This window comes from Choloepus didactylus, chromosome 1 (assembly GCF_015220235.1).
Source record: "Choloepus didactylus isolate mChoDid1 chromosome 1, mChoDid1.pri, whole genome shotgun sequence".
Classification (NCBI taxonomy): domain Eukaryota; kingdom Metazoa; phylum Chordata; class Mammalia; order Pilosa; family Megalonychidae; genus Choloepus; species Choloepus didactylus.
The window spans coordinates 59,492,159-59,564,247 of record NC_051307.1 but is presented as its reverse complement, the minus strand read 5'-3'; the positions used below and the strand labels follow the sequence as shown (position 1 = coordinate 59,564,247).

At 36.5% G+C, this 72,089-nt stretch overlaps 1 protein-coding gene across 1 annotated transcript; it reads right to left on the bottom strand.

Moving 5' to 3' along the window:
- Positions 1-29,546: 29,546 nt before the first annotated feature.
- Positions 29,547-30,494, bottom strand: LOC119531830 (olfactory receptor 5K3-like). The gene has a single exon (XM_037833581.1). It carries the CDS (start codon positions 30,492-30,494, stop codon positions 29,547-29,549), a length of 948 nt encoding a protein of 315 aa, XP_037689509.1.
- Positions 30,495-72,089: the final 41,595 nt, after the last annotated feature.

The window sequence follows — 72,089 nt, the reverse complement described above, 5'->3', positions numbered from 1 at the left end:
GAAGAGGCACTCAGAGGAAGAATCTTAGGCACAATTATAAGCAGGTTTAGCCTCTCCTTTGCAGTAACAAGCTTCATAGGGGCAAGCCCCAAAACAGAGGGCTCAGCATGTCAAGCTGTCAGTCCCCAGTGTTTGTGAGAACATCAGCAACAATTCTGGTGAGGAAGTCCAACACCTCTGCATCCTCCCCCAGCTCCTCAGGGGGGTCCCCAAATATATGTTTTTATTCTCCTCCCAAATTACTTTGGGATGTTTTGCTATTTCACTCTAACCTATACATACCTACCACAGCTCACTTCCTATTCAAAGTTCCATGTAATTGTGGTGTTTGGACAAACTGACTTTAGAAGTTATATCGTTTAGAAAATATAGATCCTACACCAAATAAACATCTCTTCCCTTGGTCTCACATGAAAGTTGAAGTTTTAACACACAGTCAGTTTCAACCTTTACCCTTTGGCCTGATTTGCCCTAGTCTTAACCAGATCTTCTTAATTCATATCTCTAATTGAAGCCTGGGCTCTTTTTCAGCTTATTTTTTTTTTTAACAGTTGCTTTATGTGTTAATACTGACATTCATATCTGATGAGCTCCAGCTCTGAATTTCAGGTGTCACACAGATACCCAATCAGATTATACACCAAGGGATCAACATCTCAGAGTTTGGAAATAGCCATTACAATTCAGGGATAGATTTGACTGCTGTAAGAGCTTATAATCTAGGGACCATTACAACAATCATTTCCCTGTTAGGTAGTGCTCTAAGATTCAATTCTGAGTTTACACATTGTAGTTAGTCCATATTGGTGAGGCATTATAGTGCTTGCCTTTGTTTCTTGTGTACCTCACTCAAAATGCTGTGTACAGAATCCATTCACCTCCTTGTGTTTCACAACTTCACTCCTTCTCGTAGTTGCTCAATATTCCATTGCATGCATGCACCACAGTTCACCATTCTGTTCAATGTGATATAATTTTAAAAAAAATGAACATACTCCTCATAGAGACTATTGTCCCCTGCATAAAATGAATTAATATATTCAAGTTATTTACTTACCTAGTTTTGTTTTTACACATCTTCTTATTTATCTCACTGTCAATGAATTAATAAAGTATCATTTACGGGCTTCATTATTTCTCTCCTTTTTAACATTTTCATTATAAAAGGCAAGCTGAGATGGTAAGAAATTATTTAAATAATCATATTTTAAGATTTATAATAGTACCTCAGTAAATGTTTTTACTCCACATAAATATTGAAACAATGAAATACTTTGAGGGCCCAGGAAGGAGGTAAAAAGGAAAAATTGGTGCCACAGTGTCTAGCTTTTTGAAGAAAAGTTGAAACTTGTATGTTTGTTTTTTATAAAAAAATTTCTCCTGATTTTTAAAACTTAGGAAATACTAAAAAAGAATACTATGTTCTTCTATGCCATATGGAATAAACTAAGCAATTCTGTGCAAGCCCTGTGTGCCTTTTGCAACTTCTTCTGTGATAATTAACAACCTGGGATTTGTAGTTAAACAGTCTGGGATTCAGATGATAGATACCATGTGATTTTTTTTTTCATTTTTATTCAGATACCATACAATTATCCAAAGATCCAAAGTGTACAATCACTTGTCCCTGGGTACCCTCATACAGCTGTGCATCCATCACCACATTTAATTTTTGTTCAATTTTTAGAAACTTTTCATTACTCCAGACAAGAAATAAAGTGAAAGATGAAAAAAGAAAAAAAGAAAAGGAAACTCGAATCCTCCCCATCCCTAACCAACCCCCCTCAATTGTTGACTCATATTATTGGTATAATACATTTGTTACTGTTTATGAAAAAATGTTGAAATACTACTAACTGTAGTATATAGTTTGCAATAGGTATATATTTCTTCCCTATATGCCCCTCTATTATTAACTTCTAATTGTATTGTCATACATTTGTTCCAGTTCACGGAAGCAATTTCTAGTATTTGTACAGTTGATCATGGACATTGCCCACCATAGGATCCAGTTTTATACATTACCATCTTTTGACCTCCAGCTTTCTTTCTGGTGACGTATATGACTCTGAGCTTCCCCTTTCCACCTCATTCACACACCATTCAGTGCTGTTAGTTATTCTCACATCTTGCTACTGACATCTCTGTTCATTTCCAAACATTTAAGTTCATCCTAGTTGAACATTCTGCTCATACTAAGCAACCGCTCCCCATTCTTAAGCCTCATCTTATATCTTGGTACCTTATATTTCATGTCTATGAGTTTGCATCTTATAATTAGTTCCTATCAGTGAGACCCTACAATATTTGTCCTTGTGTATCTGACTTATTTCACTCAGTATATTGCCCTTGAGGTTTTGTCATCAACCCATTTTTTTTTAAGATGGTTTTGTTCTCACACCATTCATTCCATCCTAAGCAAACAATTGATGGTTCTCTGTATGGTCACATATTTATGTGTTCACCACCTTCACCACTATCTATATAAGGGCATCTACATTTCTTTCACAAGGCAGGAGGGAGAGTCAAAGAAGGTAGACAGGCAAAAGAAAGAGGAAAAAAATGACAGCTAGGAAGCAGCAAAAGGAAAAATAACCTTAAATCGAAATAAAGAGTCAGACAGCACCACCGATGTCAATGTCTAACATGCCTCCCCTATCCCCCTCTCTTATCTGCATTTACCTTGGTATATCACCTTTGTTACATTAAAGGAAGCATAATACAATGATTCTGTTAGTTACAGTCTCTAGTTAATGTTGATTGCATCCCTCCCCCACTGCCTCCCCATTTTTAACACCTTGCAAGGATGACATTTGCTCGTTCTCCCTCATAAAAGAACATATTTGTACATTTCATCACAATTGTTGAACACTAGACTTCACCAAGTTACACAGTCCCAGTCTTTATCTTTCCTCCTTTTTTCTCGTGTCTCACATGCTCCCAACCTTCCTCTCTCAGCTGTATTCATAGTTATCTTTGTTCAGTGTACTTACATTGCTGGGCTACCATCTCCCAAAACTGTGTTCCAAACCACAGACTCCTGTCTTCTATCACTCTGTAGTGCTCCCTTTAGTATTTCCTGTAGGGTGGGTGTCTTGTTCACAAAGTCTCTCATTGTCTGTTTGTCAGAAAATATTTTGAGCTCTCCCTCATATTTGAAGGACAGTTTTGCTGAATATACGATTCTTGGTTGGTGATTTTTGTCTTTCAGTATCTTAAGTATATCACGTCACTTCCTTCTTGCCTCCATGGTTTCTTCTGAGAGAGCCACGCATAGTCTTATTAAGCTTCCTCTGTATGTGATGGATCACTTTTCTCTTGCTGCTTTCAGTATTCTCTCTTTGTCTTTGACATTTGATAATCTGATTTTTAATTGTCTTGGCATAGGCCTATTCAGATCTCTTCTGTTTGGAGTATGCTGTGCTTCTTGGATCTGTAATCTTATGTCTTTCATAAGAGATGGGAAATTTTCATTGATTATTTCCTCTGTTATTGCTTCTGCCCCTTTTCTCTTCTCTTCTCCTTCTGGGACACCAATGATGCATACATTCCTCTACTTTGTTTTATCCTTAAGTTCCCTGAGACATTGCTCATGTTTTTTCTTTCTTTTCTCCAACTGCTCCTTTGCGTGTAGGCTTTCAGATGTTTTGTTCTCCACTTCTTGAGTGTTTTCTTCTGCCTCTTGAGATCTGCTGTTGTATGTTTCCATTGTGTCTTTCATCTGTTGTGTTGTGCCTTTCATATCCATAGGTTCTACTAGTTGTTTTTTTTGAACTTTCAATTTCTGCCTTATGTATGCCTAGTGTTTTCGTTACAGCCTCTATCTCTTTTGTGAAATCTTCCCTAAACTTTTTGAATTGATTTAGCATTAGTTGTTTAAATTTCTGTATCTCAGTTGAAGTGTATATTTGTCCTTTTGATTAGGCCATAACTTCATTTTTCTTACTGTAGGTTGTAGTTTTCTGTTGTCTAGGCATCTGACCTCGTAAGCCACCCCAATCAGGTTTTCCCAGATGAGAACAGGCTCAGGTCACAGAAGAAGGAAATATTCAGTATACAGTTTCCTTGATGGTTTTTCTTAGAGGATTAACACAGCTGTGCTTTTCTGCCCAGCAGGTGCACCAGTCAGTCTGTCACCGGCTGGTATAAGAGAGTGTGGCCAGTGGCTCTCCTCCCCCAGGTGTTGGGTTCTGTTTCAGGTAAGTCAGGTAATAGAGCTGGGCCCCTCCTTTTCCTCTTGGGAAGCTGTGCCCCCCTCCAGAGAGGTCATCTGCATAACAATAAGTTCTTTGTTTCTCTGACTCTGCTGATCAAAGTGTTTTGATTTTAAAATGGCTGAGGCTTTCTTTACTGCAAAGTGCTGCATGCTGAAAACGGCTGAGGTTTTCTCCACAGAGAGAGAAAGGGAGAGAAAGCTCCCAGATTCACCTGTCAGCCAGAGATAGTACCCAATCCTCTGGGCTCCCCATCCTGAGACAGATATGTGCCCCAACTCTCCCACGGTCAGTTGTCACCAAAATCCTCTGTGTGCTTGTTGGGGATTCTCTGTATTGAGCGGTTAATATTAAAATCCCAGCTGGAGCTGGGCTGAGAGAGTGCTGCTTTCTAGCTCCGTGAGGCTTCCATGAGGGAGGGGCTCTCGGCGTTCAGCTCTCAGTGTGGGTCTGCAGTTTTTAGTTACAGATTTTATGCTGCAATCTTGGGCTTTCCTCCCAATTCAGGTTGGTGGATGATGAGTGGACAGTCACATTTGTCTCCCTGCAGTTATCCCAGGTTATTTACTAGTTTTTGGTCATTTATGAATTGTTCCATGGGGGAACTAACAGTCTTCCACTCCTCTCTATGCCGCCATCTTAGCTCCCTGGAGAATATTTCTAATAACACATCAATGATAGTATCTATTTCATTCACAGAAAATAGTTCAAATGTTCAAAATAATCTAAGGAAGATTTTCTGGCATTAAAATTAGAAAGTAGCCTGGGAGACCTAATCCCCTAGAATTACAGACATATTAAATTGGAATAGGTAAATGTTTATTTTGAGACCTAAAGGGTTAGACAAATGCCCACTGTTTTGGTTGGCTAAAGCTGCTGGTATGAAATGTACCAGGAATGGGTTGGCTTTTACAAGGTAATTTATTAACTTACAATTTACAGTTCTTAGGCCATGAAATTGTCCAATTCTTGGCATCAACAGAATGATACCTGGATTCTGAAGACAAGCTGCTCCCATGTGGGACACCTCTATCACATGGGAAGGCATGTGGCTGGTGTCTGCTAGTCCTTTTCTCCCTGGTTTCATTGCTTTCAGCTTCTGGGTTTAGGGGCTTCCTCTCTATTTTCTGTGGGTCCTCTCTTAGCTTCCCTGGGAGACTTATTCCATGAGCTTCTCTTAATGTTATCTGTTTGATTTTATCCTCTTATAAAGACTCAAGTAAGAGGATTAAGACCAACCTTGAATGGGGTAGGTCACATCTCAATTGAAATAACCTAATCAAATTTCCTACCTACAGTAGGTCTACACAAACACAAACGGATTAACTTAAGAACATACTTTTCTGGGGCCCATAAATCTTCAAGCTACCATACACACTTTCAAATAATTTTCAAGTGTCATGATTTGACATTCATTTGCATTCAGACCTTTTAATCTTTAATCATTCTGAATATAAAACCCTAACTTGGTGTTTAATTTTTCAGATGCTACAACAAATACCTTACCATGATTTGACTTAACAGTAGGAATTTATTGTCTCATGATTTCAGAGGCCAGAAGGCTTTCTTTCTCCTGAGATCAGTATCTTCTGGCTCACTGGCAATTATTGAGATTTCTTGGTTTTTCCTTCACATGGCAATGCACATGGTGCTGTCTTCTTTATCTTCCAGGTTCTGTTGATTCCAGCTTCATGGCTTCCTCTTCTTGTCCAAGTCCCTTTGCTTAAAGGACCTTAGTCATATTGGATTAAGGCTCATACTCATTCAGTTTTGGTATACCTTAACTAATAACAACTTCAAAGGTCCCTACAAATGGGTTCACACCCACAAGACCAAGAGTTGGAAGTTGAGCATGCTTTATGTGAGGGACATACTGCCATCTCCAACAGTGGGAGAAAAAAAAAATCCTACTGGATTAGTCAGTAAAGTCTTCATAGAGGAAGTGGAATAAGCTAGGCTTTGATGGCTCAAAAAGGAGAAAGTGTGGTGTGAGGAAGGGTGGGAAGTAGAACCTCTCTCACCTCTTTTTACAGCCAGTATACAGTTTCTGAAATCTTCATTTGAAATTATATTCATAATGTCTTTAATCTTATATCTTGGACACTAAATTGACTTTTGTTTCTTCTGAATCATAAAAGCTTATCAAAAGTCTCCTTTCCACCCTACTCTAGGAATCTTTCATCATTTGTAGTGTAATGACTCCTGATTGTTTATCAGTCTTAAGCAGTTATTAGTTTGGTTAATTAGTTATCTTGATTTTCCTAACTCTTCTTTATTTGAGCTTACTTTATTTCCTTCTATTCAGCATGCCCATGTACCATCCTTAAGCCGGGCACTTTTCTTCTTTTTTCATTGAATATGTCAATTCCATTCTTTTTGTATGTGTCTTTTGCCTTATCTCTATTACCTTCACCATGTCTTAGTGCAGCTTACTACCTTTCTCTAGGAACCACAAGTATATCCTGTGCTTGGGACCAAGTGTGACACCATCACAGGCTAACACAATCCCCTAGTAGATAAAGGGATTGCATATGCATTCTTTCTCCTACTGTCCCAAGCATGCCAATATTCACTGTAGGTAAAATGACTTTGGTGGTCATGTTTTATGATATGCAGTTCACAGCAGGTGGTTTATGTGTCCTGGTTCAGGAAGGCTGAGGTTCTTTCACAATGATGCTCAAACAGAAGAAATCTCAATATTTGCCCAGAATGGGTCCTCTGGCATTTCATGGGTGCAAGTCTTATTCTCCCTCACCTTGACTACAACCTCACTGATATCAGGATCAAACTGATGGTTGTATCCCTCACCCATATGTTTGTATAAGACTTTACATAAGGTAAGCACTCAATAGTTCCATACATTTTAAATGTTGGTGTAGAAGTGGTGACATATAAGAAAAGATAAAAAATGATTTGTGTTTTTAAAGTTTCTGCTCACAGTATAATGAGGGAGAGAAATGCCTATATCTATATCAATGAGTTAAAGTCAGACTTCTTTAATGAAGAGAACAATATCACATTATCATTATATGTTTACTCCAAACATCATGATCCCCTGAGGAAATTCTAAGTGTCCTGGTCTCTCAGTTCCTAGTCAATGATGCCTTGATACAGTAAGAAGGTTTCTGAGTTAATAGGGTATCCCTGCTCCAAACACAGTGATATTCCTTGATAAATATGTGGTGATGTTGATTCAGACTTCTTTTTGCTTTATAAACAATGTAGTTTCCCTACAAAGGGAGATTACAGCAAGTAATCAGCTATAAGGAGTAGACCATGTAGCTATAAGGAGTAGACCATGTAGGGCTTGTGACAGACCTCATATATTTTCCATTGCTCTAGCTTTCTGGTGACATTTTTAGGATATCATGTCTCTGAGATCACTTCTATTGTGTGTTATTTTGTCATATCTGAGAGCTTCATTTTTATTAATAAGCTCCATTGTCCACAATATTGGGCAGTTTTATGAACATACAACATTTCTCATTCATTTATTCAACAAATATTTATTGATTACTGACCAGGCACTATTATATGTCTGAGAAGATATAGCAAAGAACAAAATAGACAAATTCTCTGTCCTCAGAATTTAAATTCTCCAGAAATATGATAGGTGAAGGGCATGTTTTATAGTAATTCTTTTCCAAGTCTGTGCTGATATAGAAACATGGGCAAACGTTCTTCTATAATGACAGTTCTATATTAACAGTAGATGATTTTCATGCACTACTCTCAATAATAGATAGATAGAACATCTGGTCAAAAGATCAATAAGGAAGTACAGACTTGAATGATATATGAAATCAACTATTCCTAACAGACATATATAGGACCCTGCACCCAACACAAAAAGAATTCATATTCTGTTTGAGTGCATGTGGATCACTGTCCAGGAGACACCATATGTTGGGTCACAAAACAAGTCTCAATAGTTAAAAAATATTTAAATCATAAATGTATCTTCTAGACAACAAAATGAAGCTAGAAATCAGTAACAGAGGGAGAAAGAGAAAATTGAAAAACATGTTTAAATTTAAAAAAAACCATGAACAAACAATGTGTTCAAGGGGAATTACAGGTAAAATTAGGAAATATCTTGAGGTGAATGAAAATGAAAAATTCACACCAAAACTCATTGGATATAATGAATATAGTGCTGAGAGGGAAATTTATAGCTCTAAAGCTTGCATTAAAAATGAATAGGAGAGGTGGGGCAAGATGGTTATGTGGTGAGAAGTGGAATTTATTTACTCCTCTAGGGCAGCTAGTAAATTGCCAGGAACAGTCTGGACCAACTGTTTGGGGGACTTCTTGACACATATTGTACACCAGTCTGAAATAGTTGAATGGCTGAGATCACAGAGAAGAACTGTAAGTTTCCTAGGCCAGGTAACTAGCACCCTTGTCCAAATATGCTCCTGACAGGGACAGAGCCTTGCCCAAATGGCATGACAGGGTGTGTTGGAGGATGTTCCCTAAGGAAAAAGAAGCAGTCTCTACCGGGAGAAAGGAGGATGGTTCAGCCATTCTCCAACTGAATAATTAATTAACACATTTGTACTGCTGAATAAAAGCTCTGAAGCCAGATATATCAAGAGCAAGCAAGAAGAACCAGGATGTTTTGACCAGCAAAGAGGAGGTGGGGCTAGCAAAACAAACAAACAAACAAACAAAAAAACAGTCTATTGGAGATGGAAAAGGGAAAAGGGCTGGCCCCAAGAAAAAGGGGCACATAGAAATGGGTTTCACCTCCAGCTCTTGATTAGTAAACCTGGGTAGCTGGGATCCAGCTCTGAAGGGTTATTTTTCCTTTTCTTTCTCTCTATTTCTTTATTTTTATTTACTTTTCAATAGCCCATTAGAGCTGTGGAACATATCAGATATAGCACAGGTAGAGTAGAATTAAGGTATGTCTGAGGGTAACTAGTAGGGTGAAGGAGAAAATTCCCTTAAGAGTTTATCTTTAAGTAGTCTTTACTGAGAGCAAGGGAAAGTAGCTAACCAAACTACAACTGAGGCTTTAATTCTGGAAGAGAGGAGGCTGTTCTGATGGAAAATAAATACATAAATTAAATTAAATTAAAAAAAAAAGAATAAAGACAGAGGCTTTTGGAGTTGGCTGAGCTAAGAGTATTGGAAATAGGCTATGCCTCAAAAAGGGGAGTGCACAGAACTGGGAACCACCTCCAGCTCTTTTGTCTGGTGATCCTTGGAGGCTGGGGAAAGGCTCAGAAAAAGAATTTCCATTTTCTCCTTGTTTTTGTTTTCCTTTTTTTTTTAGCTTTTCTTCTTTTTAAAAACTGTTCTAAGAAGTTCATTAGGGAAAGCCTCAGATATTTTCAATTGACTGCTGGACCCAGGCAAGAAAAGAGCTAAGATAGGTCTGAGAGAAAAAGCAATGAATTAAGTGGGGGAGATAATTCCCTAAAGAGCATATCTTCCCCATGAAAAGGGGGGAGGGGCCAGTTCAAGAGTTGGCTATACTTCAGAGACCTCACACCAAAGGGACTGAAAAACAGAAACAGTTTGAGTCAAATATGCTCCTGACAGGGACAGAGCCTGCAAGGATTAGAAGCAATGCATCTCTCTACAAGAGTGGGGAGCTGTGAAACTGAGAAGCACCACTTGCTGGACAGAATAGGAAAAGCACAAAGTCTACAGGCCTCACAGGAGGGTCTGACAACTTGCTGGTCTCATTCTCAGGGAAACTAGATACAGATTATGCCCTCATCCCAAAAACTGGGACTATATGGACTGGGAAAATCTGATGCAGTTGATAATATCTGGGGAGACTCATCAAAAAAAGTTGCCATATATATAAGGCAAGGAAAATATAAACAAGACCTGAAAACTTCCAATCAATTAAACAGAAGCTATGCTACAGGCTTAGAATATGTTGAAATTAACACCAAACAACACATAGAGAACAAAGCCAACCAACAAGAAAACCCTAGATAAAAGAGAAAAAATAATCTCCAGAATAAACTAAACAAAAATATCATATGCCATGACAGCAAAAAATCCCAAGTCATATTAGGAAACATGAAGATATGGACCAACCTAAGGAACAAAATAACATGTCAACTGAGATACAGGAGTTGAAACAAATAATGACATATATTGAAAAAAATATAAAGCAAATCAGTCAGCTAAAGGAAAATGTGGCAAGAGATTAAGGATATAAAGAGGATACTGGATGAGTATAAAAATAATTCACAGGACTGAAAAAAACAAATAGCAGAACTTAAGGGAATGAAAGGCATAATAGAAGAGATGAAAAACAATATGGAGACATTTAACAACATATTTGAAGAGGCAGCAGAAAGGATCAGTGAACAAGAAGAAAGGATATCTGAAAGCATACACACAAAAGAACAGGTAGGGAAAAGAATAGGGAAAAAAAACAAGCAGGGTCTCTCATGGCATTGAACAACAACATGAAACACACACATATATGTATCATGTGTGTCTCAGAAGAAGAGATAGGAAAAGTGACAAAAGGAATAATGGAGGAAGTAATTACTGAAAATTCCCCAACTTTTATGAAAGACACGTAATTACAGATGCAAAAATTGCAGCATACACCAAACAGAATATATCTGAACACACCTACTATATTTCAGTTACTGATCACATTGTCCAATGTCAAAGACAAAGAGAATTCTGAAAAAAGAAAGAAGAAAGTGAGACGTCACATACAAGGGAAGTTGGATAAGACTATGTATGGATTTTTCAGAAGAAACAATGGAGGTGAGAAGGCTTTGATATGATATATATTTAAGACACTGAAAATAAATACTGCCAACCAAGAATTCTATATCTGGCAAAACTGTTCTTCAAAAATGAGACAGAGTTTGAAATCTTTCCAGAAATAAACAGACACTGAGAGGGTTTGTGAATATGAGACCTCAAATACAAGAGACAATAAAGGGAGTGCTACAGGATGATAGGAAAAGACAGGAGAGAAAGCATTGGAGAAGAGGATAGAAATGAAGAATATGAGAAAGGTAAAAGAAGAGACATAAAAATTAAGTTATGACATATAAAATCCAAAAGACAAAATGGTAGAAAAAAGTACTGCCCTTATAGTAATGACATTAAAAGTTAATGGATTAAAAAAAAAAGTTAATGGATTAAACTCTCCAACAAAAAAGACAGACTGACAGAATGGTTTCAAAAAAGGACCCATCTATATGCTGTCTAATAGAGACTCACTTCAGACACAAGGACAAAAGTAGGTCAAAAGTGAAAGATTGAAAAACAATTCATGCAAGCAACCACCAGAAAAGAGTGCAGATAGCCATATTAATATAGAGAAATTAGACTTCAAATGTTAAAAATTAAGAGACAAAGAAGGACACTATATATATACACATATTTGGCAATTAATCAAGATGTAACAATCATATATATTTATGCACCAAGTCAAGAATGCCCCCAAATACATGAGGAAAACACTGAAAACACTGAAGGGAAAAGTAGGCACTGCTATGATAATAGTTGAAGAATTCAATATGCCACTCTCATCAGGGGACTGAACATCTAGACAGAGGATCAATAAGGAAACATAGATGCTGAATTGTATGATAAATGAACTAGACTTGATAGATATTTATAGCACACCACAAGCCACAACAGCAATACACACATTTTTCTCAAGTGCTCATGGATCATTCTCTAGACCACATGGTGAGTAAAAAAGCAAGTCTCAACAAATTTAAAAACAATGATATTATTAAAAAAATTCTTTCTTGGATCATAGTGGAATGATGTTAGAAATCAATAACAGGAAGAAAGTTGGAAAATTCAAAAATATATGGAAGTGAAACAACACATTATTAAACAATCAGTGGGTAAAGGAAGAAATTACAAGAGAAATTATTAAATACCTCAAGGCAAATGACAATGAAAACATAACATATCAAAACCTATGGGATGCAGCAAAGGCAGGGCTGAGATGGAAATGCATTGCCCTAAATGTATATACTTAAGAAGAAGGAACAGCAAAAATTGAGGAATTAACTGTTCACCTGGACAAACAACAGAAACAACAGCAACAACAGCAAACTAGCATCAAAGCAAACAAAAGGAAAGAAATAACAAAGATCAGAGCAGAAATGAATGAAATTGGGAACAGGGAAACAATAGAGAATAAACAAAAGGACAAGTTGGTTCTCTCAGAAAATCAATAAAATCAATGGACCCTTAACTAGGCTAAAAAAATAAATAAATAAAAGAAAGCAGATACAAATAAACACAATCAAAAATGGGAAAGGGGGCATAACTACTGACCCTGCATAAATAATGCAGATAATGAGAAGATAGTATGAGCAAATAGATGCTAATAAACTAGACAAGATAGATGAAATAGCAACTTCCTAGAAAACTGTGAACAACCAACATTGACTTGAGAATAGACAACCTCAGCAAACCAATCACAAGCAAAAGGATTGAGTCAGTCATCCAAAAGCTCCCCAAAAAGAAAAGTCCAGGACCAGAAAGCTTCACATGTGGATTCTAACAAGCATTCAAGAAAGAATTAGTACCAATCCTGCTAAAACTCTTCAAAAACATTGTAGAGGAGTGAAAGCTGCCCAACTCACTGTATGAAGAAAATAACCTAACACTAAAGTCAGGCAAAGATAGGAAAAAAAAAAAAAACCCACAAAATTTAGACCTATCTCTATAATGAATATAGATGCAAAAATCCTGAACAAAATACCTACAAATTGAATCCAGCAGCACCGTAAAAGAAATATATACCATGAACAGATGGAATTTATTTCAGTTATGCAGGTCTAGTTCACACAAAAAAATCAATAAATGTAATACATCACATCAATAAATCAAAGCAGAAGAAACACATGATCATCTCAATCAATGTGGAAAAGGCATTTGACAGAATTCAACATCCTTTCTTCATGAAAACACTTCAAATGATAGGAATAGAAGAGAACTTTCTCAATATGATAAAGACAATATACGAGAAACCACAGCTGTACAATTTAAATTATTTGGTGTGCTACAGAAAAATATCGATCATGTAATGATCCGATGATGGACTATTGCACAGCTGTATGACAAAACAAAGTCATGGAACAGGTAACAATGTGGATGAACCTTGAGGACATTATGTTGAGTGAAGCTTGCCAGTAACAAAAGGACAAAACTGCAGGGAATATTGCAAACTCTTACAGCAGTCACATCTGTTCCTGAGTTCTAATGGCTATCTCCAAATTCTGAGATGCTGAGCTCTTTGTGTATAACCTTCCAGTCTCTGGAAATTTGGGTATCTGTGTGACACTTGCAACTCAGAGCTAAAGCTCAGCAGCCAAGAATGTCAGTATTGACATTTAACAGCAACTGTTAAAAAAGCAAAAAAAGAGTCCATACATCAGTTAGAGATATGAATGAAGCAGATCTGCTTAGGACTAAGGCAAATCAGACCAAAGGGTAAAGGAAGTTATTGACTGTGTTTTAAAACTTCAACTTTCATGAGAGAACAAGGAGAGAGATATTTCTTTGGTGCATGATCTATATTTTCTGTAGCACACCAAATAATTTAAATTGTAGTCAGTTTATTCAACCACCATAACTACATGGAACTTTGAATAAAAAGTGAGATCTACTAGGTTTGTACAGGTTAGTGTGAAATCCCAATACATCCAAGAAATTATGGCAGAAAATAAAAAACATACTTGCAGGGCCCCCCTTAGGAACTGGGGAAAGTGTGATATTGTTGGACTTCCCCACCGTGGTCATTACTGATATTCTCAGGAACACTGGGGACTCAGAATTTAGTAGGCTGAGCCCTCGAACTTAGAGTTTGCCCTTATGAAGCTTGTTACAGCAAAGGAGAGGCTAAGCCTAGTTATAATTGTGCCTAAGTGTCTCCCCCAGAGAAACTCTTTGTTGCTCAGATGTGTCCTCTCTCTCTCTCTAAGCCCACTCAGCAGGTGAACTCCCTGCCACCCCCCTCTAAGTGGGACATGACCCCAGGATTGTAAATCTCCCTGGCAATGCAGGACAAGATTCCTGGGGATAAGCCTGGACCTGGTATCATGGGATTGACAACAAACTTAGTGACCCAAAAGTGGAAGTGAAATGAAACAAAATAAAGTTTCAGTGGGTGAGAGATTAAAAACGGAGATGAGAGACCACTTTGGAGGGTATTGTTATGTGCTATATAGATATCCCTTTATAGTTTTTAGTGTATTGGAATAGCTAGAAGGAAATACCTGAAACTGTTGAATTGGAATCCAGTAACCTTGATTCTTGATGATGATTGCATAACTATGTAGCTTACATGTGATTGTGAAAACTTTGTGGCTCGCACTCTCTTCATACAGTGTATGGACAGATGAGTAGAAAAATGGGAACAAAAATTAAATGAAAAATAGGGTAGGATGAGGGGGGGAGTGGAGCACTTTGGGTGTTCTTTTTACTTTTATTTTTATTCTTATTTGTATTTATTTTGGAGTAAGGAAAATGTTCAAAAATTGATTGGGGTGATGAATGCACATCTATATGATGGTACTATGAACAGTTGATATTACACTGTGGATGATTGTATGGTATGTGAATATCTCAATAAAACTGAATCTAAAATAAAAAAACCTAATGGAATGCAGTAAAGGTGGCTCTAAGAGGGAAATTTATTCCCTAAATACCTATATTAAAAAAAAGACGAAAGAGCAGATATTGTGGAATTAACTGTTCACCAGGAGGAACTAGAGAAAGAACAGCAAACTAACCCCAAACCAAACAGAAGGAAAAAAATAAAGATTAGAGCAGAAATAAATGAAACTGAGAACGTGAAAACAATAGTGAGAATCAACAAAAACAGAGGCTGGTTCTTTGAGAAAATCAATAAAAACTACAGACTTTTTTTTTTTTAATGTGCTATATAGATATCCCTTTTTAGTTTTTAGTGTCTTGGAAGAGCTGGAAGGAAATACCTGAAATGGTCAAACTGCAACCAAGTAGCCTTGATTCTTCAAGATGATTGTATAGCAGTGTAGCTTACATGGTGTGACAGTATGATTGTGAAAACCTTGTGGCTCATACTCCCTTTATCCAGGGTATAGATGGATGAATAGAAAGATGGGGGAAAATTAAATTAAAAAGTAGGGTGGGATGGAGAGATGGAATGTTTTTGGCATTCTTTTTTTACTTTTATTTTTATTCTTATTATCTTATTTTTGAGTTATGAAAATGTTTAGGAATTGATTATGGTGATGAATGTACAACTATATGATGGTACTGTGAACAATTGATTGTATACTGTGTATGATTGTACAGTATGTGAATACATCTTAATAAAAGTGAATTTTTAAAAAAATGAAAATAAAAAAAACTATGAACTCTAAGCTAACACCAAAAAAAAAAGAAACGAAAAAGAGGATGCAGACAAATATAATCAGATATAGGGAAATAGGGAAAGGGGACATAACTATTGACCCCACAGGAATAAAGGAGATAATGAAAGGCTACTATGAGCAAAAGTATGTTAATAAACTAGACAACTTAGATGAAATGGACAACTTTCTATAAATGCCTGAAAAACCAACTTGTTGAGAAGAAATGGATGACCTCAACAAACTAATCACAAATAAGGAGATTGAGTCAGTCATCAAAAACTCCCCAAAAAGAAAAGTCCAGGACCAGGTGGCTTCACATGTGAATTCTAAAAATCAAAGAAAGAATTGGTACTAATTCTGCTCAAAATCTTTGAAAAAAATGAAGAGGAGGGAAAGTTACCCAACTCATTCTATGAAGCCATCATCTCCCTAATACCAAAGCCAGAAAAAAAGATATTATAAGCAAAGAAAATTATAGGCCAATCACTTTAATGATTATAAATGCCAAAATCTTCAACAAAATACAAATTGAATCCAGCAGCACATTATAAGAAAATATACACCATGACCAAGTAGGATTTATTCCACATATGCAAGGCAGGTTCAACACAAAAAATCAATTAATGTAATGCATACATAAATCAAAGTAGAAAAAACACAGGATCATCTCAATAGATGCAGAAAAGAAATTTGATAAAATTCAAAATCCTTTCTTGATTAAAACACTCAAAAGCATAAGAATAGAAGGAACCTCCCTCAGATAAAGGCAATTAAAAAAAAAAAAACACAGCTAACATCATACTCAATATGGAAAAATTAAAAGCTTTCTCTCTAATATCAGGAGCAAGACAAGGATGCCCACTTTCACCATTGTTATTCAACATTGTGCCAGAATTTCTAGCTAAAGAAATTATGACAGAAAATGAAATAAAATGCATCCAAACTGGAGATGAAGAATTAAAATTTTCCCTGTTTGCAGATGACATAATTCTACATATAGAAAATCCTGAAAAAGCTACAGCAAAGCTACCAAGGCTAATAAATGAATACAGCAAATTGGTAGGGTACAGATCAACACAGAAAATCAGTAGTGTTCCTATACACTAAGAATGAGCAACATGAGGAGTAAATAAAAAAAATTCCATTTACAATAGCAACCAAAAGAATCAAATACTTGGGAATAAACTTAACCAAGGACACAAAAGAGCTATACACAGAAAACTACAAGAAATGGCCAGAAAAAATCATAAAGGACCTAAATAAATGGAAGGACTTACCGTGTTCACAGATTGGGAGACTAAATGTAGTTAAGATGTTAATTCTACATAAACTGATTTATAAATTCAATGTAATACCAATTTAAATCCCAACAATTTTCTTTGCAGAAATAGGAAAACCAATAACCAAATTTATTTGGAAGGGCAGGGTGCCCTATTAGCCAAAAATATCTTGAAAAAGAGGAATGAAGTAGGAGGTCTCACACTACCTGACTTTAAAGCATATTACAAAGCTATAGTGGTCAAAAAAGCATGGTACTGGCATATAGATAGATATATTGATCAAAGAAATCAAATTGAGTGTTCAGAAATAGGCCCTCTCATCTACGGACAATTGGTCTTTAATAGGGCTGTCAAGCCAACACAACTGGGACAGATTGGACTCTTCCATAAATGGTGTATGGAGAACTGGATATCCCTATCCAAAAAATGAAAGAGGACTCCTATATCACAACTTATGCAAAAATTAACTCAAGATGGATCAAAGAACTAAACATTAAACCTAAGACCTTAAAACTTTTAGAACAAAATGTGTGAAGTAGTGTAAAGATCTTGTAATAGGAGGTGGTTTCCTATACTTGACAATGAAAGTGTGAGCAATGAAAGAAGATGTAGCTAAATGGAATCTCTTCAAAACTGAACACCTTTGTTCATCAAAAGACTTTGTCAGAAAAGTAAAAAGGCAGCCTATGAAATGGGAGGCAATATTTGGAAACCACATGTTGGATAAGGCTTTAGTATCAAGAATATATAAAGATACCCTACAAATCAACAACAAAAAGAAAAACAACCAAATTTAAAAAATGAGCAAAAGACATGGACACTTTTCTGAAGGGGAAATACAATGGCTCAAAAACGTTTGAACAGATGTTCAACTTCACTGGATATTAGGGAAATGCAAATTAAAACCACAATGAGATATCATCTCACACCTACTAGAATGACTATTATCGTAAGATAACGTAAAACTTCAAATGCTAGATGGGATGTGGAGAAAGAGCCATGCTTACTGTTGGTGAGCATTTAGAATGGTGCAACCTCTCTGGAAGACAGTGTGGCAGTTCCTAAGGAAGCTACATATACAATTGCCATATGATCCACCAATCCCATTTCTAGATCTATACTCTGAGAAACTGAGAGCTAGGCCACAAATGGACATTTGTAAACCAGTGTTTAGAGCATCATTATTCATGGTTTCCAAGAGATGGAAACAGCCCAAATGTCCATCAATGGACATGTGGATAAACAAACCCTGTTATATACATACTATAAATGCTATGCATCTCTAAGAGAGAATAAACTCAAGGAGCATATAACAATGTTGATGAACCTTAAGAATCTTTTGTTGAGTGAAATTAGGCAAAATAAAAAGAACAAATACTGTTTGGTCTCATTAATGTGTGCTTAATATGAACTTAGCATTAATGAACAAGCTTTGAGAGTAAAAGCTGAGAACACAGGTTATCAAGAAATAGAAAGAGGGTAGGGAGTGGGCAGTTGATGCTGAAGGACTATGGAATATTCAATAGTATTGAGAGGATAGATCCAGAAATAGCAGATTACTGTGCGATGGTTGCACAGTATTGGAAGTTCACTGATCAAAGTTGACTGTGAGTTCAGTTGAAAAGAGGAAGACTGGAGGCATGTATGACAACAGAAGGAAAAATGGACGATAAAGACTGGGATTGTATAACTTAGTGAAATCTACAGTTATCAATGATGGTGATTAAATTTACAAATATAAGAATGTTTTTACATGAGGGAGAGAAAATGAATGTCAGCTTTTAAGGTGTTTGAAAAGGGATGGTATAGGAGAAAAATACAATCAATGCAAACTAGAGTCTATCATTAACAGTAACATTGTATTATGCTTTTATTACTTGTAATAAAAGCAATATACAAAAGCTAAATTTCTATAAGAGGGGAATATAAAGGATGAGTATGGGATTATTGTGGTAGTAATGTTGTCCGACCTTTTTTTTTTTTTTGTTAAAAAAGATGTATACGTTTTTATTCTACCTTGTTTTCTACTTTAACATTTCCATTTGTTGTGTATATATGTTATAGAGATAGCACAACACTCTTTACCTATGGAAAATGTAAATACAAATTGCTAACAACATCCCATAATGGCAAAATTCTGATTAATTACATCAATACAAAAAAACAATACTAAAGACAGTCAAAGTTCACCACTCCTGGAAACTTCACAGGTTGAGGTGTTGCAGAGCAGATGCTGCCCACAAAACTGCGATCCAAATATCTGCTAATGTTAGCTGAAATTGCTGCGCTGAAAGTTTGAGAGGTTCTCAGTTATTAGTCACATTACTGACAAGCCTTTGGGAGAGAGTACAGATGAAATATTGAGTGAAGCTGTAAGAAACAGTTTTTTTAATACTGTATTTAGATTCAAATTCCTGGCTTGAAAGTCCAGTTTCAAAGCAGGGAAAGTGCTTTGCGAAGGGAATGAGAAACATATAAGAATAAAACACATATATTATCATAGATTCAATTTAAACAATTCTAAAACATACATCTGAATTTTAAGAAACCTTTAGTACAGTCTTAACTCAAAAATGATTTTATATATTTATCTAAATGTCAAGTAGGCCTTGTTCTTAGCTTGGATTAAATCTTTTTGTATTTTATTTTTAATTTTTCTTTTATTTTTCATTAATCATTTTTTGTTCTTTTCCTTCTTATTTTTGTATTTTGTAATATTTTTTTCTCTCTTCTTGCTCTTTCTTTGTTGATGAAATGGAAATGTCCTTATATAGTTGTTGTGATGTGCCAGTTTGAAACTGTTATGAGCCTCAGAAGAGCGATCATCATTTAATCCAATCTTGTTGGGTGAAAACTTTTGACAGAGTGTTTTCTTGGAGATGTGACTCACACAACTGTGGGCAAAACCTTCAATTAAATTATTTCCAAGGAAGAGTGAACCCTGTCCATTCAGGGTGAGTCTTGATTAGTTAACTGGAGAATTTAAGAGAGCTTCGAGCTGACACAGATCCTGAAACTTCGAGACGTTGGAGACGTAGACAGAAGAATGTTTGGAGATGTTAAACTAAGAGATGAAACCCAGAGTTTGCTGTGGAGAAGCTAAGGGAGGACCTCTAATACTTCAAATGAAATGTCCTGGGAGAAAGAAGCAAGGAGTCAGCAGATTCTGAGAGAGAGGACCAAAGACAGAAGCCCAGAGACATTTTGGAGAAAGCCTATTTGAAACACAACCTGGGAGCAAAGGACTAAGAGACACCAGCCACATGGCTTCCCAGCTGACAGAGGTGTTACAGATGCCATCAACCATCCTTCAGGGAAAGTATCCTCTTGTTGATGCCTTAGTTTGGACCCTTTCATGGCCTTAGAATTATAAATTTCTAACCTGATAAATCCCCTTTATAAAAGTCAATCCATGCCTGTTATTTTGCATAACAACAGCCTTAGCAAACTTAAACAGGTGGCGAATGCATAACTATGCAATTATATCAGGAACCATTGATTGTTTACCTAGGATGCAGTGTATGGTTTGTGAAAAAAGAAAAGCTTTTTAAAAATAAACAGAGAGATACAAGTGCTGGAGAACAGGTGGAGAGAGGGATGTAGCTAATCACCATTAGTGGAGGAGAAGAATGTTACAACCCATCAGGAGGGAAATGTGGTGCTTCAGTAGGATGCTATTTCTGTGGAATATGTCCTGCAACCCTGTTATTGGGTATTTACTTGGAAGAACTGAAAGCAGGGACATGAATGGACATTTGAACACAGGTGTTTATATTGGCAGTACTCACAATTCACAATGGATGGAGGTGGCCTAAGTGTACATCAACTGATAAATGGAATGGTGATCTGTGCTGTATACATGCAATGGCATATTGAGTGGCTACAAGAATGAATTAACTGTGAGGTATGCATCTAGGTGAATGGACTTGAGAACATTATGTTGACTGGTATAAAACAGAAATGAAAAGACAAACATTATAATGCCTCACTAATATGGACAAACTGTAATATGCAAATGCTGAGAATTGAAACTGAGAGCATAGGTTGTCAAGGGAAGGCTTAGGTAAAGTTTCCTAGATTTTAAGCTCTCACAGCAGTAACATATCCCTGAGTTGTAACAGTTATCTCTTAATTCTGAAATACTCAGCTATTTGTCTATAACTTGGTCATCTCTGGAACTTCAGGTATCTGTGTGACACCTGAGAATCAGAGCTAGAATTTTGCAGCTATGACAGTCAGTATTACCTCATACAGCAACCGTTAAAAGAGCTGAAAAAGGTTCAGACTTCAACTAGAGACTGGAGTGAAGTAGATACGGTTAGGACTAAGGAAAATCAGACTAAAGGGCAAAGGATGATACCAACAGCGTTTTAAAACTTCAACTTTTGTGTGAGACCAAAGGAAGAGACATTTATTTGGTGCAAAATCTATATTTTCTGTAGCACACCACATAATTTACCTTCTATGGTCTGCTTTTTCAAATACCATAATTATATGGAACTTAGAATAAGAATTGAGACCTGGTTGATTTGTGCAGGTTGGTGGGAAGCCCAGATACACCCCAGAGTAATTTGTGCAGACAATAAAGATGTATTTCCAAAACCCCCTTGAGGGGCTTGGGTAAAATGTGTAAATATTAAACTTCCTCACCTTGAGAATTAATGATATTCTTAAAAGCATTGAGGAATACCAATTTGAAAGTCTGAGCCCTCAATCTTGGGGCTACCTCTTATGAAATTTGTTACTGAAAAAAGAGAGGTTAAGCCTACTTATAGTTGTGCCAAAGAGCACCCCCATTAAACCACTTTTGTTGCTCAGATGTGTGTCTCTGTCTAAGCCACCTGTGCAGGTAAACTCACTGCCCTCCCCCCTACATGGGGCATGACTCCCAAGGAGTGTATGTCTCCCTGGCAATGTGGGATATGACTCCCAGTGATGAGCCTGGGCCTGGCATTGTGGGATTGAAAAAGACTTCTTCACCAAAGGGGGAAGAGAAATGAAAAAAATAAAGTTTCAGTGGCTAAGAGGTTTCATAGGGAAGTTAGAGCTCATTCTGTAGGTTATTCTTATGCATTATATAGTTATCTCTTTCTAGTTTTTAGTGTGTTGGAATAGCTAGAAAGAAATACTTAAAACTGATGAACTGCAACCCAGTAGCTTTGATTCTTGAACATGATTATGTAACGATATAGCTTACATAGTGTGAGTATATGATTATTAAAACCTTGTGGCTCACACTCCCTTTCTCGTATATGGAGAGATGAGTAGAAAAAAATGGGGACAAGAAGTAGATGAATAATAGGGGGAATTGAGAGTATGGGATGTTTTGGGTATTTTTTTTTTCCTTTTTTTCTTTTTTTTTTTTTTTTGAGTAATGAAAATGTTCAAAAATCGAGTGTGGTCTTGAATGCACAAGTACATAATGGCACTGTGAACAATTGATTGTACACTTTGGGTGATTGTATGGTATGTCAATATATCTCAATAAAATTGAATACTAAAAAAAGAATAAAGACTTCAAATCAGAGACCTAACCACAAAACTGGAAGAACTAAAATAAGAAGAGCTAAACCCACATTAAGCAGAAGAAAGGAAATAACAAAGATTAAAGTAGAGATAAATGAAATACAAAAGAAATAAAAAAATAAACAAACCAATATTTTGTTCCTTGAAAAGATCAATAATATTGACAAACCTTTAGCTAGATTGATAAAGAAAAAAAGAGATTGTATACAAATAAGGAAAATCACAAATGGGGCATAATCAACACTGCTGAAATAGGAAAATGAATATAAGTGGATGCTATAATCAACTGTATGGCAATAAATTAGATATTATGATGAAATGGGCCAATTCTTAGAAACACACAAATCACCTACATTGAATCAAGAAGTAATAGAAAATCTCGACAAACCAATTATTAATAAAGAGATTGAATCAGTAATTAAGAACCTGCTGAAAAAGAGAAGTCCAAGAACAGAATCTTCACAGAGGACTTCTCCCAACCATTCCAAGAAATCTTTACTCCAGTTCTGCACAAATTCTTTTTAAAGGTTGAAGAGGGAGGAACACTCCCTAAATCATTCTAAAAGGCCAACATCACTCTCATACCAAAACCAGATAAGAAATGAAAACTACAGATCAATATCTCTTAAAAATACGGATGTAAATACCTACACTAAAATACTAGTAAACAGAATCCTACACCATATTCAAAAAATTAAACACCATAATGAAGTGGGATTCATCCCTGGTATGCAAGGTTCAACATAAGAAAATCAATTAATGTAATACATCACATTAACAGAATGAAGGGGGAAAAAAAACCATGTTCATCTCAATCAATGCAGAAAATGCATTTGACAAAATACAGCACTCTTTATTGGTAAAAGCACTTGGAATGCTAGGATTAGAAGGGAACTTCCTCGATATGATAAAGGTCATATATGGAAATCCCCCAGCTAATATCCTTTATGGTGAAAGACAGAAAGCTTTCCTTCACAGATCAGGAAGAACATAAGGATGCCCATTGCCACCAATTTTATTTAACATAGTGCTGGAAGTTCTTGCCAATACAATTAGGCAAGAAAAAGAATTAGATGGTATTCAAATAGGAAAAGAATTAGTAAAAGTTTCCTTATTTGCAGAGGACATCATCCTTTATACAGAAAATCTAAAAAATCCAAAACAAAGCCTCAGAGCTAGTAATTGTATTCAGGAAAGTTGCGGGGATCAAAATCAGCACCCAAAAATCAGTAGGTTCTATACACATCAATGAACAATCAAAGAAATCAAAATCAAGAAAAAAAAATTCCAATCACACTAGAAACTAAAAGAATCAAATATCTAGGAATAAGTCTAGCCAAGAATGTAAAGAACTTGTACACAGACAACTACAAAACATTGCTAACAGAATTTAATGAAGAACTAAATAAATGGTAGGATATTCCATGTTCATGGATTGGAAGACTAAATATCATTAAGATATCAATGCTACCCAAAGCAATTAATAGATTCAATGCAATCCCAATCAAAATTCCAATAACTTTCTTTTCTGAAATGGAAAAGCCAATCATCATATTTATATGGAAGGTTAAGAGGCCCCAAATAGCTAAAGGCAGCTTGAAAAAGAATGAAGTTGGAGGACTCACACTTCATGGTCTTAAAACTTATTTCAAAGCCACAGTAATGAAAACAGCATGGTATTGATACATGCACAGACATATAGACCAATGAAATAGAATTTAGAGCTCAGAAATCAACCCTCACAATTATGGCCAACTGATTTTTGACAAGCAATCAAAGACCACTCAATTGGGAAAAACAGTCTCTTTACAAATGGTATTGGGAAAACCACTTCTCAATTTGCATGCAAAAAGAGGACCGTTACCACCCACCATATACAAAAATCAACTCAAAATGGATCAAAGACCTAAATATATGAGCTAGAACTGTCAAACTCCTAGGAGAAAATATCAGGAAGCGTCTTCAGTTCCTTCTGTAAGGCAATGGCTTCTTAGACTTTATACCCAAAGAACAGGTAACATAAGAAAAAATACCACTTATTGGTACCTCACCATAACTAAAAACTTTTGTTCCTCAAAGGACTATATCATGAAAATAAAACAACCCACACAATGGGGAAAACATTTGGAAACCACATATCTGAGAAAGGATTACTATCCAGTATATATTCAAAAAATCCTTTAACATAACAAGAAAAAGAGAAAAAAAAAAACCCTATTAAAATGAGCAAAATACTTGAACAGACATCTCTCCAAAGAAGATGTACAAGTGGCCAGAATGCATATGAAAAGTTGTTCAACATCATTAGCCATCAGGGAAATGTAAATCAAAACCATAGTGAGCTTCCATTTCATACCCATTAGAATCGCTGTTATTGAAAGAGAACAGAAAATAACAAGTGCTGGAGAGGATGTGGAGAGATAGGAACACTCATTTGTTGCTAGTAGCAATGTAAAATGGTGCAGCCACTGTGGAAGACAGTTTGGCATTCTTCAGAAAGTTAAGTTTAGGACTTCCATAGAACCAGCAAGCCCACTATTAAGTATATACCCAAATTAATTTAAAGCAGGAACTCAAACATATATTTGCACACCAATGTTCATAACGGCATTATTCACAATTGCCAAAAGATGGAAGCAACCCATGTGTCTACTGATGAATGGATTAAAAAAAAATGTGGTATATACACACAATGGAATATTATTCATCTGTGAAAAGGAATGAAGTTCTGATACATGTAACCACATGGAGGAACTTTGGAGAAAATATGTCAAGAGCAATAAGCCAGACACAATGGGAGAAATATTGCATAATCTCACTGTTTTGAAATAATTAGAATAAGCAAACTCATGGAGTCAAAATCTAGAACATACGTTACCAGAGGATGGAGTAGTGATAGGGAATGGGAAGTTAAGGCATAAAATGTACAGGGTTTCTATTTGAAATGATGGAAATGTGTTGGTAATTGTTGGTGGTGACGGTAGCACAACATTGTGAATGCAATTAACAGCACTGAAATATGTATATAAATATGACTAAAAGGGGAAAATTTAGATAGTTTATATGGTAAAAGAACAATTTTTTTAAAAAAAATCTGTGGAATTACACTATTCAAACAGTGAACCCTAAGTTAAACCATGGATTTTAAATAATAGTACAATTATAGAAATGTGCTGTCATCAATTGTTAACAAATGTTGCACACCAATGCGTGGTGTTGGTGGTTGGGTGGTATATGGGAATCCTATATTTTATGCATGATTTTTCTGTAAACCCAAAGCTAATCTCATAAAAAATATAGACAAATATGTGATATGAATAGATATGCAATATGTGATATGAATATATATGAATAAATGTGAATATATATGCAAATATGTGATATGAATATATATGAAATATTTTCAACAAAATACTAGTAAACTATTAAAATCCATGTCTACAAAGGCTTATTCACCATGACCAAATGGAATTTATCAGAATGCCCAGTTGATGCAACATCCTAAATCAGTTAATACATATCAATAGAATAAAAGACTAACTTCATGATCATCTCAAAAGGGATAGAAAAATCAAGTGATGAAATTCAATGTTCTTTATGATAAAAACACTGAACAAACTAGAAATAGAAGGGAATTTCTCAATCTTATATGGTACTCTAAGAAATCAATAGCTAACATGATACGTAATTGAGAACTATTGAATACTTTCCCTTTTAGATCAGGAACAAGACAAGGATGTCTGCTCTAATGACTTCTTCTCAACATTGCACATTACCCTGTTATAGTCACTTTTAAATGAAGAAAAAGGCAGCAGATTGGAAAGAAATAATTAAAATGATCTCTTTCACCTATGATCTAAGTATGTGTATATATATATTATATATATATATATATATATATATATATATATATATACACACACACACACACACATATATACACACATACACACATGTATATATATATAATGTTTAGGAATCTACAAAACACTATTAGAATAAATGAGTTTGCCAAAGTTGCAGGACACATGATCAATATATCCCAAATCAATTGTATTCTTATACATTTGCATGAAACAAACTAAAATTATATTAAAAATTGAATAAAACAGAATAAAGTACTTAGGAATTAAGGTAACATATATTTTGAAAATTATAAAATATTTTTAAAAGAAATTCAGGAAGACCTAAATAAACAGAAAGATATTCTTGTCCATACTTCAGAAGATTTACCAGTGTTAAAGTGACAGTACTCAACAAATTGATCAAGAGATTCATGATAACCCCTAACAAAACCCCAACTTGTATTTTTTCAAAAACTGACAAACTGATTCAAAAATTCATATAGGAATACAGTGTCTCAGAAGAGCCAACATAATCTTGGAAAAGAAGAACAAAGTTGGGGCACTCACACTTCCTGATTTCAAAACTTTCCACAAAGCCAGAGCAATCAAACAGTTTTGTAAGAGCATAAGGATAAACACAAGGATAAATGTATTGCAGTAGAGAATTAAACCCATTCATCTATAGCCAATTGGTTTTTCAAAGAAGCAGCCAAATAATTTAAGTGGGGAAAATAATAGCATCATCCACAAATGTAATATTTGTATATAAATGAAAAGAAAAATAAGCATTATTGAAAAGGCATACAGCAGACATGAAAAGATGATTTTTTAAAAATGATCAATAATCAGTGGTTTGGGACAATGTACCCCAGAAAAACATGTTCTTATACTTAATCCATTCCTGTGGGTTTAAAAACTACATAAGTAGGACTTTTGATGTTGTTACTTAAGCTAAAGTGTGGCCCAAATCAATCAGGATGGTCCTTAATTCAATTTCTGGAGTCATTCATAAGCAGAATTATATTTAGAAAGATGGAGAGAAAGCCACAGAGAAACCAGGCAGAAGGTGAAAGTCAATGAAACCTGGAAAAGTAGAGAGAGACCAGGAGAGGCCACCATATGCACTGCCATGTGACAGAGAACCTAGGATCAAGGATCACCAGCAGCCAGCCCCAGAACACCAGTCTTTGGGAAGAAAGCATTGCCTGGATAAGTCCTTGATTTGAACCTCTCCTGGCCTCAAACCCATGAGCCAATAAATTCCCATTGGTTAAGCCAATCCATTGCCTGCCAATTCCTAGCAACGAAGAAACTAAAACAGTATGTGAAAAAATATTTAAATTCACTCGTAATAAAAAATACATTAATTTATACATCATGTTTTCAGGAAAGCTTTATTGAATGCCCAAATGTGCCATGCAATATACTAAATACTTGTAATAAATATATTAAATATGGTAATAAATATCATACAGATATGACATGGTTTTATTCAGAAGCAGAGAATAGGCATTCATTTTAGTATTCAAAAGGCATAATCTACCATTCACTATTTATTCTTCTTTAAAATATTGCTTGTGCCTATGCACCCCTCTCCTTACTTAGCATGCCTTCCTGTTTCAACTCTCTTCACCTATTACATAAATTATTGAAGTTAATCACATTGCTTCCAATCTCTCTTTCCAATCAAATGCCTGATCAGTTTTTGGATAATGCAATCATATGACTCTGCTACCAGGAACATTTCAAAGTTTGATGTCCTTAGGATAAATTCAAATTCATTAAGATGGCATTATGAGTCTCCACTGTCTGATTCATTTCCATCCTTACTTCCCACATTCACCAACAGCACTCACCCACGGTTCTGCCAGCTTTCCCACACTGGCCATCCATTGTTCACCTCCTTCATCCACCACCCCAACTGTCGCACTGACTTCCATATACATTGAAACTCTTCATGCTATTATTCTTGTTTTTTCCACCAAATATCAAAAATGCTTCCGTTCTTTAGGGCACTATTTCTGATGCTACTTAATAATAAACACTATAGGCTAGACTAATCTTCATTTTCTGAAGTCTCAACCATGTTTTATACACCCATTACAATCTAAAAGTACCTGTTCCTTTTTTCATATGGGTTATGTCCAACAACCCCATTATATTATAAGAATATTTTTTAGATTAACTGTGACTTAAGTGTCTGAGAAAGGAGCTGTAAAATGCTGTGAGGAAAAGGTAGTATTGATCCAAATCCCACCTTCACCCCTGAATGAACTTGGCTGGGCTACTTAATATTTCAAAGTGTGAATTTCTTTTTACTCTGAAAAAGAATAAATATAATGCCTAACTCATTGGTAGGTAATATACATTGAAGTTTCAGTTTTTAGTGCTTGGGAGATAGTAGGTACTTAGCAAATTTTTTTTTTCACATTTGCACATTTAAATGATCAATGAATATTTTTGTTTAAATTTTTAGGATTTTCACTATTATCTGCCTCATTGATGCTAGAACTGCATGTTCAGTTTTATGTACTACCATGATTATATTAATAATTTACAGGGGAACTAGTGCAGATTAATGTATTCCTAATGATAAACAAGACAAGTAATTATATGAGAATTTATATACTCAGGAATTTTATGTCACGAATCATGGACAATTAGCCAAACTGTGTGAAACATTTAAATCCATCTGATTTAAATATAAATAGCATCATTACATCATTACAAAGATACACTCTTTCAGAGAAACTGACAGGAAAAATGATGAACACTAAGACAAAAATGTGCTTTATTTGAGAATACATATATTTCAGAATCCATATTCAAACAATCTTTTGGACAAACACAAAGTTGAGAATCAAATTTAAACTCAGGTTAGACCTGCTAGATGATGTTGTCTAAGGAGAGATTAATATCTGTGCAATTGGAATGTGCCTGAGTTTAAAACATTGCCCTTAGGGATTCCAAAAATCTGGCATTAATTTTCAATGTATATATGCTGATTTCTATTCATAGTGTTTGCTGGATTTGCTAAAAATTGTAATGAATTACATGCTGATACAATTTTTAATCTCAAGAGTAATAATTTATTCATTCCTATTGAATTCTGGTAGCTTAGATTTTGAAATATTTTAGCAAAATTCCTCCTTTATTAACTTATTTTTCCATTTATACATTATTTGACTTACATATCATCACATATGAGTGACTTCGTATTTTGTATACAAAATGGCCATTTTCCATTTTCTCCGTATCCCTTAACTTGTATAATCAAAGTTTTTAATAGATTAAAATCAGTTTCCCTCAGGGAATGGTTATTTATTTCAGAATATTACAAGATTTATTCATCTTCATAATTCTTTTCATAACATTTATTACTTCCTTATTTCTTAAACTATAAATAAAAGGGTTTAATAAAGGAATTACTAAAGTATAAAAAACAGCAACAGATATATCTTCATCTTCTTCTTTAGCTGCACTTGGTTGAACATACACAAAAAGAAGAGAACCATAGAATATTGAGACAGAGAAAAAGTGGGATGCACAAGTCAATAAGGCTTTGCCTCTTCCCTCTTTTGATTTCATTTTGAAAATACTGAAAAGGATGCAGATATAAGAGATGAGAACTACAGTAATAGTAAAGACTTGGATTGACCCTGTACAGAGCATTATCATCAGTTCATTGATATAGGGGTCAACACAAGAAAGTCTGTACAGTGGGAAAACATCACAAAAGAAATGATTGATTTGATGAGAACCACAGAAAGTCAACCTAAACAGAAACCCTACATGAATCAATGGATGCAGGTATCCAACTATATAGATCCCTGTGGTCATCTGAATGCAGAGTTTCTTTGACATCCTGGTGTGGTACTGCAGTGGGCTGCATATTGCCACATACCGGTCATAAGCCATTGCTGCCAGAAGAAAGCAGTCTGCAGTTTCAGCAAGACAGAGGAAATAAAATTGTGCCATGCATTCATAGAGGGAAATCATTCTGTCTTCAGAGAAGAAGTTTTCTAACATCTTTGGGGTAATTGCACAGGAACAGCAGGAATCCATCAGAGCCAGGTTGCCCAGAAGTATGTACATTGGTGTGTGAAGACGATTCTCCATGTGAATCAGTGCAACTAAACCAAGATTCCCCACCATGGTAATCAGATAGATGACAAAGAACACCAAAAAGAGAAGGATCTTCACCTCTGGTTGATCTGTAAATCCTAGGAGAATAAATTCAGTTGTCATGGAGTGGTTATGCTCAATCATCTTTAACTTCTCTTTTCAGAAAGGAACTATGGAGATACAAGATTCTAATTTAGGCACACATACTGCTAGGGCATATTGGTTGCTTTCAAGTTCATCTTCTGTCATCTGAAGTTCTGAAGCTCCGATTCACATGAATTTTCATAATTGTAAAGAAATGTTTATAATAGTAAAAGTCTGTCTGGATGAAATTATGCAAGGATAGTGTACAAATCTAGGATATCCATATTTGGTTCAGTGTTTCCAAATAATTTCAATGTCACTTTTTGTATTGAAGATCCTTAAAGTTTACATAAAATCAATTTTCCTGCACACTTCTATATTTTTTCACTGAACAATTTTCATATATTATCCTAGTATAGGGAATAATTGAAAGTAGCACATTCTATACATCTTAATTTTATATCTTATGAAATGTGAAAGTTCACTAAGAATGAAGGAGGGGACAATTCATTTTTAAAGTAAACTACCTTTGAGAACTAGGGAAATAAATGGCCACAGATTTCTTCAATAAGTATATGTGAATATATCACCTTCCAATTTATATAAACTCGTGTAAACTACCGCTTAGAGCAAATTCTCTGAGGCTACTTGTAAATAAAATACTTTTTGCTCCGTTTATCTGAATATTTCCCATTTATAGCTTAAAGAGGCTTCATGATTTTCTAATATTATGAGATCTGGTGATCATACTCTCAGAATGATTACCATATTACAAATTTTGATAAACGTCCATTATGTATGTATGCTCTCCCACTTGTTCCACAGTGACTCCCCTTAACCTTTTTCTTTATTACAGAGTTTCTCTGTATTTTTCAATTACATATTTTTATGGTCACATTCCCTTGATGATTTAACGATCTGTGTATCTTTATTGGAGTTCAGTGGTCTTAGCTTCCCGATAGTTACCAAAGTAACAGTCTGCTTCCAGGAACACAGAAATCTTTGCTACCTCTAAGAAAAATTGAAATTCCTTAAGGTAGGATTTAAGATTCTCTATAACCAGATCCAACTGTGTCCTTATTTCAAACATTCACCAACAGATTTTCTACCTCTTTCCTGTCCACCCCCCACCCCCTCGCCAATGCTCATCTCCCTTGTCTCACCACCTCTGGTGTCACACATTTCCATAAGCACTGCCACTGCCCTAGCTGTTATTATGGTTGTTCTTTGTTCAAATACCTAAATCCTTTCATTGTTTATTTAAGGCATAGATTACATGTAATACTACATAGCAAAATCTTAACTAAATACCTGATAGCACACTGATCTCCATTTTCTAAACCCTCAAGCATGCTTTATATACCCATCACAATGGAGAATTGCTTGATAATAATCTACATTGCTTTTGATTTCATATGTGCATGCACAATTTTCTAGTATATTGTAAGCATTTTGAGATTAAATGTGATTACTACTGTGAAAGGAGCTGTAAAATTCAGTGGGGAAGGCAGGATTGCATTAACTCCTAGCCCCATTCTAATCACCTGGGACAGATGAATTTGTTTTCACTGCCCTACCAATTATACACATCTTTCTCATCTTCAAATTGAGATTGTAAATTTTGATAGTCTATAAAAGAAATTATTAAAAACACATCATTTTTAAAAATATATGTGTCTTTATTATCTGAATTGACACAACTGCTATTTTTGGTTCTTCAGAAATTATAAGATTTTTTGAAGTATATCAAAATAGCTTATACATTAATTTCAAGAGGTAACACTGTCTTTATACTTTAATTTTCTGACAGAAAAAAGCAAACTTTTTGAATCTTACTAGTATTTTTGAGAATAAACTTTATTTTAAAATTATACCTTCTCTTATTGCTAATGATGCATTAGGACATACTGACTGAAGATGAATGTCATGGTAATTCTATGGTAACAAAGGGATTATAATTCCACAAAGAAAATATCAAAAGGAAAGAACTGCCTGATTTTTTTTTTAGTTTTAAAACACTAAATATAAGCCATTTACTTATTCAGCTAAATTAGAAATAACTTTCAAAGCATATGTCCAAAGTATATAGCAATTATTTTGTGATTTAACAGCACATTTTAAAATTCTATCTTATACTCAGAAAAAGGATTTCAGTATTGTGTCTCATCTGAGTTCCCCATAGAGTTCAATTAAAAGAAAAATCATAAAGATAAACAAGGAGTTGGAATCTAAGAACAACAAAAAATGATAAATTTAGAGAAATAAGTATTCATACATTTTATTATATGGGTCAAAATATATTAGACTACTCTTACCTAGATTTCACTGAGAATGAACATGTTACAGCTGTTATTTTCCTTATGGTATCAGGACTTACAGATATTCAGAATATAAACCTTCCTCTCTGAAACATTTGGGATTAAAAGAATAAACATCTATTACACTACTGATAGGTCAGTGCCAATAAATATGTCCCTTACAGCAAACTTAGTTATCCATCAAATCCTAAAGGGATTTCTTTGGATAGATAACAGTGTATTTCTATGGGGAGATTAGGTCCCCAAAACAAATAGCTGTGCAGTACAATTAAAGATTCTCTGTGAATCACTTGGTTAAAGTAATGACTTTCATAAAAGTCTATTTGATGATCATTTTGATGATTCTTATGCAACTGATCTCACTTTTATGATCCTGTTTACCATTTTGTGAATATCTAAAATGAGCAGAAAAAAGTTGTAGACTGGTTTGAGTACTTACTTGAGGAAGTGGGATTAATGTGGTTTTATAAAAAATAATTGGATATGGTAGAGAGGAGACCAAAAGGTTATGATGGGTTGAGCCAGGATCAAGGACTTAATTCTGTGAAATGAATCTGTCCTCATTTCCTACAGACTTCATGCAAAAAACTTTGATATTATTATTCAGACCCACATGTGTGTTACAGAGATGGTTCTGCTTTTCATCTCAGCTCCTACTTACATAAAGTACCCTATTTTTTCCTTCAGACCACTAATCGTTCCTCAACATATTGTATAGTTATTTGTTTATAGGTCTACAATCAATCAACCACTCCAACTGTACCATTAGCATATAATTTTAAGAAAGGGACTTTCCCTATTTTATTCATTACTGTATTTCTAACAACTTTAATAGACTCCACCTTGCAGTTCTTTATAAATACTCGTTATATAAATAAAAAGTGCTACTCAAGAATTCTCTGCTCAAGAGTTCTTAATAGTCCCTCATTACTTCCAAACAAAATACATTCTTCTTTTATTAGCATTCCAGATACTCCACAGTCTGTAGCTTACCTATCATAACACACGCTTAAGTCAGGCATCATGTCATGTATCTTTTGGGTTCCTCAAAGAAAACTGAGGTAGAGACTCCATACCTACTTACTGCATCAATTGCTAAAATTTCAGTCCTGCTCAATCTTAATTGAGTACTTAAAACATACATGGCTTTGGACAAAACACTGAGGAGAGGGAGCACAGGGTATTATCAGGATAGGCCTGTGAAGTTCTTAATTAATAGAAATGATTCTTGGCAAGATGTTCATAATCTAATGGAGAGAAAGACATATTATTATGAGAGTGCATTGCAGAATGTGACAAAAGAATATGTAATATATTACAGTGGAATATACAGAGGAAGTAAATAGTCACCAAGATGGAGAAGGAAAAATTTCTCAATGGAAGAGTCATTTCAGATGACCCTTATGGTATTAATAGGATTTTTATAGGTAGAGAGTTTGTAGAAGGGTAGCCTGAGGGAACCATATGAGTAAAGGCCTAGAGGCTTGAAAGAGCAAGGTTTTAGAAAATGGATAGTAAACTAGGAAGGCTGTTTAAGGATCAAGTTTAAGGATCCCTGATATAAAGGTAGGGTTAAAAAAGATATAGGGGGAAGTATAGAATCAGATTGGAAGTTGTTCTATCTTGTTCCCTCCCATTTGTTTTTTAAGCCATGGCCATTTCACTAAATCTGTACTTTCAGTAAGGTCACAATCAAATTCCAAATGCTAACCCTAAAGGACATCTCTTAATTATCTTCCTAACCAAGCTGTAGTTTTTGGTAATATTGTAGTTTCTGTGATAACGTTGACTTTTGTGACAACACCCACTGCTTGTGTTCCTGACTGTCCTACTTCAATCTTTTATGCTGTTTTGAATTTCCCACTTCTCTTTAATGATGCTTGTGCTCCCCTCAATTCTATTCTTGGCCTCCCTCTTTTCTTTTTTATCTATAATTTTGCCTAACTGTATCTCATCTAGTCCTGTCTTTTCAAATGCCATCCATCTTCTGGTGAGTCCACTTGAGGAGGATTCCAAACTTTTTTGGTTATACATTCATATCAGCAATGTCATTTGTTGTATATTCCAAATATATGGATTTTTACCTATAAAATATAAAGATATACCACTATTCTAAGGTACCATATATATTATAATCATAAAAATATAAATTTAAAGAGAATGAATTTAACAAAAAATTGGTATTAAATGTTTATATTAATGACATAAAACCATTTTTACTCTCACTATTATTAATTAAAATAATATTTTTTTTTATCCAGAAAAACACAAGTAATGAGACTTATTTTTGAACTCTCAGTTCAGCACTATGATACAAAAATTTGTGGGCTTATATAAATTTTTAACCTAACATTTTTAAATGACTTACATAATTGAAAGAGATACCACACAGATTCACCTGTCTGAATGATAGGAGAATGCCAGTGTTAAGTGGATCCCAAAACAAGAATGGGCTCTTTGGTGGGTTCAAGCTGTGTTGCAAACTGTCCTGACATTTGGGTTATAGGACCCAGCAGATCTATGGAAGTAGTATATCTGGGAAGAGATGTAGAATTTATGGAAAGTTTATGGAGAGCCCAATGGGAGAATCACAGCATAAAACCCTATGATCTCAGAGCAAGGCCATGCTGTCTTCAGCAGAGAATTATAAACTATGCAAGAATAACTCCCTGGTGTACTATGAACCCTGCTAGAGTTATAGCACCTGGCCATGGGATAACTAATGACAGTGAGGTTTGAACCACCCTACATCATCTGTAATCTGTCAGACTATCAATATATAAGTTCCATTAGGCCCAGGAGAAATACAGTATAAGATGAAGGTGGTACATCAAGGATCAAGCACAAGCAGGGTCATAGAACACTATTAGCTCTATAAGCAGGTGCCCATGTCACCCACATAGTTGCAATGGTATCTCTGCCTCTGATTGCACTTCTGACCTCATGGGCATTTCGTTGAGACTGCTAACAGAGGAGGTGAAGGTTAAGCTTGGTTCCAGAATGGTCCATTGGGTATTTTGGTATAAGCCTAATTGTACTGAGGCAGATCTAGAGCTCTTCCCAGGGTGGCCTTGAAAGACATCAATAAAATCCTCCACTGGGGAGTGGATTGATTATCCGCTTCTGTTGAACAGAAAGTGATGTGGTCCAAGGTAAGAAGATGTAAATTCAGGAAGGTTAAATAGCTTGGATGTTGTCAGTAGCCTGGAGAGAGAAAGATTAAAAGTTCAGGGACAAGGAGATTTGTAGAAGAATATGTGGATACACTTACAGGATTGGATAGGAAGTGTGGAGATATTAATATAACATGTTAATACCCATCCGAGAACATCTACTATGAGACACACTAAAATACATAGTAGATAGAATGACTTAGCCAGTTGAGGTCTCCCATCTTCATTCATCTGCCACCCTAGTGGTGGTTAATGAGCACTCAAATAAAGTTACTATATTGGCTAGGATGGAATCATGCATGTTGCTAAGCATGAATGCACACTTTTCAAGGTTGGTCTAGCTACTATTGCTGCCAGGTTTCCAACTTGCCACAAACAGAGAAAAATGTGGTGTTGCAATATGGCAATATGTCTCAAGGAGTTCAATTGGCCATTGGTAGCAAATTGGCTATGGTGAATCCCTTTCACTCTGGTGGTGGAATAATTCACATGACAAGAATTAACACATAATACAGGTATGACTTACAGTTCCTATCTGCAAGGCTTCAAGTAACACAAGTATCTCAGGATTGACATAGCATTGCATTGGATCAATAAATCTACTTTGCAGCAAAGGATACATAGCGCCAGGCAATGACTGATGCTAAGGAAGTCACAAGCGCATCTTCAGCATCCATCTTCCAGCCCCTGTGGACTGTCCCCTAGCCCCTTTTCTATTGTGCATAGATGTTTCAATCTGTTCCCATTCCACAACCCAGGGGTGCGGTCGCAGTTGATTCGTCGGGGGGTGGGGGTGGTGGCCGGTTGCTAAATCCTAGGCTCTCAGGATTGCTTGGAGGGTACCGGCGGCGGGGGCTCTTTCCCGGAGGTGAGGGCGAGGCGGGGGACTTGGCCAGGTCCCCGGCGGGGTGGTGTGCAAAGTATGGAGGGCGGCGAGAAAGGAACAGGCGGGACACGTTTCTTTTTAGGGTGAAGAAACCAAGAGAGTTTATTAGGGGAGAGTACAAGCTTATATCGGGCGTTTAGAGGGCAGGGTAGCTGTAGAGGTTAAAGGCTTGGATTGGTTCTGAGAGGTCGCGGAGGTTGATTGAAAAGGGGCGAGAGTTGCTCCGGTAACGGTGTCTGGCAACAATGTATGCGCACTGGTGGTGATGGGAGTTGCACTGGCAACGGGGAGTGTCCGGGCAAGATAAGGGGGTGAGGAAAAGGTGGTTCCCTCTGGCAAGCTTCCCCTAACAGTGGTATTTTGGGTGAGGAAATGGGGCCTGCCTCCGGCCTCACTTTCCCAGGCCCGGGGGGCTGCGGAGGGCGCTGTCGCCCGTGCCCACCACCCTCCCCAGGGGCTGATCAGGTCCCCCAGCCCAGGCCCGCCAAGTTGAAGCACGTAATCAGTGTCCCGCACAGGGGAAAAGTTAAATCTAAAGAAAAGGTCTGAACAGACCTTAAACCTCAACACCAGTAAAAAAGCAGCCCTTTGCTAGATGCTTAGCAGGACAGGAGTTCTCAGTGGCAGGGCCCCTCCCCCTGGGTCATATAAATACTCCACATTTGGCAGCACAAATTTGTCTCTCTTCCCTGACACCACATGGCACATACAGGGTTGCCATCTACTGTCTGACGGAGCAGTTTGTCCTCCCTGAAAGACCAGCCACAATAGGATCTCTTCCCCTGCTTTTCTGGATTCTTCATGCTGTGTAAGTAATAAAGCAGCCATTTGTTAAAAGTTTCTCTTGTGCCTGAGCCTGTTGTCCCATGATGCACTGTGTAGCAACTTGCTCTACAGAATGTTGATGCAGTGAGAAAAGTGGATTTATTTATTTATTTATTTATTTATTTATTTATTTATTTTTGCCATTCTTTTCAATTCCCTTACATTCCTTTGGTACAAGAGCATCTTGAACAATGCAGGATTCATGGCTTTGTAGGCTAAACTGAGGGGTTGCTTGTGTAGAGGTACTGACCCACAGCTGGGTTACTTAGGGTGTACTGTCTGTATCCTCTGGGGGAAAGGAAGAAATAAATGATACTTTTCAAAGGATTTGGCTAGCTGGTTCCATTCTATGATCATTGAGGTTGGGACTTTCACTGCCTTAGCTCATGGCTTCTTCTGTTGTCATTCTGGAACTAGGCACATCTGTACTTTGGCCCCCTAGACTGATATTATGGTTAGTGTGAGGCCACTTGCTTGGGGTAAGGGCTCACCTCCAAGGAGGGTGGCTGCCATGGTAACTGACAAGGGAGCCAAGCCTGCAGGCAGTAGGCAAAACCCAGCAAGTCCTGAGAGCTGCAGGATAGCTCAGAGGCCACCCCTTCCTCAGGGCTCCCACACACCAAGCTACATTCTTGTGACTACTAGAGCAAAGGGTTCCAAAGTGCACCATAGACAGAATCTCCAGTGGAGAATTTTTGGAAACATATAAATTGAAAAGAGGATAAGAGGATCAAGGGCTCAAAAGGGACAATATGCTCTTGCCGAGTCCCTCCCTACAACGTGCAGTTATGAGCAATAGCCTTTTGGCTGTCACTGTGACCAGGTTTCCTGCCGGGGAATCTTTCAGGAATTGATATTTGTTCCACTGCACCTCCCAGTGGTGAATTCAAGGATATATTCCCCCATTCAAACAAATTATGGCCATCACAGTTGGGCAAGTGACTGGTCATGCAACCTCAGTGCTCCTATTTCCTTACCATATTCTCCAGCAAGGTAATATCATCTCCCTTGTGGGGAAAGGAATTTACAGAATGTGCAAAGCACCTTCTATCTCTAGGTCTTCTCCGCTCCACTATCTTTACTTATAATAGCCCTGTGTGGCCAGTGAAAAAGGTGAGTGGAGCATAGTGGCTGACTATAGGTTATTGGGGATTGAATGCAGAAGTGCCCCTCTTTGGCACCCAAGGTCCCAGACATCATGCTATTTGCATATTGGCATCAGCATGTTCCACATTTCAGTATCCTCCTGGCACCCCTATATCAGATGACACAAAAGGCAGGTGCTTTCCTGTGATGAATGAAGGAGTAGTAGATCCTACAGGAGGTAAAAGCAGCTGTTTCAGCTGCCCTGTCCCTATGGCCTTTGGAACCTGGATCTCTATTCAAGCTGCAGGTTTCTGCTGCCCAGATCTGAGACAACTGGTCCCTCTTGCAGAAAGAGGGGATGACAGGAATTTGCAAACCCCTGAGTTTTTGGACTAGGAGGTTTCCAGATGCATACCAGTGCTGCTCCCCTTCGAAAAGCAGCTTGCAAAGAACTCCTGGGTCTTCCTGAGGCAAATATCTCCATTGTGTCCTGGGTCCTAGATAATCAAAATACTCACCAAAGTGACAGCCAACAATGGAATGTCATCAAGTCAAAGTGGTGCATTCAGAATCATGCTTGCCCAGATTCGTAAGGAGTGGTATGCTTGCATGGGCAGTTGGTAGAAGACACTCACAATGATGACCCTGATGCAACATCAGATGACAGTCTTTCCATCCCTGCATTGGCATCCTGGAGACCTTGACTCAAGGGTTCCCCCCCTACATGTTCAGTGTTGGTTCACTGATTGACTGGCCAAGTTGAAGCCCTCTGGCATCCATTGGGCAGCAGCCACTATCACCCTTCCCTTGGGAAGACTACCACCTTGGGCACTGGAAAAGTGCCCAATGGGCTGAACTACAAGGGGTCCTCTTAGCCCTTGAACACTTGGACCCCTGAACCCCCTTGTACCTATTTACTGATGAATGGACAATCTCCACACCACTTAGGACTCTCCTTTCAGCCTCTTCAGGGAATCATATTGCTTTCTATATCCTTTTACAACCTCCACTTGATTTCCAAGACAGTAGGAGGTTAGAGATGTAAGGCAGAGGAGTGAGATGATGGAAGCAGGGATAGAAGTACGCAAGAATCCAGTGGGCTTGATCTGTGGGGCCTGACATGTAAACTGAAGGTTAGTTGGTAATACCTACCCCTGGTTGGGCCACCAGTCCCCTTGGTTATGGTCATAGGACACCTTCAAGGAGTCTTGACAACAACCTACTGTCAGAAAGGGCTGGAAATGGGCTGGAAGATATGGGTAATGCATTCAGATTAATGGGAAAGGGGTGAGGTTATAACAAGGGAAGACAGACTGGGTGGACTTAGAGGGGCAAGATAAGTTTATTGCAAATAGGCTAAGAAAAGTGGCCCCCACAGAAAGCAGCTGCATGACCACCTGACAGTACTAGTTTCTGCTCCCCCCTCCTGTTTTCTACAGATGTGAACTAGCAACAACTTGGAAGGAAAATACATTCATCCATCTGAGCCAGGCTATTGTTACAGCAGGGAAACTCACTTCTGGATCTGCCATCTGATCCGTTGCTCCCTCTCTCTTCTTGGCTAAATTCAGATTGCCACACAAGGAGCGGACTTACCCTGCCTCATGTTTGCATTTATATCAGGAGATACTCCATTTATGCCCCATGACAAACATAATGCCACAGTCATTGGCTGTGTACTCTCCTTCTCCACACCCCTGGAAAACCTGTCAGCATGTAACAACCCATGATGTAATGAAACTGGCTCAGACATCTTTCAACTACCACCTTTCTGCTAGCATTCCAAGAAAATCAGTGACCCTTTACGGGTAAACCGTTCCCTCCAAGATTTTCTGCATAGGTCATTGGTCAGTAACAGGACAATGTGCCTTAGTTTTCTGTTCCCCTGAAAATTCATAACCAATCTGCAAAGTACTGTTTGATTATTAAGTTGTCTTAGACTTCCTCCTAGCCCAATAAGGAGGCATATGTGCTATCACTAACACCCCCCCCCCCCCCGGTATACACGGGTTAACACCTCAAAAGAGGTGGAATAGGAGGTGACCAAGGTCCAATGACCAGCCACTGGCTGCAAAGTGTACAAATTTTATATGGGACCTTTCCAACTGTCTACTGGGGGATAGGGGGACATGGGTGCAACCATTACTTCAGGCAGTCCTGACTGCCCTGCTTGGAGTAATGGAATGCATAAAGGTGAAGCCCTCCTAATGAGCTACAGCTGCTGGTGTTCCCAAAACCTTACTTTCAACATTGTTGAGAGATGCAGTTTGGGAGGCATGACCTGTGTCTGAGGTAGGAGGTAGACTTATGATTTGGAAGCTAATGCTAAGGAGTAGGCTAGGCCTGGTGAAAGGCTGAGAGGTGGAATGTTGAGGGAGTCACAGACACATGCTCAACAATGATCTTCCAGCCCTCACAAACTCCCCCTCCCCAAGCCCCTTTTCCATTGTCCACAGAAATTTCAGTCTGTTTCCATTCCAAAACCTATGTTTGGTCTAATGAAAAGGTCCAACCAGACCTTAAAACTAGAAACCAGGAACCAGCAGCCCTGGTTGCTTATGACGGCAGGAGTTCTCAGTGGCAAAGCACCCCTCTCCCTTGGGTCGTATAAATACCACACATTTGGCAGCACAGATTTTAATATTTTCTGTAACTCAAAGTGGTGCATGTGGAGCTGACATCCACCAATCCAGACCTGAGCAGTTTGGCTTCCCTGACGACAGGTCATAATGGGACCTCTTTTCCTGCTTTCATGGACCTTTTGTGCTACATAAGTAATAAAATGGTCATTTGCTAAAAATTTCTCTTGTGCTTGAGCCTGTGTTCCCACAATGAACAATGTAGCAACTTGCTCCAACAACTGATCCACTATTTTATCATGTTCCATATTAGCTAGTACCTCCTGAATTAAGACAATTCTGGAATAGCCTTCAGAAGATACAACTGAAGTGCCATTTTGGAGAGGATGCCTGTGTTGACGGGGCTGCATCTTCCATGGTGCATGTGCCAGTTTGGATATATTATGTCCCCCCAGAAACCATATTCTTTAATGCAATCTTGTGGGACATATTTATTAATCTTTTGATTAGGGTGGAAATTTTTGATTGTTTCCATGGAGACGTGACTGACCCAACTGTGGGTGATATTTTGGTTAGATTATTTCCATGAAGGTGTGGCCCTACCCATTCAGAGTGGGTCTTTATTAGTTAACTGGAGTATTTAAGAGAGGAGCAGTTGACACAGACCCAGATGCTTGCTGATGCTGACACTTAGAGATGTTTGCAGCTGCTGACAGAAGGATGTTTGGAGATGCTAAGCTAAGAGATGAAACACAGAGTTTTCCCAGGAGAAACACAGACACCAGTCACATGCCATCCCAGCTGACAGAAGTGTTCCAGATGCCATTGACCATTCTTCAGTGAAGGTATCCTCTTGCTAATGCCTTAGTTTGAACACATATGGCCTTAGGACTGTGTGCCAGTTTGTATATTTATGTCCCCCAGACAAAGCCATATTCTTTAATGCATTCTTGTGGGGGCAGACATATTAGTGTGGATTGGGTTGGAACCTATTGGTTCAGTGTCCATGGAGATGTGACCCACCCAACTGTAGGTGATAACTCTGATTGGATAATTTCCTTGGATGTGTGGCCCCACCAATTCAGCATGGGCCTTGTTTAGTTTACTGGTGCACTATATAAGCTCAGGCAGGAGGAGCTCACTGCAAGCTGGAGCTGAGACAGACATCTTGAAGACTGCGGTTGAAAGCTGATGCAGATATTTTGGAGAATGCCATTTTGAAACGCAACTTGGAGCAAGCAGACGTCAGCCATGTGCCTTTCCAGCTGACAGAGGTTTTCCGGATGTCAATACCCTTTCTCCAGTGAAGGTACTCTTTGTTGATCGACACTTTATGACCTTAAGACTATAACTGTGTAACCAAATAAACCCCTTTTTACAAAAGCCAATCCATTTCCAGTGTTTTGCATTCCAGCAGCATTAGCAAACTAGAACAGACTGTAAATTTGCAACTTAATAAATCCCCTTTATAAAAGCCAATCTATTTCTGGTATTTTGCATAATGGCAGCATTAGCAAACTAGAACAGTGCATTATATTCTAAAAGACAATGAGCACTAATTATATGCTGCAATGTCCTCAGTAATTTGAATACATGGGACCAGGAACTCTCCAATGACCCACTTGGGAAATTTGCACTTTCTGTCTCCAACTTTCTGAGTTGTATGTGCTTTGAGGTCCTGGTTTTGGAGTGAAAATTTTTTTACCAGAAAACACAATATGAATCCCATTGTATTTAAAGCTACAGCTGTCATCTGGCCACTTTGGTCTTGTGGCAAGATACCAGCAAAGGATAGATGTCATGAGGTTTGTAGGTGTAATTGACCAAGATAATCAGGAAGAAGTAAAGATGATGTTTCACCATGAGGTTAGCAAAAAATGCGCAAGGGAATTCAGGTGATCCATAGGTATCTGAAATATAATTTGTTAACGTACTTTAAATAGACAAGGGCAACCACCAAATCCTAAAAAATTGCAGGCTGGTATGTGTTCCAGAACTTTCAGGGATCTGACTTCTGTGTGATCACACCATGTTAGCCACTTAGACTGGAGAAATATAGGCCAAAAATGAGGAGAATAAAAAACAAGGGATAGATGAATATTATTGTTGCCTAGAGACTAGCTGCATCAGTGGGCACCTGAGGAAATCCCACTAACCTGCCTCTTATAAGAGTATTCAGGAAAAGAGAAGAATCAGAACCCTTGAGGGACACTTCCCAAAACTTATTATAAGAAACAAGTGGTCTGAAGAGAGCAAGGGGTTGACTGTAATGGATCTGTTGTTCATAGCCAAGATGGTACCTTATTTCATTAACAGTGAGTGTACTGGCAACTGACAGTACTGTCGGAAATAAAGTGGTACCTGTAAGGGAATAAACACTCTCTCGGTTCTGGAGGAGAAAAGAATTTATTTACAATCTTGCAAGATAGGGCGTCCAGCCAAACACGTGGAAGGCTGGCGCGCCAGAGGAAGAGAATGGCGACCTTTAAATCTCCTACTCCTAATTCGCAAGTCCCTCCCCTGTTTCCCCATTGACTGGGTACTACAGAGTTTACAGCCTATCCGAGAACACTAACTAATTCATCTTTTGAGATTTTAATTTGTACAGCCAATCCCAGAGAGCCAACTAGCTCATTATTGAGATTTTGAACTGATCAGCCTATCCCCCCCAAATTTTTATTTTTTTGCTGTGAGTTCCCGCCTCTGATATTACCTCATATCTCTTTACATTCCAGTAACTGTGGTTACTTTTCCATATAAGGAGCAGGCAGATTCTCTCTTCTCTTTGTCTGGGGCTTGTTTAAACTGGTTTTGCCTCCATTTCCCTTATTCCATGCTGTCTCTATGTGAAAACGAAACTTTTTCCTTTCTTACAGTACCAACTGAGACCCTCCCTAGGAATTAACCTTGGTTGAAGAGAGCTGCTTCATCAAACACACAGCTTCCTTGAGGGCAATCTATATCCAGTGACTTTACCATAAGATGTATATATTCTAGGCTCCCTGCCTTAAGGCATGGCAAAGATAAAATAAAAATTCTAGGTTCATACTTCTTCATAGGATTGGTTTAGGTCTTTGTCATGACTACATTAAAGTTCAACTCATCCTTCTGTCAATTTTACCTCCTTAATGCCTCCTTAAGTGTTGAGTCTGAGAACATTTTACAAAAAAAACCTTGGAAAAAACTAAAAATCAACTAAATCTAACAGATACAGGAAAAGCACTTTACCCAAAAACAGCAGAATACATGTTTTCTCAAGTATTCATTGGTCACTATCCAAGTCAGACCATATGTTAGGGCACAAGAAAATTCTCAATAAATTTAAACACTGAAATCATATGAAGCGTATCTTTCCAAATAGAATGGAAAGAAATCAATAACAGATGATAAACTGAAATATTTCCAATTACGTGGAAAAAGCAGCACAATCTTAAGCAACCACTGGGTTAATGAAGAATTCACAGGGGAAATTTGAAAATACTTGGAAACAAACAAAAACAAAGTACAACATATCAAAACTTATGAGTTTCAGCTAACAATAGAGAAAGATAAATTTACAGCTTTACATGACTATGTTTGAAAAGAAGAAAGATTTCCAATCAATAACCTAAGTTCACATCTTGAATAACTAGAAAAAGAAAAGTGAAATAAACCTGAAGTTAACAGAAGGAAGAAAATAATTAAGAAGAATGGAGATAATTTAAGCAGGCAATTGAAAACAATGGAGAGAATTCGTGTTAATAAAAGTTGATTCATTGAAAATATCAATTAAATTGAGAACCTTTACCTATACCAAGAAAGAAAAACAGATAAATGATGAAAATAACTGAAATCAGAAGTGACCATTGTGACATCACTATTGATCTCAAAGAAATAAAAATGACTGTAACAGAATGCTGGGAATAATTGTACCTGAACAAATTGTATAATGTAGATGAAATGCATAAATTCCTAGAAACACAAGTTATCTAAACTGACTCAAGAAGAAATACAAAATCTCTACAGACCTATAACATGTTAAGAGTTTGAATCAATAATCAAAAACCTCCCAACATAGAAAAGACCAGGACCAGATGGCTTTTCTGGTGAATTCTACCAAATATTTAAAGAAGAATTAACAACAATCCTTCATAAATTCTGCAAAAACACTCATGAGTAAGGAACAAATTCTAATTAATTCTCTAAGTTCAGTATTATCCTGCTATTAAAGCCAGGTAAAGACAGGACAAGCAAAGAAAGTCACACACTAAATATCCTAATGAATATAGATGTAAAAGTTCTCAACAAAAAGTGAGAAAATTGTATCTAGCAGGATATTAAGAGTATTAGAATCCATGACCAACTGGAATTTATCTCAAGAATGCAAGAGTGGTTCAACATAAGAAAATCAATCAATACACCACATAAATAGAATAAAAATAAATCATCTTAAAAGATGAAGAATAGGCATTTGACAAAAATCCAACACCATTTCATGATTAAAACACACAGAAAATAAGAACAGAAGGGAACTTCCTCAACATGATAAAGTACTTTTATGAAAAAACCACAGCTTACATTATACTTAATGGTGAAAGACTGAAAACATCCCACTACAATCATCTACTTTCACCTCTGCAATTCAATATTTTCCAAATAGTTTTAGCCAGAACATTTAGGCCATAAAAATTAATAAACCATATTCAAATTGGAAAGGAAGAAGTAAACTATCTGTATTTCAGATGACATGATCTTATATACAAAAAATCCAAGGCTGCTATAAGAAAGCTACTAGAGTTAATACAAATTCAGCAAAGTCACAGCATACAAGATCAACACACAAAAATCAATTTTGTTTCTGTACACTATTAATTGACAATATAAAGAAGAACTAAATTCCATTCACAATAGCTTTAAAAATATTAAGTATCTATGAATAAATTTAATGAAGGATATGAAGGACTTGAATAAACTAAATATCACTGCTCATATAAAGAAAACCATAACAAATGGCAAGGTATTATGTGTACATAGATTGGAAGAATTAATATTGTTAACATGTCAATACTATGCAAACCAATTTGCAAATTCAATATAATCCATATCAAAATTGCAGCAGCCATTTTTGCAGAATAGAAAAACTGAGCCTCAAATTAATATAAAATTACAAGGGATCCAGAATATCCCAAACAAACAGTTTTGAAAATGCACAAATTTGGAAGACTCACACTCTAATTTCTAAACTTATTACAAAGCTAAACTAATCAAAACAGTTTGGTACTGGCATAATGATGAACATATGGAACAACGGAATAGAATTGAAAGTCCTTAAATAGACCCACACATCTATGGCCAATTTATTTTTGAAAAGGGTGTCAACAATACACAATGGGGATAGGCTCTTCAACAAACAGAGCTGGGAAAACTGCATGTCCAGATGGAAAAGAATGAGGCTGGATTCCCACCTCACACCATATTAAAAAATTAACTCAAAATGGATCAAGGACATGAATATGAGTTAAACCACAAGATTTTCATAGATAATGTAGAGGCAAATCTTCAGGACCTTGGAGGTGGAGATTGATTATTAAATATTAAATAAAAGCAAATTCAACAAAGATGCAATAGATAATTCAACTTCATTAAATGAATATCTTTTAGTGCAGCAAAGGACATTATCAACAAAGTGAAAATAAAAACAAAAATAATGTGGAAAATAGTAGTAAATTAAATATCTGCTAAGAGATTAATATTAAGAATATATAAAAAACAATATCCAATGACAAAAGGACAAATAACCTAATTAAATTAAACCTAATTAAAAATGTGGGCAAAGGACTTGAGTACATATTTTTCCAAATATTATATACAAATAGTCAGTGAGCACATGAAAAGATCATCAAAATTATTAACCCTTAGGAAATGCAAAGCAAAACCTCCAGATAACCCATCAAACCCACAAGGAGAACTTACTTTTTAAAAAACTAGAATAATTCTGCCCCTGGGTATATAGTAATAGATATTAAGAAGAGGAACTAAAATAAATAATGATACCCACTATTTATTACCCACTATTTATAACTGCATTTTCCACAATAGCCAAAAGGTGGAAACAACCCAAGTGTTCATCAACAGATGAATGGATACACAAATGTGCTACATACACATTTGGTAAATTATTTGACAATAAGAAGGAATAAACTTCTGATACAAGCTGCAACATGGATAAACCTTGAAAACATTGTGCAGAGCAAAAAAAGCAGGGCACATGGGAGAAGTGCATGATTTTTCATATATGAAATATCTATAATTAGCAAATTCATACAGACAAAAGTTATAAGTTATAAGATGCTATGGGGAGAGGAGGAAAGACAGATTGTTGCTTGGTGGCTGTGGTGGTTTGAAACCTATTCTGTCTAAGCTGTTAATATTCCAATGTATTGAAGCTTTCCAGATTGCCCAGCAATATACAAACAAAACTGGAAAAGGCCTTAAAAGTTATATATACAGTGAAAGACAACTCACTTCTTCTCATTTCTCAGACAAACATTAAGCTGAGAGCATCCACTTATATTTTGGCCCTGCTTTTACTGTCTTAACTCACTTTTCACATTTTTCTCATTGAATTCCCTTTTCTGTTTATTTCCCTGTGTGATGTATGAATTGGATCCCTACAAGTAGTGAGATTCATAATTTCCCTATAAAGCAGAATGAAAGACCTTTTGAGGATTAGCAGAATTACTGGGACTTGCCTGTGCCCACCTAAAAGCAAACATGTCTAGCTAAATATAAAATGAGTCTTCAGGTAATACATTGTTTTAGAAATCAAAGACATCCTACTCTAGTCCGTTTCAGAGAAACTACACTATCTTAGCACTTAATGCATTTATAAAGCCACAATGAAGAACATTTAAAAGTCCACATTTGTTTTCTGCTTTATATGACATATAAAACATGAACACTTCATTAAAATTCTGTGTATGTTTTTGAATAATATAAACACATATTTTAAAGGAGCTTTTTAATACAAAATATTTTAAAGAACTTATTAGTTATTAACACCTAAAGTCATTACAAAACTAGGGCATGGAGGTATGGTTTTTTTAATATGCAGCTGGATTCAATTTGCTAGTGTTTTTAAAGGATTTTTGCATCTATATTTATAAGGAAAATGGTCTGTTATTTTCTTTTATTTTGATATGATTATCTGGCTTTGATATCAAAGTAACATTAGTCCATAGAATGAGTTAGGAAGAGTTCTCTGGTTAAATATTGAGTTATAATTATGTTATCACCATAAAAAGTTTTAATAAACCACTAGACAATTATAATTACAAAAACTTTAACCACAACTAACTGCAGAATTTTGTAACTTTTTAATAAAAAGAAGGATACTTGCATGAGAACTTCACTTTACCATTTCTCTTTAACATTTTAGCCAATGAATCTATGAATTTCTTATTTCTCTATCTATAGACCATTCAATTTAGCAAAGGACTTATGGCAGTATTAAACAGAGAATCCATCATAATTTGATCATCTAATTGTGGTGTTCTAGAGTATATATACATGAGGAGAAGAGAAACATAGTATAAAGAGACAGAAAAGTGATGGGGTCCACAGGTGCAGAAGGCCTTCCTTACACACTTTTCAGACTCCTGTTTAAAGACTGTAAAGAAAACAAGTATATAAGGGACAAGAATTTTCAATATAGTTAATTTTGAATGGCCCTAGAGAACATAAAAATGGAAAGATCAGGACAGGAAATCTTAAACAACGGTGTGATTTCACAGAAGAGATGTAACATGTTGGAATTACAGTAGATTAAGCTGAATAAAATACCTTTATGAATTAAGGCATGAAGAAAGCCATCTACAAATAACCAGACTGATAGCTGCATGCATAGACTATCAGTCGTAATCACTGAATAAAATAAAGGGTTGCATATGGCTACATATCAGTCATATTACATCACTTCCCAAAGAAAACATTCTGTGGTTACACAGATTACAAAGGAGAAAAATATGTCATACATTCAGAGAGAGATACCATTTACTCTTGACTAAGAAGCTAACTGGCAAATTGGGGGGTCACTTTGGATGATAACCAAGAATCTCCAAAGCTAAACACTGAAGGAATAAGTACATGGGGGTATGAAGCTGCAGGTCATTCCAGATGAGAGCAAACAGCCCAAGGTTCCTCAACATGATGATATATACCACCAAGAACACAGGAAGAGGGGAATTTGCCACTTTTGTTTGCTCCATTAAGTCCTATGAGAACAAACTCTATCAGCATGTTGCATTTTCCTTTTCCATGTCCTCATTGTATGTTCCCTAAAATAAGATGCAGTAAATGTAAGAAGAACTTTATCCTCTTATCAGAATGAATTTTAAAATTGTATTTAATACTGCTATAATAGATGGAAACTTTTGGGGAATTGAAGAAATGGAAATAAATGCAATTATTTCAAATCAAAATTCATAGGAATTAATAGATTTAGAAAAAAAGGAAAGGCATTTTAAGTGTATGCTAAATATACAGGAACACTGATGAATGTGGGAAGAAAATTCTGTGTGGCTGTGACATGGACACAGGGTCAAGGGAAAAGATTTTTGAAGGACTTCAATTTTAAAACGAGTTGAATGCCATGTTGGAAGAATCTCAGGTAATAGGCATGCACTGAAAACATTTAAGACAGAGTGAGGCATTGTTAAAATATTTTCAAATTAATTATTTCATAATGTTGAAAATAGTCTATAGGGAAGGGAAACTGGAGTCACTGATACTAGTCAGGAAGCTCTCACCATGATTCATTGGTTCCCAAATCAGGTTATGCACACAGTGCCTCTCCTGGCCTCTCTCTCCTGTTCAGATTCTGCTGATGTTCAGTTTCTTATTTCTCTGTCTGTGGCATTCTCTTCCCCATCTGAATTTCATTCCACTTATAAAGGACTCCAATTAAAGGATTAAGACACATCCTGATTGAGGTGAGCTACAGCTTAACTGAAGTAACCTCATCGAAAGATCCCACATAGATGAGAGTCAGTAGCTGCAAGGATGATATTCTGGGCAGCCCCATGGCTGTCTCCACTACATTTTCCCAGAGGGGCCATTCATAGTTGTATGGGTAGCAGTGATGGCATGGATGGTGGTCGTGAGTCCCTCCACGATGCCAAAGTTGTCATGGATGACCTTGGCCAGGGTGTGCAGGAAGTTGGTGTTGCAGGAAGCATTGCTGACAATCTTAATGGAGTCGTCATACTTCTTATGGTTCACTCGCATCACAAACATGGGGACATCATCTGAAGGGTCAGAAATGATGAACTTTTTGGTGCTGCCTTCAAGTGATCCTCAGCCTTCTCCATTGTTGTGAAGACACCAGTGAACACCACAACATATTCAGCACCAGCACCACCCCATTTGATATTAATGGGATCTCACTCCTGGAAGATAGTAATGGGATTCCCACTGATGACAAGCTTCCTTTTCTCAACCTTGATGGAGCCTTTGAACTTGCCATGGGTGAAATCATACTGGAACATGTAGACCATGTAGCTGTGTTGAATGAAGGGTCACTATTGGCTGCAACCTGCACTTTGCCAGAGTTTTTATAGCCACACTGGTGACGAGGTGCCCAATACAGCCAAATCCATTTATTCTGACCTTCACCATCATGCCTCAGAGATGGGGCTGGCACTGCACCAAAGCATGTGGCTGTCTGGCAAGTGGAGAGGAGCAGAGAGCCTCATTAAATTTTAAGGTCTGAGAGACATATGGAACAATGTTTTATCCTCTGGACTTCAGTCCAGGCTGGCTATGAATCTGCTCATACAAATCTTGCAGAAAACTTCTTGTCCATGCATGTCGTACACAGGCATCCAAACCAACAGACAATAGAACTTTCCACAGATCTCTCCTGCATAACTGTATTGCATCGCAGACTTCACCGAAATGGCTAATTAATTCAAGAGTAAAAAATTCTTTGTAATGCATTCTATGAAGCCAGCATGCTCCTGATTCCAAAGCCATAGAAGACAGCACAAGAAAAGAAAATTACAGAAACGAATTTCCTTATGAAGATTGCCAAAATTCTCAGGAAAACAAAAGAAACATATTAGAAGGATTAGAAACCATGGCAAGTGGGGTTTCCCAGGATGCAATGGTGATACAAAATAAGAAAACTGACATAAGAGAACAAAGGGACAAAACCACACATGATCATCTCAATTGATATAGAAAAGGTATTTGACGAAATCTTATCCCATTTTTTTGATAGAAAACATTCAGGACACTAGTAATAAAAGGGATCATCCTCAATATGATAAAGGCTATTTATTAAAGATACATAGCTAACATACTAAATGGTGCAAGACTGAAAGCTTTCCTCACAAGATCAGGAATAAGAAAAGTTTGCCCATTCCAGCCACTGCTATTCAACACTGTACTGGAAGTTCTAGTAATGATAATTATGGAAGTAAAGAAATAAAGTCATCCAAATTGGAAAAGAAGTAAATGTATATCAATTCAGACATGACAGGACCCTTTATATAGAAAATTCCAAAGATGTTAGTAGTGCTAATAAACAAATTTAGCTAAGTTTGTGGATACAAGATGAAGACAGAATTTACAAATGGGCAAATTGTCTAAACAGACCCTTCACCAAAGAAAATCTATGATATCAAATAAGCATATCGAAAGATGTTGAGCATCATTTGTCATTAAGGTGTTGCAAATTAAAACAATAATGAGATATTTACTAGAATGGCTAAAATACAAAAACTGACAATAAGAGTTGCTCTTGTGCTTTTGGAAGTACAGGAACACATACAGATCACTTCACTCTGAAAGCTGAGATTTCCTTGGAGCAGTAACAATCCAGTGGCTGGGAGTACACCTATAATACAGATTTTCATTTCTAATACTATTCCTTTAATAAAAGGAACCAAGACTGGTGGAAAAATGGATGATTCTAAGATTAGAAAAGGAAATAGACACGATGACCCTGGAGCATCTAATTGTGCCAGAAAGTAAGGATGTGCTAGGAAAAAAAAAAAAAAAATGCACAAACTAATGGGTGTATGCCACAAGGGCAGAGCAGAAAACGAAAATAACCCCTAATAGTCAAAAGCTGGAACAATTTGAGCAACTAAATTAATAAAGTAGTATCGGATTAGAAGTCAAAGTTTAAAATAAATATCCATGAATCCATACTCATATGGATAAATGATTGAATACATAAATAAATGGGGGAGAAGAGACGTATTCTCTGCATATAATTCTCAGTAATCCATAAGATACTTGCCATCAAGGAGGTAGAGCATAACTCCCACCCCTTTTGTGGACTTTACATAATGACTTCTTTCCAAAAGTACAGCATCGAATGGGGGAAATAGTCACTTCACAGCAGAGCAACTTAACAAATACTAACTCAGGTCAATGGTCAAAGTCATCATCAACATTTATAAGTCATGTTGATAGAATGTACTATTGACGTAATGTATGAGGTTTGTATGATTTGACGAAAATTGTATGATGATCGATCAACATTTCTGTTGAATCTAATATTTCTCTTCCCACTTCACATCTTGTCTTCCTAAAAGTATTTTCCTCTCATACTACCTCTACTTTTTCATGATTGGCATAGTATGATGTAGAGGTTAAGAACATGGATTTGCAACCAAAGGGAGCTGTTTTGATTCTTGAGTTCCACCTTAGCATCAGTGAAGAAATTGAAAAAATCCCATGACTCTTAATTTGCTTTTATAAAAGTGAGATTATTGGAAAGTAAAATGTGGTAATGAAAGTAGAAGATGATAGTTGCATTGGAATGGTGAAATACATCCAAATGAAAAGTTATGTGTTGAATCAAGACTCCCTGGGATTAATTAAAATTAAAATATAAAAGGACAAATGAAAGGTAACAGACCTAATGTGTCATCTAGAATTCACTCAGTTGCAAATAAAACATCATTACAAAAGGCTCAAACAGTAAAAAGTCTACTGGACTAACAAACAGAAGAGATATTTTATTCCAGTGACTCTGGTTCTGTTTCTGAAAGATTCCCCCAGCTATTTCCTCCATTGTGTGTTGACTTCATCCCCCAACTGGCTTCCCTCTTGATGAAAAAAAAATGGTTAAAGGCATTTTTAGATATTTCATCCATACTCTGTGCATTCTGAGGAAGAATGACTATCATTGTTGTGGTTCGTTTTTACAATAAAGGAAACATAATTATCAGAAATTTCCAGAATATCACCTTTTCTTTCTCATTGGCCCCAAACAAGTTGTATATGTTTCCCTCAAAACTGTGTCATATTATTCATTGTTGCTAAGGGTTGGGAGGAGGGATGTAGTTGTAAAAACATGAAGTCTTTAGAAAAGGTAAAGGTTATCAAAGGATTCAAAGAGTACAACTAAAATTATTTATTAAATTAAGGTTGGAAACCTTAGATCCAATATCTACCTAATTGAGAACTACTAAAAATTTTGTTTCTGGAATCCTTTTGTTGTAAAATTATTTAGGAGAATCAGAAAGAGATTTGTTTACATGGATTGTATTTATCAATATTTACCATAATAGAAATTTTAAAAAGTATTTATTTATTAATTCAACCAAAACAAAAATAATAAGCTTATTGCAAGGTAATGTAAATAACTGTTTTAAAACATAGTGAAGCTCAGTGATAGATGCATATAGATTAATATTGTCTATGTTTTTCAATTTGCATAATAAAAATGTATGTAAACCATTAAAACAAAACAAAGAAAAAGGATCCAAATACTTAAACAAGTTTTCTGGACAAATATACAACCACTTCTCTTTCCCAGTTGATTTGTGCTATTATTTTACCATATACTTAGGTTGGCTGCTGGGCAAACTATTGCTTTTCATGATCTATGTATTGAACTAATATGAAGTTGTTTAAATTATTGAAGATTTTATCATTCATTTTAATATCTGATATGAAATACCTGTACTTCCAAAGTTTTCTTGGCTTATTCTCCTGACAAATTTTATAATCTTTAAACAAATACTTCAAAATCTCTGATTTTTTGAATGGAATTACATTAAACTCACTTAATATATGAAATATTGACAAAAATATAGAGTCTTAATTTAGATTTTTCACAAAATCACACCCCTAGAGTGATTCAATAATTGAAAATGAAAAAATGGAATTATCTGAAAATATCAGTGATTATGAGATCAAAACAGGAACAGCAATGGAAGAAACAAAGAAATACAAAGGGGAAAAACAGTAGACTTGAGTTCCTTAAAATGAAAATTTCTGTGTATTACAAAGCACCATAAGCCAAATTAAAAGACAAAGAAATTATTGAGAAAAAAATGTACCCCAGCTCCATATAAAAATTCAATAGTTTTTCACTGCAAATTGTATATATAAATAACAAGAAAAAATAAAAAGTCTAGCTGAAAAGGAGGAAAAGGATATTATCAAGTGATTAAAAAATAAAAGATGATTAATAATTGTGTTAAAATTTTTAATTCACTAATATAAAAATATCAAAAATTGCATTAAATTATACATAAGGTACTTAGGAAACATTTATTGAATGCCCAAATGTGTCAGACAGTGCATTAGATACTGGTAACATAAGATTAGATGTGTAATGGTTGCTACTCATAAGAGAAAACAAGCCTTTATTTTACTGTCCAGAAGTTATAATTTCTTTTTGTTCTTCTTAATGTGTTGTTTATATATATGCATCCCTCTTCTTTCTTAGAGTCTCCCCCAGTTTCAACTCTTTTACTTATATTAATTTTTGCCATTAGTCTCATTGTTTCCATCTCTCTTTCAAATCAAATGCCAGATCACTTTTCTGAAAGATACAATCAAATTGTCCTGCTGCCAGGCTGTTTGATGCCTCTAAGACAAATTCAGATTCCTTAGAGTATCATTGAGATTCTCAGTAACCTAATATACTTCCATCCTTATTTCTCACATTCGCCAACAGCTCTGCCAGGTTTATCAACTTTTCCATTCATCGTTCACCTTCCTCATCCTCCATCCTCAGTGTCTACTCATTCCATGAATAGTGATCTGCTTATGGTATTATTACTGCTTTTTCCCCAAATACCAAAACATTTTTCCATTATTTAAGGCACAGTTTACTTCTGACCTCCATTGCCTGAAGTTCAAAACAAGTTTTATATATCAAATACAATCAAGAATTGCTTGTATATAATTTGTATTGATTTTTGCATATTTGTATGTTTAATAAGTTTTTTATATTAGAAGCATTTTGAGATTAACTGTGACTAATACATCTGTGAAAAGAGCTGTAAAATCATATGGGGAAAAGGCAAAATAGATCTGAACTGGGGCTCCATCCCATGTGAACTTGATCACGATACTAAATATTTCAAAATGTGATTTTCTTTTTACTCTGGAAAGGCATAAAAGAATGCCCAACTCATTTGTAAATGATCTACATGTAAGTTCTAGTTTACTGCCTAGTAGATAGCAGGTTCTCACTGATTAATTCATTCTTTCAAATTTGTGCATTTAAATGATAAATAAATATTTTTAAAATTTTTTAGCATTTTCATTATCATCTGCTCTATTTAAGCTTGAACAGCATCTTGTATTTTCTGTTATGCTATGATTATATCAATGATTCACTTTGGAATTATGAAGGTTAGCGGTATTCCTAAAAACAAAAAAAAAAGGCAAGTAATTATTTCTTGGGAAAGAAATACTTAATTTAATTGATATGTTCAGGAATTGTACACCAAACATCATGGATTATTAATCAGACTACATGAAAAGTTCAAATCCATGTAGCAATAAATACTTTCATTTTTAAATACAGAGTTATAAATCCCTGTTATGAAGATATTCTAATTCAAAAAACTTGAGAGAATAAATGACTAAAACTAAACATGAAAATGTTCTTGATATAAGGATACATATTATGCATTAATCCTTTTCAATCAAAACCTCTTGCACAAAATCAAGCAAACTTGAGACTCAAATTCAAAATCACCATTTACATCTGACAGTTGGTTTTGTCTAATGAAGGAGTAACATTTGAGAATGTGGAATGTTCCTGAGTTTGAAAGATTAACCTTACAGATACCAAAAATTTGGTGTTAGTATTAAATGGAGCTCACTGACTTCTATTCTGTATTTACAAGATATGTTGAAAATTTTGACTAATTACACTTTGGCACAATTTGTGATCTCACAGGTAATCATATATCTGTTCCTGATAGACTCTAGTAATTTACATTTTCAAATATACGCTAGCAGAAGCTCTACTTTCTGAACTTATTTATCCATTTATTCATTGTATCATGTATGCATCACTATATTTTAGTGATATAATATTTTATATGTCAATGTCCATTTTCGATTTTCTCAGTATCTTTTGACTGTGAAAATTATTTTTCAGCAGATTAAAATCAGTTTGCCACAGGTGATTTTTTTTTTAAATGTAATGAGAGTTAGCTCTTCTTTATAATTCTTTTCATAACATTTATTACTTCCTTATTTCTTAAACTGTAAATAAAAGGATTTAATAAAGGAATTACTAGAACATAAAAATCAGCAACTGGTATGTCATTCATGTCTGCTTTAAATGTACTTGGTCAAATATACATGAGTCACTGAATATCAAGACAGAGAGAAAGTGGGATGCACAAATCGTTAATGCTTTGACATTTCTTTCTTTGAATTTCGTTTTTTTTTTAAATATAAGTTTTTATTAATAGCAAGTGTTTCTAGAATTGAAAAGCTAGTACTACTGAGAATTGCTTTTTATTAAATTTGGAAATAATTGTGAATTTAAAGGAAGTTGCAAACATAATACAGAGAAGTCCCATGAGCCCTCATGCAGTTTCTCCCAGTGGTAACATTTTGCAGAGCTATGGTACAGTGGCATAACTAGAAATTGATATTAATAAAGTAAAAAACAGCATATTTCCATCACCACAATGTTTGAAGTGAGTTTCATTTAGATAGCCTATAGTTGAGTCATTTTTTTTGTTTTTCTATATGTTTTTTTAATTTGTTTTATTGAGATATATTCACATACCACGCAGTCATACAAAACAAATAATACATTTGATTGTTCACAGTACCATTACATAGTTGTACATTCATTACCAAAATCAATCCCCGACACCCTCATTACCACACACACAAAAATAACCAGAATAATAATTAAAGTGGAAAAGAGCAACTAAAGTAAAAAAGAACACTGGGCGCCCTTGTCTTTGTTTGCTTGTTTCCTTCCCCCAACTTTCCACTCATCCGTCTACAAACTAGACAAACGGGAGTGTGATCCCTATGGCCCCCCCAATCCCACTGTCCCCCCTCATAAGCCCCATTTTTATACAATTGTCTTCAAGATTCATGGGTTCTGGGTTGTAGTTTAATAGTTTCAGGTATCCACCACCAGCTACCCCAATTCATTGGACCCTAAAAAGGGTTGTCTATCTTGTGCATAAGAGTGCCCACCAGAGTGACCTCTCGGCTTCTTTTGGAATCTCTCTGCCACTGAAACTTATTTCATTTCCTTTCACATCCCCCTTTTGGTCAAGAAGATGTTCTCCTTCCCACGATGCCGGGTCTACATTCCTCCCCGGGAGTCATATTCCACGTTGCCAGGGAGAGTCACTCCCCTGGGTGTCTGATCCCACGTAGGGGGGAGGGCAGTGATTTCACCTTTCAAGTTGGCTTAGGTAGAGAGAGAGGGCCACATCTGAGCAACAAAGAGGCATTCGGGAGGAGGCTCTTAGGCACAGTTATAGGGAGGCCTAGCCTCTCCTTTGCAGCAACAGTCTTCCCTAAGGCAAATTCTGTGGTAGAGGGCTCAATCCATCAAACCACCAGCCCCCTATGTCTGTGGGCATGTTAGCAACCATCGAGGGAGGGCAGGCCAATACCCCTGCATTCTCCACCAGCTCCTCAAGGGGGCACTGCATATTTTTTTCCTTGTTTTTTTTTTTAAACTTTTTTTTCTTTTCTAAATCAACTGTATGAAAAATAAAAAAAATTAAAAAAGAATTAAAAAAAACATACAATAAAAGAACATTTCAAAGAGGCCATAACAAGGGAGTAAGAAAAAGACAACTAACCTAAGATAACTACTTTACTTCCAACGTTTTCTTACTCTACCCCAAGATAATAACCTAATATAGCAACATTTCTGTGAACTTGGTCCTACTATACCCATCAGAAATTAACAGACCATAGTCAATCCTGGGCATTCCCAGGACATTAAATTTACCCATGATAGCTTATCTGTTCTTCTTGGATTATTGTTCCCCCTTCCTTAATTGTGCTCTATCACTAGTTCCCCTACATTCTAATTATAAACCATTTGTTTTACATTTTTCAAAGTTCACATTAGTGGTAGCATATAATATTTCTCTTTTTGTGCCTGGCTTATTTTGCTCAGCATTATGTCTTCAAGGTTCATCCATGCTGTCATATGTTTCACATCATTCCTTCTTACTGCCGCGTAGTATTCCATCGTGTGTATATACCACATTTTATTTATCCACTCATCTGTTGAAGGACATTTGGGTTATTTCCATCTCTTGGCAATTGTGAATAGCGCTGCTATGAACAATGGCATGCAGATATCTGTTCGTGTCACTGCTCTCCAATCTTCTGGGCATATACTGAGAAGTGCAATCGCTGGATCAAAAGGTATCTCTATATCTAGTTTTCTAAGGAACTGCCAGACTGACTTCCAGAGTGGCTGAACCATTATACAGTCCCACCAACAATGAATAAAATTTCCAATTTCTCCACATCCCCTCCAGCATTTGTAGTTTCCTGTTTGTTTAATGGCAGCCATTCTAATCGGTGTTAGATGGTATCTCATTGTGGTCTTAATTTGCATCTCTCTAATAGCTAGTGAAGCTGAACATTTTTTCATGTGTTTCTTGTCCATTTGTATTTCCTCTTCAGAGAACTGTCTTTCCATATACTTTGCCCATTTTATAATTGGCCTGTCTGTACTATCGTCATTGAGTTGCAGGATTTCTTTATATATGCAAGATATCAGTCTTTTGTCAGATACATGGTTTCCAAAATTTTTTTCCCATTGAGTTGGCTGCCTCTTTACCTTTTTGAGAAATTCCTTTGAGGTACAGAAACTTCTGAGATTGAGGAGTTCCCATTTATCTATTTTTTCTTTTGTTGCTTGTGCTTTGGGTGTAACGTCTAGGAAGTGGCCACCTAATACAAGGTCTTGAAGAGGTTTTCCTACATTATCTTCTAGGAGTTTTATGGTGCTTTCTTTTATATTGAGATCTTTGGTCCATTTTGAGTTAATTTTTGTGTAGGGTGTGAGGTAGGGGTCCTCTTTCATTCTTTGGATATGGATAGCCAACTATCCCAGCCCCGTTTGTTGAAAAGACCATTATGACCCAGTTCAGTGACATTGGGGGCCTTATCAAAGATCAGTTGGCCATAGATCTGGAGGTCTATCTCTGAATTCTCAATTCGATTCCATTGATCTATATGTCTATCTTTGTGCCAGTACCATGCTGTTTTGACAACTGTGGCTTTATAATATGCTTCAAAGGCAGGGAGTGTAAGTCCTCCCACTTGGTTTTTCTTTTTTAGAGTGTCTTTAGCATTTCGAGGCATCTTTCCTTTCCAAATAAATTTGGTAACTAGCTTTTCCAAGTTTACAAAGTAGGTTGATGGAATTTTGATTGGGATTGCATTGAATCTGTAGATGAGTTTGGGTAGAATTGACATCTTAATGACATTTAGCCTTCCTATCCATGAACATGGAATATTTTTCCATCTTTTAAGGTCCCCTTCTATTTCTTTTAGTAGAGTTATGTAGTTTTCTTTGTATAGGTCTTTTAAAACTTTGGTTAGGTTTATTCCTAGGTACTTTATTTTTTTAGTTGCTATTCAAAATGGTATCTTTTTCTTGAGTGTCTCTTCAGTTTGTTCATTTCTAGCATATAGAAACATTACTGACTTATGTGCATTAATCTTGTATCCTGCTACTTTGCTAAAGTTGTTTATTAGCTCTAGTAGCTGTATCGTCGATTTCTTGGGGTTTTCCAGATATAAGATAATATCATCTGCAAACAATGACAGTTTTACTTCTTCCTTTCCAATTTGGATGCCTTTTATTTCTTTGTCTTGCTGGATTGCCCTGGCTAGCACTTCTAGCACAATGTTGAATAACAGTGGTGATAGCGGGCATCCTTGTCTTGTTCCTGATCTTAGGGGGCAGGCTTTCAGGCTCTCACCATTGAGTACTATGCTGGCTGTGGGTTTTTCATATATGCTCTTTATCATATTCAGGAAGTTTCCTTCAATTCCTAACTTTTGAAGAGTTTTTATCAAAAAGGGATGTTGCATTTTGTTGAATGCTTTTTCAGCATCTATTGAGATGATCATTTGATTTTTCCCTTTTGATTTGTTAATGTCTTGTAATACATTGATTGATTTTCTTATGTTGCACCATCCTTGCATGACTGGAATGAACCCCACTTGGTCATGGTGTATGATTTTTTTAATGTGTTTTTTTATTCGATTTGCAAGTATTTTGTTGAGGATTTTTGCGTCTATATTCATTAGGGAGATTGGCCGGTAATTTTCCTTTTTTGTAGCATCTTTGCCTGGTTTTAGTATTAGATTGATGTTAGCTTCATAAAATGAGTTAGGTAGTGTTCCATTTTCTTCAATGTTTTGAAAGAGTTTAAGTAAGATTGGTGTCAATTCTTTTTGGAAAGTTTGGTAGAATTCTCCTGTGAAGCCATCTGGCCCTGGGCATTTATTTGTGGGAAGCTTTTTGATGACTGATTGGATCTCTTTGATTGTGATTGGTTGGTTGAGGTCTTCTGTTTCATCTCTGGTCAGTCTAGGTTGCTCATATGTTTCCAGGAAATTGTCCATTTCCTCTACATTATCCAGTTTGTTGCTATACAGTTGTTCATAGTACCCTGTTATAATTTTTTTAATTTCCTCGGGACCTGCAGTAATGTCACCTTTCTTATTCATTATTTTGTTTATATGGGTCTTCTCTCTTTTTGATTTTGTCAGTCTAGCTAGGGGCTTGTCAATCTTGTTGATCTTCTCAAAGAACCAACTTTTGGTGTTATTTATCCTCTCTATTTTTTTTTTTCCCTCTCTGTGTCATTTATTTCGTCTTTATTCCTTGTTATTTCTTTTCTTCTACTTGGTTTAGGATTGGTTTGTTGTTCATTTTCTAGCTTTTTCAATTGATCCATTAGTTCTTTGATTTTGGCTGTTTCTTCCTTTTTAATATATGTGTTTAGTGCTATAAATTTCCCCCTCAGTACCGTTTTTGCTGCATCCCATAAGTTTTGGTATGTTGTGTTCTCATTTTCGTTCGTCTCTATATATTTAGCAATTTCTCTTGCTATTTCTTCTTTAACCCACTGATTGTTTAGGAATGTGTTGTTTAACCTCCAGGTATTTGTGAATTTTCTAAGTCTCTGATGGTTATTGACTTCTAATTGTATTCCATTGTGGTCAGAGAATGTGCTTTGAATAATTTCAATCTTTTTTAATTTATTGAGCCTTGTTTTATGTCCCATCATATGAGCTATTCTGGAAAAAGTCCCATGAGCACTAGAGAAATATGTGTATCCTGGTGATTTGGGATGTAATGTTCTATATATGTCTGTTAAATCCAATTCATTTATCAGATTTTTTAGGTTTTTAATTTCCTTACTGGTCTTCTGTCTGGTTGATCTATCTATAGGAGAGAGTGATGTGTTGATGTCTCCCACAATTATTGTGGAAACATCGATTGCTTCCTTTAGTTTTGCCAGTGTTTCTCTCATGTATTTTGTGGCACCTTGATTGGGTGCATAAACGTTTATGATTGTTATTTCTTCTTGTGGAATTGCCTCTTTTATTAGTATGTAGTGACCTTCTTTGTCCCTCAAAATATCCCTGCATTTAAAGTCTATTTTATCTGAGATTAATATTGCTACATCTGCTTTCTTTTGGCTGTAGCTGGCATGAAATATTTTTTTCCATCCTTTCACTTTCAATTTCTTTGTGTCCCTGTGTCTAAGATGAGTCTCTTGTATGCAGCATATTGATGGTTCATTTTTTTTGATCCATTCTGCAAATCTGCACCTTTTAATTGGTGAGTTTAATCCATTTACATTCAACGTTATAACCATGAAGGCATTTCTTGAATCAGCCATCTTATCCTTTGGTTTATGTTTGTCGTATATATTTTTCCCTCTCTCTATTAATATCCTTTAATGTAACCATACCGAGTCTCTTTAGTACTGAACCTTTCTCCATGTCTCTCTCTCCTTTCTTTGTTTCTCCATCTGTAAGGCTCCTTTAGTATCTCCAGTAGGGAAGGCCTCTTGTTAGCAAATTCTCTCAGCATTTGTTTGTCTGTGAAAAATTTAAGCTCTCCCTCAAATTTGAAGGAGAGCTTTGCTGAATAAAGTATTCTTGGTTGGAAATTTTTCTCACTCAGAATTTTAGATATGTCATGCCACTGCCTTCTCGCCTCCATGGTGGCTGCTGAGTAGTCACTACTTAGTCTTATGCTGTTTCCTTTGTATGTGGTGAATTGCTTTTCTCTTGCTGCTTTCAGAACTTGCTCCTTCTCTTCTGTATTTGACAGTGTGATCAGAATATGTCTCGGAGTGGGTTTATTTGGATTTATTCTATTTGCAGTTTGCTGGGCATTTATGATTTGTGTATTTATGGTGTTTAGAAGATTTGGGAAGTTTTCCCCAACAATTTCTTTGAATACTCTTCCTAGACCTTTACCCTTTTCTTCTCCTTCTGGAACACCAATGAGTCTTATATTTGGACGTTTTATATTATCTATCATATCTTTGAGGTCCATTTTGATTTTTTTGATTTTTTTCCCCATTCTTTCTTTTGTGCTTTCATTTTCCATTCTGTCATCTTCCAGGTCACTGATTCATTGTCCAACTTCTTCTAGTCTTGTACTATGTGTATCCAGAATCTTTTTAATTTGGTCAACAGTTTCTTTAATTTCCATAAGATCATCTATTTTTTTATCTAGCCTTGCAATGTCTTCTTTATGCTCTTCTAGGGTCTTCTTGATGTCCTTTATATCCTGTTCCATGCTCTTCTTGATGTCCTTTATATCCCGTGCCATGGTCTCATCGTTCATCTTTAGTTCTTTAATTAGTTGCTCTAAGTACTGTATTTCTTCTGATCTTTTGATTTGGGTGCTTGGACTTGGGTTATCCACATCTTCTGTTTTTTTCATGTGCTTTAAAATTTTCTGTTGTTTTTGGCCTCTTGGCATTTGCTTAACTTGGTAGGGTTCTTTTAGGATTTGTAGACCAATTGAAATCCTTATCTCTAATTTGTCAGGTCTACAGCTTCGTGGAGTACACTTTCTGTGACTAACCAGCAGGTGGAGTCTGTGAGCCACCTGTTCCCCTCAAGCCAGTTCTCCCCGGCTTTGCCTCTGTGGTGAGTGGGGGAGTAAGTCTTGTGGGGTCCAGTTGGTGTAGGGTTCTTTTAGGATTTGTAGACCAATTGAAATCCTTATCTCTAATTTGTCAGGTCTACAGCTTCGTGGAGTACACTTTCTGTGACTAACCAGCAGGTGGCGTCTGTGAGCCACCTGTTCCCCTCAAGCCAGTTCTCCCCCACTTTGCATATGTGGTGAGTAGGGGAGTAAATCTTGTGGGGTCCAGTTTTGTACCAAGCTTGCATGTGTAGTTGGTGTTGCCCGCCCTGTATAAGGGGCGTGTGTCTGGGCGGTCAGGGAAGGGGGCAGCTGTAACAACCAAATCTCCCTGGTGTTCCTGGAGTTTTAAAGCTGCTGCAATAGTCTAATCCTTCAGTTCAGTCCTGCCAGTGGCAGTTTGTCTCTGCCACTGACCCACAAGTCCTTGGTATTGGCGTGTGGCCCCTGAGACTTGTGAGTGGGTTCCTCTTCCAGGCCTTGCACTCCCTGGGCCTCTGTTGAGGGATGACTGTGCTATGTCACAGGTGAGCGCCATCCCCCCAGGGTGGTTCTGGGCTGCTGGGCTGTGTAGGGAGGCTCCCAGTCTGCTGAAAGGATGTCTGAATGGGGCTTGTTAATTCCCACTGCTCCACCTTCCCAAGTCTGGGACAACCAGCTGAGGATGCAGGGAAGGCTAATGTCCATGCCCAATTTTGTGGTGTATGCATGTTATTGTAAGCACTTCTGTCACATTCGGTTGTCTGGGGCAGCTCTGGGCTATGGGGCTGGTGACAGGCAGGAGTGTTTCCTGTCCACCAGGATGATGGCTGTGAGAGGATGCCCCCCTTTTCTTGGGAAGTTGTGGTGTTTAGTGAATTTTCTCAGCCACTGGATTATTGTCTTTTGTCTCAGAGCTCTCAGTTCTGCTCTTGTCTTGACCTGCCCAAATTGCAAGTCTTTGAAGCTTTCTGTATTGGGCTTCTTAGACTAATTGTTTTAGAAAATGAAAAAAAGATAAAAAAAAAAAAAAAAAAAAAGGATCCAGGCAGATCTAATGCATTATTGAAATGCTAATAGACAAAGCAATTAGGGCTATTAAGGAAACATCCAGGGGGCAGAGAGATCAGTTTTTCTTCGGGTTTTGCAAATGAGCCTCAGGGCCTGAGCTCTGCCCTTCCCCTTTCTATGTTCACCAGAACTTCAAAAATCCTCCGCTTTTATTTTGGAGTTTGTCTTGCTGTTTTTTTGCTATGTCTATCTCCTCTCTGCTGGGCTGGCTGCTCTCAGATGCTCTGGTTTCTGGTCTCAGTCTATCTATGGTTGGAGTTTGGATCAATAGAATGAGTTTCTGATAAGAGCTGCCACTGCAGTTCTCCCTTCTCCTTCCCGGCACTGACAGCCCCTCCTCCCACAGGACTGAGCCTGGCAGTGAGGGGCACGGGTCCCCTGGCTGCAAAAACTTACAGATTTCACTGATCTCATCAGTTCCACGTTTTCGTGAGTGTTGTATGAAGTATGCCCAAAGTCAGATTGCTCTGCGGTGTCCAGTCCACGCAGTTCCTGGCTTTCTACCTACTTCCCTGGTGGAGTAACTAAAACATACACCTCACCAATCCACCATCTTGCCCCGCCTCCTGAATTTTGTTTTGAGAATACTGAAAAGAATACAGAGATAGGAGAATTCTACTGACAGTAATGTGGAAGTCTTGAATTGTCCCTGAAAACTTAAATATCATTATTTCATTGATAAAAGAGTCTACACAAGAGTCTGCACAACAGAAGAAAACCACACAAAGGTGATTAATTTGATGAGACCCACAGAAAATTAACCTAAACAGAAATCCCACATGAATCATGGAATTCAGGTTTCCAGTTATATAGGCCCCTGAATGTATTATTTGGCAAATCAGAAAAAGTAAATTGTGCAATGCATTCATAGAGGGAAATAATTCTATCCTCAGAAAAGAAATTCTCTAACATATTGGGAGTAATGGCAAAGGAATAGCACGAATCCATCAGAGCCCACTTGCCCAGAAATATATAAACTAGTGTGTGATGATGATTCATTAAGATCAGTGATTCCACACCAAGATTCTCACCATAGGGATCAGATAGATGGCAAAGAGCATCACAAACAGAAGGGGTTTCATCTCTGGTTGATCTGTAAATCTAATCAGGATAAAATGAGTTCTCAAGAAATGATTATCTCTTGCCATCTTCAACTTCTTTGGTGAGATAAGAATTGTGGAGATGTAAGATTGTAATTTGGAGTGTGTATAAATTTCCTTTAAATTTGTTTGCACAATAAGCAGAACAGCATTTTCTTCAAGCTTCCTGTGCTATGTATGGAACACAGGCACATACACCTCAAGGGAACATTAGTTCCTCTAAAATATCTGCTTCCATCACCTCAAGTTCTGAAACTCAGATTCACTGGAATATTTCTTATTTCCAAGGAGAACACTTACAGTAGTGAAGACTTAGTGCTATCAATTTATGCAAAGATAGTGTACAAACCTAGGTTATTTATATTTGTTTTAGTGTTCCCAAATAGTATTAATGTCAATGTCAGTTTTCATTGACAATCCTTAAGGTATTATTAAAAGCAACCTTCTGTATGTATGTCTGTGTGTTTGTGTGTATATGTTTCTTTTCCACTGACTAGATTTCTCTTGTTACCCTAATTGAGAGTACAATTGAAAATAGTACACTGCGGATATGGGAATTTTATATTTTAGGAATATACAAAAATCTAAGAATGAAGAAAGTGACAATTCATCTTTAAAGTAAATCACCTTGGAGAGCTAGGTAAATAGATATCTTTAGTAATTAATTTGAATATATCACCTTCACCTTCAAATTGTTAAAACACAAAATAATCTACAGAATATTATTTTTAACATCTTACACCTTTATTAAATAATTCATGAATTAGGTGGGATCCAATCCATAAAATTGTAAGTGAGCACACAAGAGCAAGAGGAAGAATGAAGCTGTCATAGGCAGAATAAGGAAATTGTAAAGAATATAATATTATTTTAAGTGTAGAATAGCTTTCTTTATTTAACTTACCCTTGAGTTAGAGAATTGGGCTAAATAAGAAAAAGAGCGGTAGAGAATTACATTTGGTTGTTCTCAGTTTCAAGTTCTGGGAGAGTTGTTCTTAGGTTTCAGCTTCTGGGAGAACCAAAGATTAAAAAAAAAAAAAATCGCAACTTAGTTAAACTCTGATTTGTTGTAATGGTGCATGTATGTGTGACTCCACCTTGGGCCTTCTTAATTTATTTAATCCCCTTTTGATTCAGCTCTCAGCTCTCAGCCATTGAGAGTTGTGATCAAAATTTAAGGTGTTGAGTTCCTTTCTAGGTTACTCCCTGAAGTCTCAGAGTAGTATTGTAGGTTGTGATGCAGGGCTCATAGGTGACCAAGATGTCATTTTTTTCCTTTATATCACTCTAGGCATAAAGAAATCATTTTTCCATTCACAGGTGGCTGGGTATATCCATTTAAAACTCGTGAGAGAACAAAGCACACCAAGGAGTCTATTATAGTCACTATAAGTAGTAAAATCCCCAGTGTTTGGAGGATGCTTCCAAGTCAACGTGCCCATTATTCTAACCAGTTGAAATCAAAGAGATTACAAAAGGACTCCTGGAATGGTCTACTCACATAAACCATGTGGCTTTTTAAAATTGTTTCATAAAATTGTGTCTCATATTCCTCAGAATCGTTCATGCAAGAACAAGAAGTGGTCTTGACAATGGCACAAAAACCTACTTGTTTAGCTAAAAAGTAATCAAGCTCTATGCTATTGTCTAAAACAACTTTAGTGCATGAATTTGACTGTTTCTGTGTAACTATATATCTAGCAGTAGATTCAGCAATTTCTTCTCTTGTAACTGATCACTCTGTAGTCATGCTTTCTTTTGTGTCAACCCTAAACCAAGGCAACAACGATCTACAGAAAGAGGAAAATCTGGAATCATGAATTCCCCCAAGAAAATCAAGTCATCTTCCAAACTAGATTGAGAAGAGTTGTTCAGTGTGAGGTTTTAGAATGGTTATGAACTTCTAATGAGACAACTAGGGGGCTGAGGATGCATTATTCCATCACTGTCCAACAATCCATACAATGAGTGACCCAACCAGTAGAGGTTGTATTTCTTCTAAGAAAGATATAGTGCAACCTACCCCTAGAGACTTACTGTTCATTTCTGGAATATCAGTGTAATATTGCCTAATACATCCACTAGTCTGGGTCCATTTTGAATTATTGCATCTGGAGAAAGAGATTACCTGAGGGGGTAGGAAAAAAAAAAGTGCACAGATAATGGCCATGCTGTTTAGTTTTTTGTTTTTTTGTTTTTTTTTTTTTTGGCAAAGGATGGAAAGTAAAGGCTTGTCTGCCTTTTCTGAGTAAACATGAGGCAGGGGAAGACAGCTACTAAGGTAGTGATCACAACATGAGGAGAGAGAGAGAGCTTTTTACAAAAGCAGCATTTGGGACCTGAAAGAAATTAGTCATAGGTAAATCAATTGGGTCTCTGTCATCATGCATGGAACAGAGTGTTTTCCCCCCACCCTCCCTTTGCAATGTCCTAGGAGAAGCATACATTGGCATTGTCTTTTCAGGTCAGGTCAAGGACTAAACATAAAGAAAGAAAAAGGAATTTGTGCATTATGAGGAAAAGAAAGTCCATGTGCCAGTTTGACATGACCTTGTGACATCATCTACTTTATTTCTTGGTTCATTGGATTTTTAAGTTTCCAGAGTTGGAACAAATCAAGGACTCTGGGGAAGAATTTTAATTTAGAGATATTCACCAATGGTTGAATACTCTGTAATTTAGCTGCAGGGTCAGAAGTCAGAAGTTAGGAACATTTGTTAGGTTCCCTTACAATGAGGATTTAGGGCTGTATTTCATTGGTGATATTTCAAGTAGACCCAGTCTCCTAGTCCCCGATCATGATTTATGGGGTGTCTGTCCACCTCAGGAAAGTTATTTATTTGTTGAGATTATATTTGGCATACTACATTAAGGATTTGAAATATTGGGTCATGTCATTGTGTGACAATATGGGATCATTTGCCAATTTTATTCCTAGACACATAGGTCTGACAGTAATAATTTTATGTGAGGTGAGTGTGTGTTTCCCAAAAGAAGTGCTATGAATGATCATCAGGGTCAAGGGTAAAATTTGGGGCAGAGACAGCCAGTTTCTTTAGTTAATTTAGATAATTTTAACCTGTATTTGCCATTTGTTCTTTCAACTTTGCCATAGGAATGAGAACGGTAGAGGCAATGAAAATACTACTTGGCTTGGAATAACTTTGCCAAGACTAACAAGACTAAAGCTAGTGCCATGACCACTGGAAATAGAAGAAGGAAATTACTCTCAGCGTTATCAGCCTTTAGGCAAAGGAATGCTTCAATCTATCCAGAAAACAGACATATAATTAAAAGGACTTAACTATAAACCATGTGGGTGTAAGCTGGATGAAATTAAGCTGTAAATGATCAAAGAGACCAGATACAGGTGGAAAATATCAACTCAAAACAGGAATCATTTCTTCAGGATTATGGGTTTGAGAAATTAAGCTTTATTATATACATTTGTAGCTGCTTTGCAAAAGTTTCTTCACCTGTCCTTGCTCAGAATTTGGATGAATTTATTAACACCATGATGAGTAAAAGACTAAAAATCTGAAGAGGAATTCTTTAGGTAGCCTGGGAACACCACATGGCCATCTTAGCCTTCTCAAAGCTCCAAATCCCAGTTAAAACTACAGCCTCTCTTTATTCAATATTTTGTTCAAATTTTGAGGACTTCTGTTGCAATTGAGCTAAACATTTAATTGACAAAAAGACAAAGTCAGGCAATAAAGCACACATTTCATTATTTTCATGCCATGTGAATCAGTTTTTGGGGAGCCCAGGTTTAGGAGGGGCTTCACCTAAATGAGCTATAATCTCAGCTGTTTTTTAATGAAAAGCTGTAAGAACATTTCTTTGATCTTTAGGCTCAGTTTTTTTAGTGTGAGTCCCCATTTTAATGATGGCAACCATAGAAGAGAGTGAAATGGCAAAGGCAAGAATAATTAGTTGCTGTCTATTTTTAATTAGAATACCAGCAGAAGTGAGAAATCCTTTTTGTTTCCACAGCATGCCAAAACCATGGTTACACCAAAAGCATACTATCAGTATAAATATTAACAGATTTTTCAATAACTAGGAAACAGGTTGGGTAAGAACATAAAGTTCAGCCTGTTGGGCAGAAGAAAATTGTGGAAGTCTACCTCATTTAATCAGTTTATATTGAGTGGTAACTGTATAGACTGCTTGGAATTTACCATTGGAATTCTTAGTGTAGGAACCATCAGCAAATAAAATGAGGTCTGTATTGGTTAAGGGAGTACCCTGTAAATCTAGATGTGGGGTTGTTACTTGTGAAATTACCAATTTATAAGCATGGGGTTCCCAATTGTCAGGTAAAGTTGGCAGAGTGGTAGGGTTAAGGACATGTAGCATTTTAGGCAAAGATTAGGAGGTGAAAGTAGAAGGATCTCATAAAAAGTCCATTTGCAAAGAAAACATTTTGGGTTAGCTTTGAATTTAGAAGACTTTGAACATGCTTGGGTTTGTAAATAGATATCATTTCCCAGGGTTAAATTTGCTGACATACCAAATAATTTGACAGCTGCCACCATAGTTTTTAAACAATTTGGGTAAGCACAAGCAACTACATCAAGTTATAGACTATAATGTGCAATAGGTTTAGATTTTCTTCCATGTTCTTGACTTAACATTTCTAGGGCTTGGTTTTCTCATCTGTGGACAAATAGGGTAAAATTTTTTTGATAGTCCTAAGACAAGTGGTGCTTATAATGTCAAATTTAATTCTAAAAGTTTATTCATGTTTATTCTCCCATGGAAAGGGCTCAGGTATGGTTGTTTAGGTTAATTCATAAGGAGGCACTGTCATCAATGAAAAGTTTGGAACCCAAAGTCTGCAACAAGTTAGACCCCCATATCCTCTCTGTTGTCTCTGAGTTGTGGGTCTAACAAATTCTTGAATTAATTTTATCTGTTTAGGAGATAATTGAATTCCTGAGGCATTTAATTCATGACCCAACAAAATGTACAGTTTTGGGGAAACACTGTCATCTTTCTTTTGACACTTTGTGTCCTTTATGTGCCAGTTTTAGTGGCAGATAAATATAGTCTCTTGTGGAGGGCCTCTTTAGTCAGTGAGCATAATAACAAATTGTAACAGGGTTGAGTCTTTAGAGAACTGTAGAGTACCTAAATCTTGATGGAGCACTTGAGAAAAATAAGAGGGTGTCTGAGTAAAACCTTGGGACATTACAGTCCAGGTATATTGCTGATAATATAAAGTGCAGGCAAATAGATTCTAGCTATCTAGGATGCTAAAAATGCTGAACACAAATTTACAACTATAAACCATTGTGAATTTGGAGTGACAGAGATAGAGAGTATTTGGATTTGAACAACTGAAAAGCAGGGAATCACTATTTTATTGAAAAGTTTTAGTTCTTGGACAAAACACTAACCTCAAGTACTGTATTTTTCAATTGGTAGTATTAGTGTATTACATGGACAAAGCATCGTATAATTAGACCTTTCACACCTATGGAGTAAGACCTTCAATGGCTTCAATTTTAGTGGATACTCGTGAAATCTGTTAAAAGGTCTAGAAGTGTCTATTTGTATCTTTCTTTGCTTAGCACTCTTTATTTTACTGATGCCAGTGTTGGAAGTTGCCACATGGACTCAGAACTTCAGAAAGGTTGGGGTTGTTATAGGTGTTGTTTCCTCCATATATAGAGCAGTTGCAGAGAGTATAAAATACAAGATTCTCTTTGCTCAAGGAATTCTAAAATAAGTTCTCTGTTAGGAGCAAATCAAATTGTTCCTTTTAATCTGGACAGTGGATCTCTTCCCAATAGATCAATTGGAGCTGACTCGCAGAGCAATAAGGAAAGTTTTTTTAGTGTAAGGTTTAAGAGACATTTGGATTGGTTGAGACATAAATGACCATTGGACTTGGTTTGACACTCCCACCAAAATACCTGCTTTTAACTTCAAGGAATGTGTTGTTTTAGAAGAGTTAGGTTTGAAGTTGACAAGTAGTTTCAGTGTCCATTAGAACTTTACAAGATTTCCTGCTTATTTTAAATTCAGTTTTTCCCACAGTATTTAAAGAGACTATGGAGAAAAGGCGAGGATGTTCCTCAGAGCCCCATCAATACTGAAAAGTTCCAGTTGCCGATTTCCCCTTAGGAATAAAATGAGGGGCTATTTGATTAGTCATTGGAGACTTCCTTTGAAGACAGTTGTTTTTTTTCTAA

What these genes read in the sequence shown, in the direction of transcription:
- LOC119531830 (XM_037833581.1), bottom strand. Translation starts at nt 30,494, where the DNA reads ATGATTGAGCATAACCACTCCATGACAACTGAATTTATTCTCCTAGGA.